At 37.6% G+C, this 63,022-nt stretch overlaps 1 protein-coding gene across 1 annotated transcript; it reads right to left on the reverse strand.

Moving 5' to 3' along the window:
• Positions 1-8,907: 8,907 nt before the first annotated feature.
• mmrn1.L (multimerin 1 L homeolog) lies at positions 8,908-60,147 on the reverse strand. Its single transcript, XM_018252209.2, has 8 exons — positions 59,413-60,147; positions 30,321-30,440; positions 27,042-27,148; positions 19,564-19,665; positions 18,145-18,321; positions 14,323-16,254; positions 11,684-11,833; positions 8,908-10,204 (listed from the first exon to the last, which is right to left on the reverse strand). Exons 1-8 carry the CDS (start codon positions 59,922-59,924, stop codon positions 9,783-9,785), a joined length of 3,522 nt encoding a protein of 1,173 aa, XP_018107698.1. The 5' UTR covers positions 59,925-60,147; the 3' UTR covers positions 8,908-9,782.
• Between the last annotated feature and the right edge of the window lie 2,875 nt (positions 60,148-63,022).

Below are 63,022 nucleotides of genomic sequence, written 5' to 3' on the forward strand. Positions count from 1 at the left end.
TTGATATTATTAATATGTAGAAGAAAAGGTGAGTGATCCTTTCCTTACACTAAGCACCATATGCACACTGTATTATTTAAACATTTAAGCCTGTGCTAGTTATTGGCAGAATCAAACAGAAGGTTAAACGCTTGTGCTTGTAGCTGGTGAGGTGACGTGCAAGGGCAAAGTCTGACATATGAAGCCGCTTGAATGATCCAGCAGAAGTGCTCCTCTGGCATTTGGCAGGTAAATAGAAAGCAACGATATTCATTATTCTTTTTTGTCATCAATATTATTGTGGGAAAATTACTTGGCTTGCAGAATGAACTGATTTGGCAGATACGCAACAATGGATACAGTACTCAGGTCATACAAACAGAATTATTGCACTCAGCACTGGTTGGGAAGCTCTTGCCAGAAGTCTGAGTGCTTTGGCACCATTTATTGGATAGAATAAGAATTCATTACTGTTTTAAATGAGTCAAAAAGAAAAGTCTGACCTATTTATCAGTAATTCTGTCTACAGTGCAGATAGAAAGCAATTTAGCAGACAAGCCATACCCAACTTGGTCTATGATATCTATCACACATATAGGGGAATGGTATAAAAGCTATAAATGGAATAAAGGGGGTTATTTACTTAAATCCGAATTTATCTCATATTTTATTAAAAAAGAAAACCAGAACCAAACTCCCATGCCGATTTTAATTTATTTATTAATAAACAAAACTGAATATATTCGGATCTTGGAAAAACTCGATAAAATCAAGCGAAAACCAGAATTTTTCTGGCTTTTTCCCGAATCGCTCAAATTTTCTGGCTTTTTCCCCCGAATCTCTTACATTTTTTAAATTTTTGCCTGAAAAAGTCGGATTTTTAGATTAAAACTTGAAATTAAGATAGGTGCCTCTCACACTGACTTATAAATCACCTCGACAGGGAGTCTGGCAGTTTTTTTGGTTTTGTGCTTTTTGCAGCATAATAAATCTCCAAAAATAGGAGGCTTTTTTCCTCTAAAAATTTAAATTTTCTAGTGAAAAAAACGATTTTTTTTTCAGATTTTAGCATTCAGATTTTAATAAATAACCCCATAAAAATTGTTTCGTACAAAGTAAGATCATTAACCAGTTGTTACAGTGTGAATTTTAATTGTGTATGTTGCAATATAAAAAACTTAGTAGATGGTGGTGGTGTGTTTTTGTCAATACAATACTGCTATAAGAAGTGTTATTACATATGTTGGGTATTAACACAAACTAACAGTATTGCTCAAAAGGGTGAGGGAGAGTGGGAACTTCACCCAGAGGCATTTGTGTAGTTGGTGAAACAGTGGGGGCAGGCCCAAAATCAATCTAATGGCATCCAGAAACAATCGCAAAGTAACCCGACTTCTTTGCTCGTTATCGGAATCCAATGGCGATGGGAGGGGATGCCATGACGCATTGTTGGCGGTTCAACCTAGCCTATGTTTTTCCTCCCCTCCTGAAGAAGGTCAATTAATCGCATATCACAGTAATCGTGATAGCTCCCTATTCGCCCAGAAGAACCTGGTTCTCGGACCTTCAGGAGATGGCCAATTCACCTCACACCCAGGAACGACCTGCTGATGCAGGGTCTCATAGCTCCCCACAACCAAGGACTGTTTGCTTTGATGTGATGATGGTTGTTGAAGCAGCCATTTGGAGACGACAAGGCATAGCGGAAGAGGTCATCACCATGATGCAAACCCACATCATCAAGAGCTTACCACAGAGTCTGGTGGAGCTATTGGAACTGGTGCAGGGACGCAGGTCTAACATTTCTGGACTAGAACATACCAAGGATTTTGTACTTTCTTCTGAAAGCACTAGTATAAGAGGAGAGTAGCAATGCTAAGTTGCTTAAGTGCAGCTTTCTATAGCAAACAATTAGCAATTTAAAAAATGGTTTCCATTAGGCACTTCAGTTTCCTCTCACACTCCACAATCTACTGCCAAATTCTTTGGCATGTGAAAATAGTTACCCACTTGGGTGTGAATGTAATAGGTAACTGAGACTGTAAGCTCCACTCTGTAAAGCACAACATAAATTAAAATAATAAATATATGAAATAATATCTCTCCGCTCACCTCTCCTTATTGTAACTCAGTGTACTTGAAAGGGCCAGAACTATAGCACCTGCAGTTACATAAACAAAGATGCTCTGGGAACACAGACACATCATCAGCATTGTGGAAACACGTCAGCAGCAATGGTAGCGAATATCCTTTTTTATTTTTAAAGGTTATTAAAGCACATATACACAGTATTTCTATTTTAAGACTCTCCATTTAAATCAAATCATTTTAGAGCAAAAACAGGTGACAAGATAAATTGCAGCGAAATGCAATAAGATTTGCTTTACGATCTTCCAACTCTTTATTCCTACATCTCACAGTGCCATCCTTGCGTGGATTCGAGCTATTTAAAAGAGAATGTAAGACAGCCTGTCAAAGTTTCCATCACTCATCATTTATTGTGCTCAGTTGGATTGGATATGGTTAGGTGGAACACTCTATAGAACTATGCACTTTTCTCAGCGATGAACAGTGTCAAAGGAAATAGGTACTGTAAATTATTATACATCTAAAAATAGAATATATAATAGAATAATCTAGGTGAAGCCAATGATAAAAAAAAATAATACTATTGTAAAGACAGACTAAATATAAACCAGGATATAGAGAGAAAGTAATGTGAAACATATCATTAAGGGCCATGAGCATCATACCGTAGCTCATGTGTAACTGGGGAATAGGCATCATTTCTGGTTATACAGTATCTAAACGTGATCTGAGCTAATTTTTTTTCCAGTCTTTTTGGCCTGTTTTCCCATTCTGTTGAATATTAAGCTGATATAACAGTACTTATTACTAACCTTTTATCAACATTTTATTAATTACAGCTCAGAATATCATCCCAATTAAAGCATTTCCATTGATGCATAACTGACTGTACTCATAAAAAATACTTGACTTTTATTGATTCTATAAGGTCATAGAGTATTTAAGATTATCACCCCTTTCAAGGAATATCTCTTTGGTAATTTGCTAAATGTCAAAGTAGATAAAACTCTCTGCCTCGGTCTACACAATAACTTTTTTTTGTGTGTGTAACCTAGGTTTACTTTCGTTCTTATACATTCAAGTTTTTACATAAATAAGCAAACATTAGTTTTAGTGGTTTTATTGAATTTTTGTGATTTTATTGCATGCCGCATTGTTCTTTGTTACTTTTTGTTTGTTACATTTGTTTGTTTGCTCATGGATTTTTTAGTCTGCTATATATATATATAGATTTGGGTGTCTCTGAATGCCATATAGTTTAAATTCTAATGTGAGATTTATCACAACTCAACCATGGAAACAGTCCTAATTCAAATATTCGCCACCTAAAACCTGCCGAGTTCATTACAAGTCAATGGCAGAGGTCCGTTGAGCCATTTGGAGATGTTAATAGCCTTTCTGACATTCGAGTTGTTTTTTCTGAGAAAAACTTAATTCATACGAATCAAATACAATCCAAATACGATTCGGATTTTCTGAACAGAACTATTTATTGGAATATTGGATATTCAAATTTTTTCTTAAATAACCTCCCAGTCGAATTGTGAGTATATTTGAGTTAAAAAAGTTCACATGAATTTGAAATTCAACCTTTGATAAATGTGCCTCTAGGTGCTTATATTGCTGCAGCCAGAGTGCCAGACATGAAAAATTCATATGCTCCATTTTGATTTGGGTGCCTCTGTACACCACATAGTTTGGAAAATCTATGTATATTTAATAAAAATAGCTGTCTATATGTCTATATATGTCTATATAAAACACCAGTAAAACATCAAAGTAATGCTGCTCTGAGTCTTCTGTCAAAAGAAACACTTCTTTCCTTCTATTGTGTACACACGGGCATCTGTATCAGACTTCCTGTTTTCAGCACAAACCTCCAGGGTTAGGGCTTGAGCATGCTCAGTTTGTTCCTCTCCCCCCCCCTCTTCCCTGTCCTGCTGTAATCTGAGCCCAGAGCTATGAGTGAGCTGGAAAGACTCAGGCAGGAAGTGATGTCACACCAAGCTAATATGGCAGTTTCTATCCTAAACAAACTGAGAGCTTCTAGTGCTGTTACTCAGATTTGGTAAAGCATTCTGCAGAATTAGAATAGTGTTATAGCTTGCACTATTGGCAATAAACTGTTTCAGAAGCTTTCCTTCTCCTTTAACGCACAGTATTCCACAATGCAGAAAGACCCCTTAACAGGAAAGCACTGCATAATCTTCTGCATAATTGTCATGTGTCGTCCAGTAAAATTGCATTGTTGGGTGATATGGAGCTTTGGGGCTACAGATGAAAAGCCTAAACAGAGCCAAAGTGATTTACAAAGCAGGTATTATACATCCACATGCACATGCAGCAAATCATTCCAATGCCCAAAGCTAATTTGCTCATCTGACCAACTGGGTAATATTATTAATCCCTTCATGACACAGTAATGCTGACACAGTACATTTAATATCTTATTGATAACAATAAGATAAATTAGTTGTAATTTACTGATGGAGCTGAGTATTTTATAGCTTCAGGTTTTTTGCTGAGTTGAGCTATAAGGAACATTTAATTCATTAGAAAACTATATTCTGCTTTTGAAACACTAAAGAAAACGATGTATTTTTATTAATTTAAATTGCAATTTGAAATTAAGATTATCCTTGGAGTTTCCCTCTTCACTGTTTGCAAAGAGCTTATAATGTAGGAGAGTTATTACTGAGCAAGTAGGGTGGCAAGTAGGTATGGTTGGGGGGATGGGACTGCCCAATTTCCCTCCTCTTCTATCTGGATCATTGGGCCCCATACCTCACTATAGGAACAGCTTTAGCTTTAAGCCTCCCTACTTTTTCACTTAGTATCCCGTCACCTCCATCCTCCTCATTACTTCACACTCATCACTTTCTATCTACATAGTTCCTCCTACCACTTCCTATCTTCCTCAGTTCATGTTTCTTTAAGTGCCATTTTTCAGCATTAAAAGCCCATCTGCACTGTTCTGACCACTTCATGTTCTCTTTATTTCTCCCATTCTCACTGCAGACAGAACAGCTTAGCTCAGCCCACTTTAACCTGTTCCAAATGAGGGTTATTATTTCTTTTAAATGTATAAAGTTACCAAAGTTAATTGCTGGGTGCTTAAAAAACAGAAAGTACAAAACAAAATTTGGCGCAATCTATTTATCAGTTTAATTTCTATTTGTTCTGCCTATATTGGACAGCTGTGTTCAGACTGAAGTACATTTTGAGTTGAACAGAATTTTATTGCAACATGATTGTCTTGTAAGATGCCCTACTGGTTTCAGGATTCCCCTACAGGTCTGATTATCCCTCTATTTGCTATGTTCCAGTAGGTAAATTAGGTAAAAGTGTTGCTTAGTTTCACCATATTGGCCCATGCTGGTAGAGGCCAACCTGCTACTAGTAACTAGTAGCAGGTTGGCCTCAACCTGCTGATCAAAGTGGATGCTGTTGGGGAAGCTGGACAAATGGATTTTTCATAAATGAACCCCATAGTGTTATTATGCATATCAGATAAGACACAGTAATTTATAGTCTAGAACTATAATATGCAGTCCACAGACGCAAAGATCCGACCTGCCACTAACCATTCCGATCAAATAAAGTAGAAAAGAACAGATCAGCTGATGTTCTGCCCCTGACAGCAATTGTACGAAAGTTATGTCCGGCCAAAGCTAGTGACAGTCTCCCTCTGAAAATCGTATGATCAGCATTACATGCAGAGATATTACCCGCAGCCGACAGACATCTTTTAACCTGTCCGATCGACCAATCGACTGATCTCCGAAAAATATCGGGACTCTCCACACACAGTCGATTCGTTCGATCAGATCTTTGCGTCTATGGCCAGCTTAAGGCCATGGCCAGACAATGGCAGATCTTCTGCAGGCCTGCAGGCTCTGCTCTTCTGCTCCACCAATGCCTGCACCCATGAGCATTGTTTCCACTCAGGTGCAGGCAGATGTGGAAACACAACACTTGAAGCTGAAACGTGTCATTTTGCTTTTTGAGCCTAAATCCACCCACAGTTCAAAATGCAAGGGGCACAGCAGGACATTGGATTTTCCACCTGTAAAGAAACCTCAATGTAAAATCATCTCACCCTAGCTTAACACTGTAATTTAAAAGCTGATACAGTAACATACTTGCAGGAACAATTATGTACATGGTGGAACATGCTGATAGATTAAAATTGAAGCTGTTTCAAATATATATATAACAAATATATATTCTAATATTTTTGAGGTAAAACCACTAAATCCTATTTGCAACATCATTTGTCATTACTCATTTCATTGATTGTATATCATGAGTGTCCATCTCATGGCTATTTGGTGCTAATAATTCCAAAGTAACTTGCTATGGGCAAGAATCAATCTTAGAAGTCCAGTTTGGACTAATTCCTCTTGTGTTTATTTATTGATTTTCCAGTCGGACTCCCCAGGTACAATACACACTGTTTTGACATCACACAAAGGTCAATTCTTGGCACAGCATTTCACATGCAATTCTAACCTCTTAAAATGCTTGTACTGCATCAGAATTCAGTTATCACAGGGAAATATGCCCATCAGCAAAAAAATAAAAGCAATTAAATTTAAAAACTGATAGGAACTTGGAATGGTGCACATTTGGCTGTTAAATAAATTAATACTTGACAAATTAAATGAAAACATGATGGCCCACAATGCAGTTGAATTAAAAGGTTATAAGAAGCAGGTATAGTAACAGAGACTGTCCCAAATATTTCCATTATATAATACTGTGCCTCGAGAATGCAGTAGGAACTACCCTAGAGACTAATCTTTGGTGATAAAAGCAATGATTAATTCAAAAGAAAATCAAAGGTGTAGTATGCATATCAAAGCTTGGAACACATGAACTGAATTGAGCTGAATTGTAGCATTATAGCGTTAGTCTCCAAAGCACAGGTCAAGTTATTTGAGTGTTTCTCTGCTGTACTATATAAATGTCTGCAATCACATATATTGGGATCAGCGACTGTGGTCAGACACTGCCAGACAGAAAATGTGATAACGATATTCTAACGGCTCTGCAGACAGTGATGAAAAAGGATTTCTTTTGTCTGGATTGAGGCAACACCTGTCTTTAGTATTTATAAACAACTGGCTCAGTAAAAGTTGTGAATAAAGATGTCATTTTTTGCCTTCAGGGTACAAGAGATGAGAAACATATTAGGTCTAAAGATGGGAAAAATGATTACACACTTTCAGTCAAACCCTGAAAACCTTCTTTTCTGTTTTAACTTGGGTTATTTGTGGCATTTGATGAAGGACTATTATATTACAGCAGTGATGCAGAGAGGGAAATCAAACTTAACCTGCCATTGTTCTCCAGACCATGCTGGGAAATGAAACAAAAAAAAGAAGGCAGAAAGAAGCCAGCCATACTTCTTGCCTTCTACAACTAGCAGGCAGTCAATATATGAATTTGTTTGGTTAACCAGATACATTAAGCAGTGATCTGAGAAGCAACTGCAAGCTTGTAAATAATCCCTTCCTGTTTTGTGGATACAGGAAAAATAGCATTTGTCCATTCAAAGTGCATATAGAACGGCAATGAATTAGTCAATGTTTTTTAACATTAAAAAAAAGTCATGCCGCTTGCACGTGGCTAAATTATACTGGCTGAAAATACACTAAACCGAAATGTGAAACATTTTTCAGTAAAATTCAATCACTAGCAATAAAATCCATTTTCATTTTAAAGTTACTCAATATATTGGTGGGATTTCATCTTTACTTAACTTCATGGTTTTATTAAATAGAGGGCGATCTTAGAAATACATTCACTGCAGGAGACTCTATTTCCAGTTGTATAAAATGGAATAAATTGCATTTTAAGGGTTTCATTACAGAAGCGAATGCTGAGCAGTAATTATGTTGTAATTAGCTGTACAGTGTTCTGCAATAGAATCATAAACATCCCAGATGAGAAGGAGATCTGTGCTACTAGATTATTAACGGGGTTAGCTCTTGCTATGTGTGGAAAATACTTTGCTTTGTATTAAGAAAAGATGTCACATGGGTAAAGGATTTTTTTTTTCTTGGAATGGTAATACCATAAAAAAGACTTTTAATGCCATTGTACAAAGATACATTTACTGCATTTGTGTGATCATCTCCTTAATAAGTGTTACCAGCCAGGTGGATTTAACAACATTTGTGCCTACCCTTCACAGCTTTATAGTGTGCCCTTTGACTTTTTAGCTAATTGCAATTAAATCCCAGTCCTACAGATGAGAATGCTTCTATTCAAACTCAAGCACCCAATCATCTCAAAATATTTTTGTCTCCGCATCAGGATTTTGTATTTTTGTGTTTTTGCTGCTCTAAAGTCGGTTGCATAGGAATAAAATGGATGATAATTTTTATTAATTTCAACCAAATTCACAAAGTGCAATTCTATAAGAGGTGCTCTCAATTTGGCAGTAATCATCTGTCATTTATGGCATCAGCAGATATTCCTATGTGCAGTCGAATCAAATGATCAGATCCCCTATAAGGTCCGTGAAATGGATACAGTGTAAACTATTGCTTTTAATATTCTGTTACATGTATTCAATAAATCATTGAATTCAGAGTAATAAATAATAATAAATAATAAAAGAGGAATTCCACCCTTTCCAAAGATGATTTGATAAGCAATTTCAGTGATGGACCCCAGATTGTACTGCTGAGCCAAAATACTGTTCATATACTGCAGAAAGGGGGAGCTCCTTGGCAACAAGCAGGGTCAGAAGCCAATCATAGGGGGAGTTTGTTAAGTATTTATGTTTTATACTTTATTTTTAGATACTTGGAAAATATGACAAGAAAAGCGTAGAAATGAGAAGTTTATTGAAAATACATATTTTTCAAATATATATTACTTATTTTTAGATACATAAATGGAACACACTTGGGTGAATGTAAAAAAAGCTGTTAACTGAAAAAAATATGGACAAAAAATGATTCCTCTATGCAAGATATGTTTCTTTTTCACAAATTCGGTATAGCTTTAGCAACTAAAGATGAGCAAATTATATTGTGTGCACTAGTATGTACAGTGTATATAATAAAATTTCATACTTAAAAAGCCCTTATTTTTGCGAAAACATACTACAATACTACCTATAAGTAAAACTTAAAAATGAGCTATGTGCAATTAAAATTTGCCATGTAATAACTGGAATACGTAGCTTGCAGCCACATTAATCAGAAGGAGTTGAAGGAACCGTAAAAACACCAACAAGGGATAGCTTTCAAGTTGTTAAACTACAATTTCCAAAGACATAGGACAAAGACAACTGTAATATTGCACGCACATACTATATATACTCTCTTTTCTTCATATACCAGTACAGAATATAACTGTGTCCATTATTTAACATTTTGGGCAGAGAACTGCTAGTATTGGTGCATTCAGGCAGCTAACTTGGGAGATGGTATGATTGATTTAATGGGATCTAGCTGGGTCATTTTTCCCAGGCTAATAAAAACTATAAAATAATGTATTCCAACCCCTTCAAAAAACTAAATATACAAATATACATTTTCCTAGCTTTAGTAAATGAGCCTCCCTAGTAAGTTACTTGCCAAAAGGGAAACCCTGTAGACAGTGGCAATAGATCCAAGCATTTTTGTATAGTTTTTTTAGCAGTAAGTTTACATTATAAATTACTGGAATTAAGCTATATAATTAATTAATATATATTTTTAAGTACGGTACAATAAGTAACCACTAAATGTGGTTACAGGAGGATATTGTGCCGGAATGGATCCAGTTGTCAAACGCAGCCACACTTCTTGACCATAGTTCAACTCCAGTAAAGCATCTCCAGTAATCATTCTATCACTATACATGCTGTTGTTAATATTTTCAGACTGAAAGGCAATTTTGTCAATACCATCAACCACTAAATACCCGGATAGCCGAGGGCTGAACGATTCAATAGTGTACTTAAAAATATATACACCAAGATATGGAACATGAAACTTTCCAGTTGAAGGTGCGTATGAAGACCCATAGTTAACATGTAAGTTATTAAATCGGATTGGCCCAGGAGCTGTCATGCCGTAAGTGTGGGTTACAAAGAAAGCAACGATTGGGGCAAACCGGTAAGATCCCTTTGAAAAATCTGTAAAAAAAAATATATATATATATAATACAGTGTCATAGATCTTTATGTGAAGTATTAGGTTAAATTTCATACAGCAAAACCATTTAGATGAAAATAAGAATGAAGTAGAGATGTACAGCATATTAGCTGCAAACATTAAAGAAAAAATGTATGCATAATAATTAATATATGGTCAGTCTATGCACTAGTTACCACTGTAGAAGATGCCAACCACACCATATCCAAAACAAAATTTTATATAGACAGTAAAGGTTCCTGGAGTTGCATGGTTCCTAAAAAATAATTAGTAAAACTCTATATCATCATTCAGATGTGCAAATTATGGAATTGCAGAGGATGCAGGCCCTAACAGGGCACCTAGCGGCAGAATTTTAGTTCGGGGCTCAGTGTAGTGTTCCCTGGGGCACAATTGGACTGTTATGTTGCACCCTTTAGCAATTACATCATGTAGTGCTAAGTAATTACTATTGCTCCCAGGTCCCCTGTTCTTCAGAAAATTGGCTTATGCTCCATTGGTGCTTTCAGAAGGAATCTGTGACCAGTGGAGCAGTGGAAGATGGGTTAAAAGTGCTGTGGCTGCAACACAGATACTCTACCATTGTTCTAAAGACCAAAATGAGTGCTAACAAAAACACTTAACGTGGGGGGGTGCCCTCCAATCTGATAAGTGCATGTATTTTAGTCTCTGCACATTCGTCAGTTGGATTGGAGATGGGGCTAGTGAAGGGGTGAGTGCCTGCAGCAGCACAGGATGTTGGAGCATTGAGGTCTAACATCCCCCTAAATCAGTGGTCCTCAACCTTTTTTTACCTGTTTTACCTGTAAACCACATTCAATTGTAAAAAGAGTTGGGGAGCAACACAAGCATGAAAAAAATGTTCCTAGGTATTAGTGATGGGCGAATTTATTCGCCAGGCGTGAATTTGCGCGATTAGCCGCCAGCGAATAAATTCGCGAAACGCCCGCGAAAATTTGCGGCAAAAATTCGCCGGCGTCAAAAAACATTTTCTCGACGCGTTGGAAAAAACTTTGTTTCGCGAATTTTTTGCCGTTTCGCGAATTTCGCATGAAATTCAAGAATTCAAGAACGGCGCAAATTCGCCCATCACTACTAGGCATGCCAAAAAAGGGCTGTGATTGGCTATTTATTTGGTAGTCCCTATGAGGACTGGCAGTCCAAAGGAGGCTAAGTTTGGTAGAATGAGTAAAGATTCTGACATTTTTTGACTCTGGAACAAGTGATTTCAGTGTGGAAAACAAATCATTAAATATAGTAACCATCATTGCCTCTCAAGCAACAATAAATCAGCCCCTATGATTTACTTAATGAGGAATAGATGGAGGCATGAATAAAAGTGCCTTAGAGGAATTCAAAACCACTAATGTTATCCCAGTTATCAGTTGCAGTAAAGGAAGTTACATGCACACCCAATTTTCAATATAAATATTTAGTATATATCTAAAGACAATACTTACCAGGAGGATGAGCATTTTCATCTGACATCTTGAGACTGCAGTTGAGACCCCCAAATGGATGACGACAAGCACACACATATGTTTTTCTGTCATTTATACATGTTCCACCATTGTAGCATGGAGAACTACTGCAACTGGAATATTCACCTGCTACAAAAGATACATATCATATCCAATTATATACAGCAACTAGGCTGCAAGCCACAGAAAAAAAGTGCAATATATAGTACAATAATTTACATTTACATGAGGTCTTGCATCCATGTCAGTAAAATCATTTAGTAAAAATATTAACAGAAACAAGTTCATCTTGTCCTGGGGACATGAACTGAATACTGTAAGGGATATAACATGTGTCAGTTTTATTGCCAATACATGTAGAGACAATGAAAAATCATGCTACCTGCTACGGGCTGCTACCCATTGACAAGAATAGGAACCATGACAGGTCAATGTGCCTGGATGATAAACAGATGGGAAAGCATTTTCAGGCAAAATTGACCTTGTCAGTGTGATCCATAGCACTGCTATTCTTATTAATGATTAAACGTGCTATGTATTACTGCAGTTAAAGGAGGTCTGTCACTCAGTTTTTAAAATCACAATTGGTTTCTTTTCAAAAATGTGCAGTACTTTGTAAACTAAATTGAATTCATGATCTATATTTTCTAGTAAGTTTTTTTCTCGAAGCTTAGGATCTTTTCTGTCTCCTCTATTCAAATTGTATAAGGGTGGTCTGAAAAATACTCTTTTCCTACATCTCTCTCTTGTTTGTAGATTTGTTAATCACATCCATTTTAGGACTAGATTTATCAAAGAGTGACGTTAGAGATCTCTACAGTCCGCAGAGTGAAATAACGCCTCTCTCCTTTCATTTCTATGCCATTTTTAAAGGCGTATTTATCAAAGGGTGATAGTGAAAGTTCACCATTTGATAAATGCATCTTTAAAAATCCCATAGAAATGAATGGAGAGAAGCAGTATTTCACTCTGCGGACTGTGGAGATCTCTAACGTCACTCTTTGATAAATCTACCCCATAGGGTGGAGCTTCCAAAAGTCTTTGAAAACTACAGCTCCCACCCTCCACTGTCACTTTGTCATTGCTGAACTGCAGCCAGCATTCTTTTGCATAAGAACTAGTTAAGCAGGTTAAAATGATAAGTCCGTTGGTATGTCCATCCCTTACAGTCTGATGGTCCAATTTCCAGGCAACAGGTCAGGGAAGGGAGCAAATGTGCCAAGGGCAAACTGCATCAGATGCAATAACTCATGGATAGCAGGGCTACCTGCCAATAGCAAAGTGGGTATACATTTTACACCAACTGTGGAAGAACGATGTGTTTTATTAGCAACCCTTTTAACTGAGGAACTTTACGGGCAATTTCAGCACGAGCCGACGTGCTGCCCAAAAACTCAGGCGTCAAGTCGGATGCGATGGAAATAAGGTAAGCAACAGGAATGCCGGATGGTGTTGCAGAGTTCGTCCGACGTCAGATGCAGACGAAACATGCGGATTCTGCATCCGACAGTCGTGTCACATTGGATGAACGCTGCGACTTCATCTGACATTTCCATCTTTAACCTTATTTCCGGCGATCCAACTTGACACCTGCGTTTTTGTGCAGCACGTTGGATTGCACCAAAATCGCCCGTGGAGTTCCTCCCTAAAATAAATTTACTCATCATTCATTAACATTTTCTGGCTGATTCCATTTAGTTCAATAGTATAACAGTTTAGCTGGCCAAATGGTTCACGTGGGGGTGACATATGAATTTGTAATCACATTCAAAATGGTTTAGTATGGAAATGCTGGTGTGTCTTGTTAACTAAAGGTTGCCTAAACTTTGAGCAATTATTTTATAGTAGATGAAATTGCAGCTTGTTTATTATTAGAAGGAACACTAGAGTGGTCATGATGCCCTACTGAGCACTGTGCACCCAGCCTTCCAGTTTAGAAATTTGGCCTTATAACTATTAAAGGAGAAGGAAAGCTCCAAGACAGTTTATTGCCAACATATTAGCTGCAATAGTGCAAGCTAGAATGCTATCTTTATTCTGCAGAATGCTTTACCATACCTGAGTAAACAGCTCTAGACACTCTCTTTTTGTTTAGGATAACAGCTGCCATATAACCTTGGTGTGACATCACTTCCTGACTGAGTCTATCCCTGCTCACTTACAGCTCTGAGCTCAGATTACAGCAGGGATGGGAGGAGGGAGGGGGAGAGATGCAAACTGAGCATGCTCAAGCCCTAGCCCTGGAGGTTTCAGCTGAAAACAGGATGTCTGATACAGAAGCCCATATGTACACACTAGAAGGAAAGAAATGTGGTGTTTCTTTTGACAGAGGACTCAGAGCAACATTACTTTGAGGGTTTACTGGTGTATTTATATAGACCTTTCTGATAAAGCTTAATTAATTTTAGCCTTTCCTTCTCCTTTAATTATTAAAAGGAAATTATACCCATGAAATCCAACAAAAGGTCAGGGCAACAGTGAACCAATCAGAAACTGTTTAATTTTTATAGTCAGGAAAATGTGTTCCAATTTAGCATCCCTATAGGAAAGAATAAGAATTTAGATACAGGGTGATTAACAATTTAAAATAATTTAAATAATCCATATTTCTGTCTTACCTTGATCGGTGATGTCAGAGTTTCTTTGGCTGCGGCCCATAGTGGAAGAAGTGCCATTTGCAGCTGTCTTTTTTGGTGGCACTGTCTTTTTCCCAGGTACTACTTTTATCTGCTTCATGGTTTTATCTACATATGAGGTTACGTTTGTTAAAATATTTTCAGTTCTCACATCAAGTAAAGACTTTATTAATTCCTCGAAGCCTCTCTGAAGGTTTGTAATGTTTGGTTGAGCTGTTTTAATTAGCTGAGGAACACTTTCATTTACCTCTTTAATATTTTTAAATGCATTCTGACACAAGTTTTGTGCCTCGTACACTGTTTTGTTCATCAATGGGAAGTTTGCTGATAGTCTTATTATTTTAAACTCAAGCGTTTTAATTCTAGAAGAGAGTTCTTGCAGTCCCTTGTCTTTAACAGGAACATCTTCCTTTCTCAACTTCGGTTTAGTGGTTGGATTAACTAGGATTGTATGTACTTGAGATTCTACACTCATTAGTCGTGATTGGCAGTTTTTAAAATCTGAATCCCAATGTTGTAACTTTTCTTCCACTTTAGTGAGAGTCAGCTGATTCAATTCTAAAGTGGACGTAATCTGATTAACCTTTTGAGAGAGATTGAAGAAAGAAGATGGTGAACCATTTTCAATGTCATTAGTTGGATTTCCATATAATTTTAAGCCAGGTTTATTGCTTTTTTCGTCAATTAAACCTTGTAGGGTTTCATTTATCTGTGTGATCATTGGAATGATATAAAACAGTTTCTCCAGTTTTTCATTGGTATCATTGTTGAGTTTGAATTCATTTTCTTCGCATAGGCTGTCAGACTTCAGCATGTAGTTATCTTGGATAGAATCAACGGCATTGTTTATGATATCCATGGTTTTATTAAAGCCGTCTTCCGCTTCCAGAAGACATTCATTAAGCCTTTTATCAAAAAGATGCTCACGACTTTTAGCATCAGCTTGAAGTATTTCTTGCCCTTTAAGGAGTTCCTCGACTTTAATGCTTAGATTCTCCAGACCTGTGGCAAAGTTCTCGATGTGCCTTTTAATATTTCCCACATCACGTTGTTGTTCCAGTTCAGATGCCGTGCTAAAAGGAGCCCCCTTCTCGATGAGTGGCTGGAGAATTTCCATATCATAACATAAATCGCTTATTTGCTCCTTCATTTTGTCTATGTTGTCATCCAAAAGAAGGACAACATCAGATACTGTTTTGTTTAAAGTGAACATATTCTTTTCTGTTCCTTTTATTTGTTTCTGAAAATCTTCTTTACATGATGTAAATCTGTCTTTGCAAGCTTTTTCAACTGATAGCTTCTGAAATTCCAAAGTAATGAAAAGGTTATTGATTTTACTGTCTTGAGCATTGATATCATTGTACAATTGCAGCATCATTATATTCTGCATCTTCATCCTACTTTGCAGAGGAAGCAGGTACTCAGTAATATTATCATCTACAGAAGCATTTACTGCAGAATCCATTTGTCCACCAGGGTTGTTATCAGACAGTAATTGTCCATGGATTTCCTTCATTTTGGACAGAGTGCTATTGAGAGTTTCAAAGTAGATACTGTTTCTTGATCTCTCCTGCTTTAGTTCTGTTTCTAAAGCATTATACCTGTCTTCCATTTCCTTGGAAGAAGTGTTACAAACAACAGCAATATTTTTCAAGTGTTCCACTTGGTTTGTGAGTTTTAATATATCATCCATTGTTGCTTTATTTTCCTGTTCAAGGGTACATTTATGGCTGGAGGCTATTACTGTGCTGTTCAGAACTTTTACTGTCTCTTTGGTTTTTTCAAGTTCAATAGATATCCCAGACATGCTTTTATAGAGCTGGGCTATACTTTCTTGCATGTCCGTCTGAAATTCAGAAAGCTGTTCTTTAACAATCTCTTTAATTAATTCTGTTATAGTTTTTGAATTCAATTCTGAAATGAAAGCAGAATAAACCTATAAAATATAGTATATACGCTAATATTTTGTGCTGTTTATTATTAACAAACAATAAAAAATCATTATTAATATAATATTAAATTAAAGGATACATTGACTGGGACCAGAAAAACTTAAACCATGCATAGGACATTGCTGTGCATCAATTATAGGCAGAGCATTAAAAGGTAATAATAATACCAAGAGTCAAATTAACCGACTCTTTGTGGCCATTGCCCATGTACAGTATGCATGTTTTAATTTACATAAGCTTGAAAGTTGCTTTATTGTTTGTCTGAGTTTTATAAATGGGTATGAGACCTGTTATGCAGAATATTTTGGACCTGGGGTTTTCTGGATAACAGATCTTTCTGTAATTTGTATCTTCATACAATAAGTCTACTACAAAATCAAAACTAAATAAACCCAATAAGCTGTTTTTTGCTTCCAATGAGGATTAATTACATCTTAGTTTGGATAATATTCAAGGTACTGTTCTATTATTACAGAGAAAAGGGAAATCATTTTAAAAATCTGGATTATTTGGATAAAATAGAGTCTATTCATTTATCTTTATACTAGATTTAATTTCACAGAAAAAGAATACTGGGGTAGGAGTTATAAGAATTTGTAAAGAGACTTGTTTTTGTTTAGGCACTCAATATATATAACCACGCTATATGGATAGTAGTGAACTTGGCAATTTTTTTCCTATACCCAAAGCCCCCCCGCCACAGGGGTCACAAACTAAATCTCGGGTCACCATCTCTGTGAAAAAAAAAATCCCAAAGCTTTGCCTGTGCCATGGGTAACCCACTGGGCTTCAGTTCCCTATCAGGTCGACCTAGCACTGGCACATTCTTTTACACAATTAATCCCTTTTAACCATGATGTAATTGACTCCACTTCATTCCAGTGGTTTTACAACATTTTTTGCATAAACTTTTACACCAAATGCAAAAAGCAAAATCCTGCAAGTGCGTTTACCACTAGTCACCATTATAAGGTGAGGTGGGCCATAATATATTCTTGCTTGGGGGCCTGGGTGAGTCACCATGTGCCACTGTAATTAGAAACTTATACTTTTTTTTACTTCTATGAAATCATTTTTCCAGTAAAAAGTTTTATTTCATAAACAGCATTTTCGGGTGTGCCAATGTTGTCAGTGGGTGGGATTATGATGTGTTGATCACCAATTGGCTGATAGCTGCCCCATTCACTTTAAATCCCTGTCTGGTTTCCTATTTTGGCTGTTTTCACCCGGGCAGCCCATCTGAAAAACCAGGCTGTCTGGGTGAAAACCAGACAGGTTGCATCCTTACATAGAGAAATATCAGAACACTTCTCTTCCCTTCTTATTGTAAATCTCTCTGACTTTTCTTGAGTGTCACAGAAACCAACCAGCAGTAATATTGGCAGTTAATAAAAACTTAATCGATCTGAATCGATCTGAAACTGAAAAAAAAAATCATGCAAATTGCAAAAGTGCTTTGAAAATCACAATTTTTTTTTTTTTAAGGGTTTCCTATCCTTTAATATACAAAAATGAAAAATTGTTTACACAGAGGAAAAAAAAGTTTACCTTGTTTATATTTTGCCACCATTCCCTTGCTGCTATGGTATGCCAATCACTAAATATATGTTACACTGATTAGTGGATTTTATAATTTTCACACTATAACTAGTAAACTGTGCAGCAAACGTGTGTAAGACATATTTCTTTTGCATGCAAGTCATTTTCTTGAATGTTGCTGCTGTGTTATCTATGCTTTTTCCTAGCCCGCTAGAAATCTGATAGTGACATGACTAAAACAGAATGTTGTATAACTGTAGACTTGATATAATGAAATCACAGATAGAGGCTTCTGTTTATTGGGCATTTTTACCTTTGAGGAATGACTGGATGCCTTTCCCTTTATAATCTTCATTGATTTTTTCCTCTAGAGAGTACAGCGCGCTGTGCACATTACTCATGTTTGTGGATATGTTCTCCACTTGTCTCTTTAGTTGAGTCAGCTTCATTTCTTGGCTGTAGATCTGATCGTTCAGCTTTTGGTGCACGGCTTTATTTTCGGGAAAAAGTAAAAAAGGACGTTATGATGAAAACAGTTACTTTTAGCAGAATCAAATCAATATTTTTATACCAGCTACTAGGTTATTAAGTAATGAACATAGCTGTTTCTAAAGAGTTCGGCTATTTCCTATAGTGTATATAAGTTATCTGGATTTTACTGCCCTCTATAACTTGCTAAGTGAGCTGGGTTATTCCCGCCCCTGTGAATTTGCCAGGCCACAGGACTAATTTATTAACACTGGGTAGAGTTGCCCAAGTGATGAAATCTATAACCAATCAATGATTCAGCTTCATTATTCCACCTGCACTACACATATATTGTACTGATATGGCTGTAAGAACATTTAATGCAAATATTTTTATGTATTCAGTAATGTTATTACCACTATAACCACCAGTATAGGTCCCTGTTTTTTTCAATGTTGCTCCTATTAGATTTCCATTCTGTGCCTAAATCCGCAGCTCTTTGTGCTCACTAAACTGAGTGCAAATGATGGTGCTGGTAAGCAAGATGTAGGCAACCCCTAGTGGGGGCAAGGCACAGGAGAGTCCTGTTCTCATCAGCTACATAAGACAGGAGTTGAGTACAGGGCTGACTTGTGCCCAACAGCCCTGAATTCTCCTCCCTTGCTCCAGATATGTAATCTAGTGCAAGGTACAGTGTAGCTATTGGCCTAAACAGAGCTGCTTAGAGCTTTATGGCGTGTGCAAGCCATATATGATTATCTATAGGCGTCTACCATACACAGGGCATTTCTCTTTCAAGATAAGTGGCTCTGTGTGGGACACACATTGTAATTGGCATGGTTGTCCTCCATAGTTTTAAAAAGTCCATGTATCATAACTTTTATGGGATATGGCCCATGCAGTGTTTATATGCCTCTTCATGATGCAGTAAATATAAAGCATGTATCTGTCTGAGATCTCTTCCTATCCTTCTATTTAAAGGGAAGCACTGTGTATGATATATTGTCTATAATTCACACAAAGAATGAAATGGGAGTGCATATTTAAACAACTTCATGTACAAAATGTCTTAATATCCTTCATAATGGGTAAGTGCGGAGGATCTTTTGTATTTGTCTGTATACATTTTGAGGTCAAACCCACATGGCACCCACACCTAATGGTTTGAAATTGTTTAAAGGTGAACACAATTCAAAACAAGCACAGCTACTTTCTGGAATGCTGGCTATTGGATAGCTAGATATTATTATAATTAATTACTTACCTATATCATCAGTCGGTAATCTTTTGTCTTGTACATCAACTGAGTTGCCAGCAAGACTACTTTCTGCTTGGCTGCGATGTATTTGTGGTTGGATTCGTTGGGCTACAGAAAAAATAGACATGTGTTAGACATTGCAATGATTTATGTATAGATAGAACTCAAAAGGCATATTAGTTAGGTGCTGGCCAATGTATTTTGAAACATTATACCAATGTTTTGTGCGGCTGAAAGTTTGGGGGTTCAGCAGATAGTTACTAAGGGAAGTGCAGAATGCTTTGAAGCACCATATGTACTGACAGGTACAGTAACTAAGGGGTAAATCTTCCACGTGCATTTCCAGTAAATGGGCAGTTTACACCAATGTTCCATATTTAGCCTATAATTTTGACTCTTTTCCCACCAGCATATCCAATTCCGTTGTAATGCTGGGTAGGAAATGAAAAGTAAAAATCATATTGAACAAAAAAAATGTTAAAGGGGTGAATAACCTTAACTTTTAGTATGTTATGGAATTGCTAATTCTAAACAACTTTTTAAATGGCCTCGGTTTTTCCTTTTTTTTCGTTTTTTTAATTATTTGCCTTCTTCAGACTCTTTCCAGCATTCAAATGGAGGTCACTGACCACATGTAAAAAAAACAAATGCTCTGTAACTTATATCTCACAAATGCTCTGTAACTTATATCTCAACAAATACTCTGTAACTTATATCTCAACAAATGCTCTGTAACGTATATCGCTCACCAGGTTGCTGAAATTGCAATCTGAAGAGCTGCTTAATAAAAAGTTAAATAACTCAAAAACCATAAATAATAACAAATTAAAACCAATTGCAAATTGTCTTAGAATATCACACTTTAATTTAAATGTGAACAAACACACATACCACTGCAAAGGTGAACCACATAACCCCCACCCCTGAATAGAGCTACTTGCTACAATTGTTTGGAGATACAATAGAGTTATTAAAGGAGAAAACTGGCAAGGGATGGAAGGAATTGCAAGTGAAGGCTGAGAATGGAGCAACTAAAAAAATGTGGTTATTCTAATAAAATATACAGTATGCATTCCTAACATGAGAATTACAGAGATTATGAAAGCAGAATGGATTGGTAAAGGGAAAGGATAAACAAAGGCATAACATAGAAAGTGTTTTGAGTTGTTGAGTGGAGAAGGGAGTGATAGTAGATAAAAAAGAATATAAATTGGGCAGTGCATTGGGACTGACAGGGGAATGAGAGAGGCAATGAAGAGTGGAAGACAATGTCAGAAAAAGAATGAAAGTGATAGGAGAAAAGAAGTTGAAAAGAGAAGATAAAGGTAGGGAAGATAAACCAAACAAGGTGAGAGAAATAAGGGTGTTGTAGATAGGATTAATCAGAGAAGAGCAGAACAGCAGCAGTAAAAGGGAAGGGGTATGAAACGCAGCCTAATTGTGCCATGAAAATTAATAATTTTACCCCTAAATGTTGCAAATCAAAGGGGTTTCTTAACAAAAGGAAGTTTGACAACCTCTGGTATAAACAATATGAAAATACTTTCCCCAATCTTCTGTGGTTTTATAGTTAATTGTGAATGTGTGGGACTATCTTTTTATTTCCTAAATGGAGTAAAGTACCAGTAAACCCATATCCTGCAATTGGATAATTAGCCACAGATAAGCTCACTAATGTTTAACTCACTTGTATAGTGGGTTTTATATATATATATATATATATATATATATATATATATATATATATATATATATATATATATATATATATATATATATATATATATATGCAGGTGACTAGAGAAACATGCTCAATATCAATTAATAAAAAGCAAAAATCCATACTTCAAAAAGTGTAAGCACATCTACCAATCAGCTGTATATAAACTGCCATTCTCTACCATGGTGCAGTGATATTCTGTGCTTGTGATGGAAAGGGAATATTTTTATATCAGACAAAAGATCTGGCACTGTCAGAAAGTCAGAACTGCATGTACATTGGTCAGAACTCAGAGAACTGAAGTACAAAGGGTAATTATAGAGTGTTTGGTTTATGCCAAATAATGGATACATGTTGCAGATTCCTGTGAAATGAAAATGTTTCCCCCCACATCCATGAACATCTCAGTAAATTGTCTGGAAAAATGTTATGTACTGTATATGGTATTTCTCCCATCGGCTTATAATGTATTCCCCCTCATATTAATAAATAGAAATCTGAATATACTGTAGCATATATTCCACTGCACTGTTCATAACATTAATATATTTGCCAGTTACTGTTTCTTTGATTGCATGGAACATGTTTGACACATAATGCAGCAACATACTGAAGGGCTGATGAACTTGCTGCTGAGATTCTAGAGCGAGCACTGCAATATAAAACAATACTGGCATATTGCCAGCGCTATTAACATCTTGCTGAGCAAGATTTGCTCACCAAGGTTTGAAAAAAAGACTCAAGCATTTGCTTCCCAGCATTCCTAAAAGTTCATCTTACAGGGCAGCAATGAAAGATAGTTCTATCATATATGTGATACCTGTCTAATCCCTTGCTCTGCTGAGAAAAACTTGATTTTTACAACATAAAAGATCACCAGAATATTGAGGTTTTCATCTCCCAATCTGTTCACATAGACCCTAGCCTACTAGGGAGCTCTTTTATCATTTCAGTTCTATATTTGCCATCTATATTTATTTTGTAGTATTATACCTGGCATGGTAAGGGATATAGCAGCTGTTAGGTCAACTTGGCTTGCATCTTGTTAGAATCTTTTAGTATCTCTATATTGACTAGGGGGCATTCTTTAGATGTTCCATTGGGAGTTCCGCTTTGAACATATAGTTAACCATAACAACAAGTTAGAGTTTTATTTTCATTATTCTATTTGCAGCAGACTGATCAAAAATAATTGATTATTGGCAGCTAGGGGTTACTGCATAAGGGCAAATATGCCAGACTTAATTTTTATCAATGCAATTAGGGTGGTGCATTATGATGTACCATTTGTGAATAAATATGATCAATAGAAAATATGTACGCACAAGTGATGGCAAATACACCTACACCTGAATGATAGATAGGACTAAAGCTCTTACAACAGGAAGTTTCGTTTAAGAACTCTGAAAATAGATCTGTACACCAGGCAGTGTACCAGGGGCATAACTACAGAGGAAGCAGACCCTGTGGCTGCAGGGGGCCCAGGGGGTATAGGGGGCCTCACAAGGCCCAAATAAACAGCAATTTAAACATATATTTGTAAAACAGGACAGCATACTGCTAATAAGCCATAGTGCTAGGGAGTGCCCCCAAACTTCCTTTATCATTTGCAGTGTTGGACTGGAACACCAGGGGCCCACCCAAAAATCTTAGACCAGGGGCCCACCAAAAGACCTTCGATCAGGGGCCCACTCTCAGTACTATTATTCTTCCTTTCCTCACGCAACCTCTATTCTCCTAGTCTCTTTTCTTTACATACTATAATCTATTATTCAATCTATTTAGTCTCTTTGTTCTCATAGAAATAGGTAATGGCCATGAAATATGCCAAATGTTTTGAAGCAGGAGGGCCCACTAACACGTGGGCCCACCAGGAGTTTTCCTGGTATCCCTGTGAGCCAGTCCGACACTGATCATTTGTATTTTTGCAGACTGATTCTACGGGAAGTCAGGACAAACATCCAAACCCATTCCTTTAATAGTGGTCTTCTGCCTTTTAAATTGTGTGTTGGTCTTGGAAATCTATCCATACATAATGCATCTGCCCAGTATCAATGAAAATGTTTTACCTATTAATGTGACTAAAATGCACTGACCAGGCTGTAAGCACAGGGTTTGTGAATAATGGGTGTGTCACATTCTTTACTATAGGAACCCCAGAGTCTGCTTGGGCAATTTTGGGCAATTATTTCCTGAAACAGGAGAAACTTTGCCAGCACCCATTGTCACAGATACTCTTTAGGGGCCCAAGAAATTCAAGCTATGGGATGACAAAGAACCTGAACACTTAAGACATAGATCTAAATGTCTGGTACAGGATTGTGGTCAAGGTCAGGCAAGAGTTCAGGGAAGGCATCAAAAAGGCAAAGTCAAAAAACAAAACAAAAAACAGATCAATACAATAACAAGGTGTTACAATACCAGCGATGAAGCATCCTGACAACACAGTGCTTGTATTGTGACGTCAAGATACAAGGAGTTCACAAATAACAAAGGGCCAGGGTGCCAGCAGATAGGAATTTGCATTGGTTTCTTGGTGTGTCTGACTGGGTAAATGCCTATGCTTCACCTATGCGATGGCATCTATATCATAATAGACACTTGCACAACAGGGCTAGGTTTGGCCTGTATTCAAGAAGCAGCTGAAATTCTGGGAAACAATTCTTGTTAGTAAATTAGGCCCTGTACATCTGTTTCTTAACAACTGTTATTTCTTTTATAAGGACTTTTAATAACAAGGACCTTATGTGTACACGGAAATACTTTGTAAATTAAGCAATATTCAGCAATATTGAAATATCATCTACAACTGCAACCACAGTTGATGTCACCCAAAAATAGGCCCAGTCTTTGCAAGTACTGACATTGTTCATTAAAGGTACTTGCTCCTGTACATGCTTCCTGTACTTATGGGTATTTGTGCCAAAAGAAAATACGCCTGCCAAGTCAGTCCCAATAAATTATGTGCAAGTGTACCGATTACCTACTGACAGAGGGGAGCTCTGGACCTGACGGTGGCAGTAATTTCATAGTTCCTACCATGAACTGTGTCAATAGGCATGGCATAGTTACTCCTAAAGAATCACAGGCAGAAATCATTTTGACAGGGCAATATCAAGTACTACTAATTGTTAGTGTAATTGTATAGAAGTCGTCAGAACACTCACATGGTTGGACACATCAGACTCAATTGCATTAAATGCTGGAATTAAGTGCTGGAATTATGTGGGAAACACAAGCTGAATTTTGTCCAAAATTCCACACTGCAAGTGTGGACAAAAATGAGCCTGATAGTGCTAATGAACACTGCATTATCAGCACATATGACTCAACACATAACAATTTATTTACAGTACAATACTTGGTTAAATCAATATAAGAAATGAGGTCTCAAAGTACTGACTAACCAAGTATTGGAAGAGGTCCAGGCGCACCACCCTGAACCTTCAGCTAAGGGAGCGGATCAAAACCGTATTGTAGTAGAGCAGGCACTCTAAGAATAGTCTTCCAAACAGAAGTGTAAAAAGGTTGTAATTTATTTGGAACACATGGAAGTAGCCTTATGTGTTGCATATATCACAAACACTTAATCATAGGCTTGGTTAAATCAATGATCCAGTTTTAAACTAGAGGGACATCTGGTGGTCAAATTGATGAAAAATAAAGAAATACCTAGTTTAATTTATTCTCTGGACAAAGAGATTTCTGGTTCCCCAAGGATGCCTTTTTTTTGTTTTATTAATAGAGACTATATAGTAATCGATTCTGAATTGCCAAGTGAAATAGTTCAATTACAAACCAAATTTACATATAGGAAAGATTAATTTATGTTTCATTTTCCTGAATGTAACAGGAAAGCTATCTTATTTCTTTTACATTTTAATAAGGAACCCTATCTCTAATGATTAAATGCACTAGCAAGCTGGCTAATAGTATTTCTAGCTCTTCTTCATTTATTTATACAGACTCTGATACCATATGTTATATATCAAGGGCAATCTGACTTTCCCAGCAAACAGTAACAGTAGCCGGTCCAAAACTGTCAGTCTTAACAGGTGTTCACTTTTACTTTAACATCTCACATATCATTAAGGAAGCAATCACTTGCTTTACTATAATTCAATAATTGTTCCTAAAAAATGAGTCCTGGAAACATAATATTGAATTATTTTCATGAATATTAATAATTACGGCTAAATTACTGTGCTCTTCTCTATTAAAATGAGATGTGATATATCATTATTACTAGAAAATGAACTTCCTTATTTCATTTATCGGGCATATGGGTGCTTTCCTTAATCTGAAATTTCTACAGGAAAAATGCAGATACAAATGTATTTAGACACAAAAACATTGCACATTTATATGATGTTATATACAAAAACATAAATTTATGTATGAATATTAATAGTTTGTTTAATGCATGGTCCACATACTTCAAGGTCAAATTAAGCCACAAAGTTACATTAATTTATGTGAACTACATTTTGCAATAACCTTTTATTGTTGCTTTGTTTCCTTTATTTATTATTACTGTTATTCTTTAATTTGTAACAATTGAATAGAAAAATGTTTATGCTGCAGGGTATATATGATTGAGAAAAACAGGCTTGTGATCTAATTACACACACACACATAGTAAATGTATGTGGATAATCTCTTTGTAGTCCTTATTTTGCTTATTTTCTTAAGTTTGCAACAGATCTAGATAGCTACACTAACCAATCAGAGGGAAGCAATTATAGATCACCTGTTTGAAGCAACACCTGAATGTTTGCTATAAATGACTAGAACTACTCATTTTATTAAAGTCTGCAGAAGAAAGTTATAGTATCTGTAGCCGAATTTTACTGTCTACAGCAGTGGTCCCCAACAAGTGGTTTGCAAGTAACATGTTGCTCTCCAACCCCTTGGATGTTGCTCCCAGTGACCTCAAAGCAGGTGCCTGTGTTCTGTTTCATAAGTGACCCCTATATAATATTTCCGTCTGGACTTTTACACATTCATTAGAATGGTTTACCTATCTCCAACAGTCTTTTTATCTATATGCATCCATCTTTTTTTTTTTTAGAAAAATACAAAATATTGACTTTTTTAATATTGTTTTTTAAAGTAATTTCAAATCTTGGGCATTTTATATATTTACATTTTTAAGTAGTGTGGCAGATACTTTGGTGCTTCATAGAATAAAGATCAAGTACTAAGTACCAAGTACTTACATGACCATATAAATTCACAAGACCCAGGGCAGCGAAGGCAGCAATAGCAGTAAATAAATGATTTGCTATCTTGCTGTTTTCAAATAGGATTGTATTCCTATAGATATGCTAACTTTACATCTGCCATCTGGTGGTCAGTATGTGTATTGTACTGTAATTATTTTCATTTGCACATTCCATGGCTTAGAGATGATTGTGATGAAAAAAGGACATCATTGGGCTAGTGATATTGTAGCACACCATCCTGAACATTGGTATTTATACACATATTTCTACTTTGTAGTTGATGCCTAATATTATTGCAAAATTGTTTCCTAGTTCCAGTCTGTTAGTTAATTTGCATATACAAGGGCAACTTCAAGCGCACAAACATACACATACAAATACACGAACACGGGAATATATTTTTTTCTATTTCTTTTTTAACCAATAAGAAAAAGAAAAGGAATAAAAAAAGACAGCTGAAAAGAAAGGAATACTTTCTGTTGGATACAGTTACAGAGAGAAAACACCACTTTCTGTTAAACGGTAATAGAGAAACAGACCTGTGAGTTGACATTGTTCTCCTCTGTAGCCAGGGCAGCATTTCCACTCCAAAGATGTAACTATTTTGTGACTCATTCTGTAGACTGGCTGTGATTTTAAACGATTCCTGTAGGCAAGGAGAATTATACTGAATATATACACCAACTACATGTATAGATCCCTTAACTAGAAATCTCTTATCCAGAAAGCCCAGATTTATAGGAAGGCCATCTCCCATAGACTCCATTTTAAACAAATTATTCAAATTCTTAAATCTGATTTCATTTTTCTCTGTAATAATAAAACAGTACCTTGTACTTGATGGAGCTAAACAGCTTGCATCCATATTGGTGGCAAAGCTATCCTACTGGGTTTATTTAATGTTTAAATGTTTTAGCAGACTTAAGATACAGAGGTGCAAATTACAGAAATATCTGTAAAACTCTGAAATATCTGAAAAACTCCAGGTTCCCAATATTCCATATAATAGATCCTATGCCTGTACTGCAAATCCCAAATTATCTGTAAACTTTATTAATCTATTCCAACTTTGCATGGGTTACATGTCTGTTTTACTGTACAGAGTAGTACATTAATTAAAGAGAAAGTTACCCTGGAAAACACATTACTCCAAGGACCCCTGCATCACCAGTACAGGATATATAATATAAGAGAAACATATCAGGTACTTATTGGTAGGGATGCACCGAATCCACTATTTTGGATTCGACTGAAACCCAGAATCCTTCGCGAAAGATTCGATGGGGATTGATAAGGGGAAAACATTTTTTTACTTTCTTGTTTCGGGCCAGGAATGCCCCCGTGTGTAATTCATCTTCAATTATGCTTAATCAGCATAGCACTTAAAACAACAAGGTTCACAAAGTGGTCTAGTAATTTATAGCAACCAATCAGCAGGCAACGCCTAATGGAATTGGACAAATGTTTCTCCTTTTACTAAATTCTCCCCCTTTTAGGCCTTCTCACTAACCTGATGGAATGTTCTTGATAAAAACCCTAAAAAATAGTTGTGATATGATAACAGATAATTCATGGGGAAAGTATAATGTGAGATAAACTGCAACCCTCCCATCAATAGTGAAAGAAAATTATGAGGGACCTTTATAAAGAAAAGCTGAGAAGCAATAAGGGGAAAATGTGCTCCCCTTCCATAGCAACCTTATCAGCAGTTATTATTCTTTGAACTTACAATCTAACATCCCTATCACATTCACACAACACACACTATCAATTCAATCAATTATTTATCAATTGTCAGTTACTTAAAGGGACATTATACATGAACAGGGCGTGTGCTGAACATAGATTTTGCCTCATGCTTTAATTATGGAAAGGTCTACTTTTTTTGTTATTTCTGGCACTAAATAAAAATGTAACAGTTTAACTTTAGAGCTTCCTGCCACTTCTGGTCCCACAGAACTTGGTGAGCTGAGAAAATTAATTGCCTGTCCACTGAGAAGCTCATGATAATGAGCTGCTTAAAGGAGTGGTTCACTGTTTTTGCGGCAACCAATCTCCCCAACGAACCGCCGCGTGTGATTAGCGCCGGTGTTTTTTTCATTTTAGCCGGCACAAGAACAGGGAAGGCGTTTGGGGAGATTGGTCGCCGCAAACACAAGGCGATTAGTCTTTTAGTATGTTATAGAATGATTAATTTTAAGTAACCTTTCAATTGGCCTTCATTTTTTCTTTGTTTTCTTTGTAATTATTTGCATTTTATTTCTGACTCTTTTCAGCTTTCAAAATGAAAACCCATTGCAGATTGTCTCAGAATATCACTCTCCAAATCATACTAAAAGTTTATTTAAAGGTGAACAACCCCTTTAAAGGTTGCAGCTTAGAGAATGGATAAGTTGTCTGTTAAAGGTAGATAGGGAGATTTGAACAAATGGAAGGGGGCTAAGGTGAGGGAAAATAGCCCAACGTTAAAATGATAGCTTTAAAATAGCAAAAAATAAGAAACAATAATAATAAAACAATAGGCGGAATGTAATTTAAAGAAAAATCCTATTTATTGTGTCTATCTTTGCAAACGTATATATTGCTCCTTTATGGTGAGAACCTGCCTTTTGGATCGTCAGTGGAAAATAGTGTAGGTATAAATGCCATGGAAACATTTCCATGTTGTATTTGCACTCAGTATCCCACCATGTTGGCCACAGTTCTCGCTCCCTCAGTTATTTTTACAGCCGTAGTTTGTGCAAAGTGCCCTAATATTTGCAGTTTGCCTGCTGGTCCATGGATTGCACACCTGCCATTGCTGCACTCTATTACAATTCAAATGTGGTTATGAAGTAATATCTTCATTAGAGCCCCTTGCATTTAGCACTTGCACTTGCAATTGTCATAGCAGATTCCACTCTGCACCATGGGCAGGATTAAGAATGCAGTACAGGTATGGGACCTGTTATCCAGAAAGCTCAGATCCCATACCTGTATTGGCTACCCCCTAAGGAAAAGATCATGTGCAGTGGTGCAGCAGCGTTCGCACATGTGCACTGGGGGGCAGTGTTTGCACATGCATGCAGCACGGGGTGAGAGTTTGGAAGATTGCCAGTAGGGCCCTTCATGTTGCAGCCCTGGTGGGCCCTCAATGCTCTAATACGGCCCTGCCTATACCTGTACAGAGTGCAGAGTGGAGCCTGCTATGACTAGTGCCCTAGGTGCAACTGCTAAACGCTAAGGGCTCTTATGACAATATTACTTCAAAAACAGATTTGAATTGTAATGGGGTGAAATCTACTTTATAGTAACTTTAAACAGGTGTAGACAGATGTGACGGTGAAGTGTTTTAGTTCTTAAAGTGGTACTCCACAAAATAACTGCAGATTTTCAGTTTATTATTTAAAGCTGTATCAAAAAGCTTCAAAGGCTACCCTTTCCCAAAGCCGATCAAAAGAAATGCAACATTGAATTCTAATTTACTTGTACATGCTGTGTATTCTACAAGAGAGAATGATCTGTCAGATCATAACATGTTCATTAATCTATATGTAAACCATTTAAAACTTGAGGCACTTGTTAAGTGTTTCCTTCCCTCGTTATTAATGGTCCGTAGAATTTCCTTTTCAGCACAATGATTACATATTTTCTTTCCTGGGTCTTCCCAGAGCTCGGATGCAGATGTCATCTGTCAACCCACAGCATGTTTCCTTAACACTTCAGCATTTCTACACTAAGCCTAACCATTCACAGTGAAGTCATTTGCATTAGTTACAGATTTACTATTGTACAGTACAATGAATAGGGAGGATGTTCATTGTCATTGGAATACACACCTTCCTGCACAAGATCCAGTATTCCAAGAGCATGGTCCTGCTTCAGAAGCCACGTACGTTTCCATGGTATCTATCACTGCAGTTGGCATGAGCCTGGTATGGACATATGCACACCAATTTCTGTGATAAAGATAATAAAGATACAGTCAAGCATTTCCATAACTAAACAAAATCATGTATTCATCCTTAAGAGAAAGTCATAGGGAGGAAAGCAGATGTTTAACAGCAAGCTGCAATTATAGAACAGAATGCAAAAAATATATTCCCATTATAACATATGTCTTCTACACATTGTATATCTGTCAATATTTGAGAATCAAAAGTCAGAACGATTTGCCCATGTCCTGATCAGCCTGTGCCCTGCCTAGTTATAGACCGCCCCATCTAAATCAGATCCATTGAAGAGTATCCTTTGAGGGATTGTAGTTCAACAACAGCTTCATCAGCTATAATATAAACACTAAAAAAAATAAATTATTTTAATTTGATATACAGCAGGTATTATGCACAGGATTTGATTAAGAAAAACAAAAAAACACAATTAAGCTGCCCATGCATTTTTCAAACTGCTCTGTCCATGTTCCTTCGTCACTAGACCATAATGACAAATGTATGAGTTCCCATCCTCAGATATCCAATGTTTGCAGAAGGTTAGCCAATGCTTTGCAGATGCTTAGGGTATTATTTGTCCTTTAATGCTGAGTTGTAGCGTGTATCGAGATACAAATAAAAAAATGTGGTTGTGTACACTCATTTGACATTAAAATAAACTTTTATATACTTCTATATTTCTATAATTTATTATGTTCCCTTATATTATGCATTTATCTGGTTCATTACTACCTGAATGAAAGTCAGTAGATCAAATGTATAATTCCAACTTATATATTTGGCTCACTCACTCAGGCCCTTTATTTTTCATTATTTGATCACACAAATGATGAACACTACACTTCAAGTGTTGCTGCATGACAACTGCGAAACAGTTTGCATTTCTCCTACAATAATAATAATGTACTGCGGTCAATTCATACGCACGCACAAAACTCTAACCCCCATATGGAGAAAAAGGTGTTAAGTTTGCCCTGGTGACCAATAAATGCTCCAGTGTACTCACCATGTGTATACTGAGCAAATGAAAATGTATAGTTAGAAAGGAAAATCAAAATAACAATTAGTATATCAGAGGAGTAGAATCTAAACAAACGCCCATGTGTAAGAGCCCTTTTATATACATTTTTGAAATAAATAAAATTGCTAATACAGATATGGGATCCATTATCCATAAACTGTTATCCAGAAAGATCCAAATTACAGGAAGGCTATCTCCCGTAGACTCCATTTTAATCAAATATTTACATTTTTAAAAAAGATTTTACTTTTTCTCCATAAGGGTAGGATCACGCTGGAATCGTTTGTGTAGTCCTACCCTAAGTCGGTATATTGTACTTGATTCAAACAAAGATATAATGAATCCTTATTGGATGTACAACAATCCAATTAGGTTTAACTAATGTTTAATGATTTTTTGGTAGACTTGAGGTATGGAGATCCAAATTACAGAAAGACCCTGTATCTGGAAAACGGCAAGTCTCTATTGGTATATTATACAAGAAAGATGCACACCTGCATCTGCCACATGAAATATTTGTAACATATGCTGTTTATAATTGCACAGAAGACTCCCTCAAAACAATTTTCCTCATGCAGTCATGGAGTAAGCCAGCTATGTGACATGCAGTACATTCAGTTAATTTACAGTACTGTTTATTTATGGCCTGTTATTTATATAGCACCAACAGATTGCAATAAAATAACACTTGTTTCTAAACTAGATCAATGGCTCAACATGAAATGTATATGCCGATCTGTCTCCTCACTCAAGCACATGGTATATAGCACAATAGCTTGCCATATATATAATGATGACAGACTTATCTCAACATAGGGCAGTTCTTCTCCATAAACTGCAAGCCAGTTGAATTGTTAAAAGGCTCAAAGGGACCAAAAGAATAAAAGAGTAAAATAGAGATCCCAAAACATAGGGACATACCCTGTGACTAGTAAGTAGTACCGGGTCATTGGTTGTTATAGGTGACTAGACCTGTAGCAAACTTTGCAGCTTTTATAACATAACCCCATAACAGTCCTATAGCTGGAACTATAAATTAAAGATAATTAGGAACAGGTATGATATGTCTCTAATATAGAATAATTACATCTTAACTGGGATCAAGTAAAAGGTACTGTTTTTTAAATCATTTTTAAAAATGTGAATTATTTGATTAAAATGGACTCTATGGGACATGACCTTCCATAATTCTAAGCTTTCTGGAGAAGAGGTTTCCAGATAATGGATCCCATACCTGTACTTCCAATAGAAGACATTTATTTTTATTACAAAAGCACAAGTGTTAAATGCATTTCGGCTATGAGATCTAATATGCAGAATGCTTGGGAAATGGAGTTTTTAGGATAAAGATCTTTTTTGTAGCTTGGATCTTCATGATGTTCAAGTCTGTTAAAATCATTGAGAAATTAAAGAAACCAATAGGATTCTGCTACAAGTATGGATTCATTCAGCTTAGTTAGGATCAAGTACATGGTAATGTTTTATTATTACAGAGCATGAATTAAATAAAAAAGAATGAAATATATTTTGCAGTCAGCCAGCAGGTGGCCTTTTGTAAAATTTCCCTTCAGGATCTTATAAAAGTGAGTAGGCACTTCTTGTTTGAGCCTAAGAAGATCTGGAAGCAGGGCAAGCAGGAGCATGTCCATAGCTGTAAATAGCAAGGGCAGTTGTGGGCCCCGACAAGGAGGTATGGAATGGGGTTGGTCTTCCATCTGTCCAGTTTTGACCCAGACAGCCCAGTTTTAGGAAGGGCTGTCTGGGTCAAAACTGCCTGCCTGGTTTTTCAAATTAGGATAATTGGGCAGGACTCCCTGAGATTAACATGGTGATTGTCCAATCACCTCATCACCACCAGCCTCACCAACATCATCAGGTCGCATAGTATAAACATGCTACTGTAATTAAATCATGTTACAATTGCATTTCAGGTAATGGGAGTTCCAGAATGATCTCTTTAGTCTTCTACAATCCTGCATCTTAATTTTGCATGACATGAGGCTCACAGAATAGACTTTTGATGGGTGGGGGTATGCTGATGATACAGTATCATGAACATCCATACGGTATACAGTAATTATGTTTACTAGACTCTCTAGAATATCATGTATGTACAGGAGAAAGGATTCTTCTACTGTCAGGAGGAAAACCATAGGTATGGGCTGGGCCTGTAAGGGGTATAGTTGGGAGGAGGTGTTCTGCATCTAAGCTTAAGTACTTTAAGTGGGAGGTAGACTCATGACGGAGGAGTGTGGATGGTATGGGGAAAGGTGAGTGAAAAGAAGGATCTCTGGTACAAATAAATAGTGACCCATTGAAGGACATTAAACTGTGGTATACCTGTCCAACAAAAAAATTGTTTGCTGATGCTGCTTACACAGATAGTATGTAAATCAGCAGCAAATGTTTCAACAAGGAACATGCAATGTTAGAAGTAGTGTAGACATACTTTTAGCTATATAAAGTATATAGCAATTACCTGGTGCCAAAGTCACTTTCAATGCTGATATTCTGAATTAGTTCATAAACAAGCTAAGTGCATCAGTTTAACAATGGCTATGAGGGTGGGTTATAGTCTTGGATGGCCAGCAGTCTCAGTATGTAATGTTAGACAATATCAAGATGACTGGGATTGCTGGTAAAATAAGATTACCAGATCACAAAAAAAGCAGAGGACACTAGTAGAAATGCCAGTTAGCAGGGCTGCATTGAAATTAGTCTTATGGTACAGCATATGTATTCTTGGGACACCAAATTCATAGAGCTTTACATTACATTTATCCTTTTACATCTCCCATAGAAGTTATTTTAAGCAAATAATTTACATTTTTAAAAGTTATTCCCTTTTTCTCTGTAATAAGACTGTACCTGGCACTTGATCCCAATTGTCATGTAATTAATCCTTATTGAAGGCAAAACAATACCATTGGGCTTATTTAATGTTTACATTTTTTTAGTAGATCTAAAGTATGGAAATCCAAATTACTGTCCATTATCTGGGAAACTCAATGTCCCATGCATTCTGGATAACAGGTCCCATACCTGTATTGAAAACCAGCTGCTACTCAGGCATTGGAAAATGAAAAATTACAGCATCCTGATGACCCAGTGGTAACTGCCTATTGGCTCTGACATACTTGTATGCCGTAAGGTTTCCAGGTACTTTATTGTAGCTTTGAAAAGGTCTAATTTAAAATTTAAAGCCTTTCTGCAGCTGTTTCCTTATTAACACCAATGTTTTTAACATGCTGAAAGCAGAAGGACATTTTGAAGTTTTTGTTTCTAACTGAATTGAGCCCGAGGTCTCATGCTTAATTTAGAGGACATTCATTCATACAGCTCCCAGTAGAATGTATTTGCATATGTCAGGAAGCATAACAAACACTCACGGTTCCTCACGGAGTGAGGGCCATAGCAGTGTCCTGGGTGTGACTAGAAGACTGGTCACACTGATATTTGGGGAGTATGCTTAATTGCTGTGCATGGAAAAACACACACTATTTTAATATATCTAATTGTCAGGGACATAATAGCTTTGCATGAATGGAAAATTGCCAAAACGTGCAAGAAAATGTTTATTACAATCGCTCCATGGTGCTCCCTTGATAGCATGTTCTGTAATATTCCTTGGCACAGGAAAAAACTCTTCACTTAAATTCATTTATCACTTCGTGACTTTTCCTAGCCCCATGAGAAGCACGCAGTTCCTCTAATTCTTGAATGCCCTCTTCTATTATTTATTCACTGCAGACATTTTGTGTCTTAATTGTCTTCTACTTATTAGTATTTGCTTATTTCAGTTAATGCAGCTAGGTAATTGTGTGGTTTGACTGGGGCAGTCTGAGTTAAATCTGACATCTCTAGCTGTAGTTTAAGATTATGTTTTAAATACTGTATTTGAAGATTTGTAGTTGAGCTAAAGGCTGGTAGAAAAAATAATGTTGTATGCAGAATGTGGTCCCCTGTGGACACATGATTAAGTTTTAGTGGCTTATTGGATTGGTAGCAACTTTCAAATTTACTACACGCACTTTAGAGTGAACAGTACAAAAAACAGGAACAATCCTTTTTATACTTTGTGTTCTGCCATCAATGCAAAGACCTGTGTAGAGGCATTTAGCAGCACTGTATTAATAAAGGGCTGGCCAAGCACATAGGACCCCCTTCATGCTCTACCTATCCCCTAACATGTGCATTATTCAAACAAGAGGTGCAAAGTGCAACTAAACCCAGCGTGACCTCCCATGGCACTTTAGAATTGGTCGTACTTGGCACTTTTACTGTTTGCCACTATCAAATTTGTGGACACAGTGAAGTGACAGCATCAGGAGAGAAGGCTCCCTGTGCTAGAAGTTTCTGACTGGAGAGAAAGCTTAAATATCGAATTAACTCCAGGGTTACATGCTTAAAGATTAAGAAGCTGGCAAAACTAAGTCTTTCATGTCCTTCCACATGACAGTGGGCACTAATGGGTTAACCACCACACAATGTGGATGCCAAGAAAGAAACGTCCCACCCCTTTATTTTGTCTCTTTTCTTCCTGTCCTCACCCCCTTGTAATTCCTGTGGGCATCTCAGCTCTCTGCCCCACTGAAGCTATTGGTCCAATTCTGATGGCTGGTGGAGCCTAGGTTCAGGGTGTGCATTAAGCTGCCATTAAGGGCAGATTTGTCAAAAACTGCCCATCCACCGAATGACACACTCAAGTTTCAAGACACGGAAGAAACAGTGGCAGTGCTTTGAGCCACAGAGAAACTTGTTTACAGTTTCTGACAGTCTGAGCTAATTGCTCCGTGGAGGAGCCTACATGCAAACCAAATCCTAAACAATGGTTTTGGGTTTCTTGGCTGTCTACAATTGCTTAAGACATGTTACTCTATTGCAGTAATTATGAGTTCCAGGAGTCACAGATTCCATTAAGTGCTGCCCAACTCAGAGGAGGGCCAAGCCGGCCAGGTACCCTAGGCAACCCGGTCGGCCAGCTCTCTGATCTCGCCTCCTGATCACGTGCATGCACGATTAGCCACATATAACCCAGCAGTGCCAAGCAGTGATAGAATAAGATCTGGAATGGCTGGTAAGCAGCAGAAAAGGTACGTGCCTGGTGCCCCCTGCCATTGCATCCTAGGCATGTGCCTCTTCTGCCTCGTTCCGGCCCTGGTCCAACTTCTGTGGTACAACGACATTTTTCTGCTCTACGTGGTGGACGGCAGATAACGGAAACCAGTGGTGACCACTCTCCTTTTTAAACCACACCTACTTTAAACCACACCCATGTTATCACATAAATTGTTAAGACCATACCCACATTAATGATGGTAGGGTAGCACACAAAAAAAACAAATGGTTGGTGCCCACTGCAGGGATTGCACTTATCACTCATGTGAAAAAAGTTTGTCATATTAAGACATGCCCTTTAATCCTCCTCCCATGTGGATTGGGGACCCCCTAATCAGTATTTCCAAATGCTAACAAACTCCCAACAGGTTCAGCTCCCACAGGCAGAGTATGGCACACTAGCAGTACAGAGGCAGAGTATAGCACATGCAGTCAGAGTAGGGCAGGCAGAGTAGGGCACACACAGAGTTGGATGGGCAGAGTAAGCCACACACAGGTAGGGTAGAGCAGGTACAGGCAGTGAAGGGTAGGAGTCAGGGAAACCTATCAGGACCATTCTAAGATAAACATTAAATATTGTCCTATGTACATTGATACAATGTCATTGCTACTGCTACAGTTTGTATGAGGTGTGAAGTGGTGGGCACTGACAGGTGTGATCAAGGCAAGGTATTACAAGTGTTAACTATGGAAGTCCTTACAAGTGTTAACAATACAGGATCTTAAAGGTGTGAACAATATATGGATTATAAATGTGAACAATCCAGGGGCCAGTTAATTCAGTTTCTGAAGGTCACACAAAGGTAAGCAATCAAAGCAATCAGACTTCAATGGATGGCCACACAAGAGGGGTTGGACAGCACTGATCTAGTGGGTATGTTACAAAGAGAGTGTTTTGACCATGTGTGTTCACGGAGGTGATTTCCAATGATAACCAGCTATTCTCAACTAGAAAGTGTGCCAGTTAGCTGGGAAGCAGACAATCAGTGGATGTCTAAGAAAGACTGGTTCAAAGAATCAATGTCTAAATCGATGAAGTACTTAGTGGGTACCATTACTGAGAGTGTTTCTTTTTCTTCAGGGTGAACATCAAACATCAAAATTCCAGGTGAAGATTGCCTTCAACCTCAACAAGCAAAGCCTAATAGTTCAGACAACATCTTCTAGGTGAAGATTTCTCTTTTGATATAGACATGGCGGAGCTAGTCATGGTCGAATCTGTCCCGTTTCACTACAACGAGAAACTCGTGTAATGGCAAAAAAATTTGGAAAAACGCATTGAAATCAATGGGTGTCAAAATTATTTTGACGAGTGACAAATTTTATACGCATGACTCTTTTGTCCAAATGCATTAAAGTCAATGGCAGTCTAAATAATTTTGACGTGAACAATTTTTATGCGCTTGACAATTTTTACACATGCAACTATTTTCTCCAAATTCATTGAAGTTAATGGGTGTACAAATCATTTTGACGTGCGATAATTTTGACAAGCGGCAACTTTTTTTGTCGCAGCAAAATTTCCCACTGGGAATTTTCGCTGCAGTTTCAAGAAAACATTTGCTGTCAGTGAAATCCGGAAATTTGCTGCGAATCCATGACTTGTGAATAAATTCACCCATCACTAGGCAGAGCCAATAATTAGAGTTATATGTAAAGTTATGAATCTAGAAGATCCTGAGCAGGAGCAGAAACAGGATAAAATGTTTAAGGCGCCTTCTTAGAAAGTCCTAGTCTTTCCAGTGCATGAGGTTCTGAAGACTCTTATTTAAAGTAACTGGGCCAATCCAGATAAAAAAGTTTTGTCTGTCCAGGTGATTCAAGAAAAAGCAACATATGCAGAAGGGGATGTTAGTCATTGATGAAATTACCACGCTGCCAGTGGACAAAGGCATTTCACTTAAGGACCCTGTTGAGAGGAGACAGAACACAGTCCTTAAGAAGGCTTTTTCCTTTTTTGGCCTACTTTGCAAGGCTGCAATTGGAGTAACCTGTGTGGCCATAGCTTCTTAAATTTAGCTACAGGAGTTGGAAGGGCAGCTTCAAGAGGGGACAGACAAAAGTAACTTCATCCACACTGTTGACTTCAAGGTTGCAGTTGAGGCATTGATAAGTGTCCAAGCTAACAGCCAGGTATATGGGGCATACCACTTCCAAGTTTAACCTTTGTGTTCTACCATTTAAAGGTGAACTACTATTTGGACCTAAATTAAACAGCATTATTTCCAAAGCATTGTCTGGCAAGTGTTATTCTCTTCTGCAAGAGAGGAGGGACAGGTGTCTAACAGACCTGAAATAAATTATGGTAAACAACCATTTTGTGTTGCAAAACCAGAGCAAGAAGGACTCCAAGCAAGACAAGTCCAAATCCTGTTGATGGTGTCGAAGATGGAGTCACCAGTAGGTGACAATTTCAGGCTGTCTGGGCAAATACACGTCAGATAAATGGGTGCTGGAGGTGGTTTCTCAGGGCTATCACTTGGAGTTTGCAAGCATACCAGATGCAGATGTATTTCTGGAGTCAAGATGCACAGGAACAGTAGACAGGAACAGTATCATAGCAGACCATTTGTTAATGAAGGTAATTACAGTCTTGCCATCTTTCTCAGGAGGAAAATTAGGATATAGCTTAAGGATGCATACCTTCATGTTCGGATTTGTGTGGCTCATCAAATGTTTCTCAGTGTCTCGGTACTGGGAAATCACTTCCAGTATCACGCACTTCCATTTGGGTTAGCAGCTTCACCAAATTAAATTTTATGGAGTTGTTGACTGGGGAATAGAAACTATTTCAACAAATGTTCCAATTGTTGGTGGATCTCTGGGGACCTCATCAGACTTGATGGCCGCAGACAGAAATGGGCAGGTCAGAGTGTCCTGCTCCCAATTCCCACAGATACAAACTCTGTTTTGGGATAAGTTGGCCTATATCTTTCCAAGGACAGACCAGGCAACAGTAATAGCAGTGTTGGCCAAGAAGGCCTTGGTTCACCTTGTTGTTCTCAATAACCTTAGCCAAACAATTCCAGTTGCCCCGACTTTTTGCCTGTGGGGTACTGTCACCTGAGGCAAGTTTTGCAACACACCTCATTGGTGCAGCACCTCTTCACTGGATTCTATTCCTCTGGAACTATTGACTCTGAAGACAGCATTCCTTATAGCTTTAACGTCAGTACGTAGAATGGTGGAGTGGTGAGGCACTGCTGAGGGATGAACCATATCTGAAAATGCCTCAAGTCTAAGACTGCCAGAGAAATTCCTTCTAAAAGTGGTGTTATTTTTTCACGCTAGTTATGGAGACAGTACTACCAGCATTATTTCCAAATCCCTCTAACAAAATGGAAAATAAATGGCACAATCTAGGAGCGTTTTGGTATACAGAATGGTAGACAGTGCAATAAACTTCTTATACGCTTCAAGTGATTCTCTATTGGGTTCCAAGCCTCAGAAAGCACAGTTCCCTGAATGGATCAGAAGATGCATCAGGAAAGCCTATGCTATAGGTTCAGTTCTATGCAGGCTCTTTCCATTAAGGCTCACTCCACAAGGGCTGTGACAGCTTTCTGGGCATTCCAGGCCCAGGCTACTGGAGGAGTTTTATAATGCAGCAGTCTGTCAACCTTTGGTCAGTTCTATAAAGTATCTTCTTCTGTTGTGTGATTAAAAAATTCAGTAAACTACTACACAAGACCTTTATTAGTGCTTGGGTATGTCTCATTAGTGCCCACTGCCATGTGGAAGAACAGGAATTAAACTGGTACCTGGTTGCTAGGGTAAATTAACTCTAGCAATCAGATATCTGCTGGAATTCTAAATTGGAGAGATGAAACAAAAGACAAATAATTCAAAAACCACAAAGAATAAAAAATGAAGGCTGATTGCACATTTTCTAGAAATATGACCTTCTATATCATGTTAAAAGTTAATCAAAAATTGAAATAACCCTGTCAGGACTTACCCTGGTGGTCTAGTGTGCAGCGGGGTCCACCGCCACTCCTTCGGCGTAGACACCCGCTGCGCAGCTCCTCCTTCCTTCCTGGTGCTGGTTTCCGCACGCTCGTTTTTTAAAAGCGCAGTGACGCTGGCGTGTGACGTCAGCGTGCAATGGCGCCAAATTCAAACGGATAAGAGGGGAATTCAGTATTCAGCTTATTGCCCGTTGTTAGGTTCAATTAGTTTGTTCCTGGGTGTTTGTTCTTAGTGATTCCTGTTTGATCTACTGTGTTTGACCCTTGCCTGCCTGCTTACTAATCTGACCTCTCCAATCCTGACCTTGCCTGTCTGAAACTACGTTGATCTCTCCAATCCTGAAACCTTGGCCTGTCCTCTGACTATTCTATGATCTCTATCCTGATTCTGGCCTGTCCGACTATTCTATCTGCTTGTGCTGGCCCGGCCTGCCTGTTCCTGGTGGCTTCCTATCTTCCAGCATCCTTGTAAACAGTCGTGCCCCATTGCCTGCCAGAACTTAAGCCTTGCACCTCTCGTTAAGTCTAGGTGGCATCTGAGTATGCCGAGGGCTCCTCCCGAGGCCAAAGGCGGTCACTTTACTGGTGAAGTACGAGCCAAGACCAGGGTGCTTGGCATCTGTTTTGGTGTTGGGTGCCGACTGTGACAAACCCTTAATCAAGTATCAGCTGGCTGGATATAGTGCTTTTAGCAGTTTGGTGCTAAAAAAGAAATGTTTTATGTCTGGGTGGACACAGAGCACTTTATACAGAAAATTGGTGGCATAAATGGATCTTCAGGGGGTACTATCATATCACAAGAGACCATGGAGTTTAGGACTATCTATTGCAATGCACCATGTTGAGAGACTTGTAGGGGAAGGAAGGGCTGAAGGGGATGTTGGCACAATAAGACAATAGGTCAAATTGTAAACTGGGCAGAACTGAACATGAAAGACACACACATACAAGTGATGTACGATTATAATGATAATGGAATTTCAAATATTATTTTTTGTATTTCACCTTTAAAATTCAGTTTTGCCTTTGCTACAGCCCCCCTGAATCCTTTAATCCCCAATAATATGTACGTTGGGAGTTATAGTATAGCAGCTTTTAGTTGAAGCAACATTGCTACAGAAAAGTCCTGTTTAAATATTTCCAAAATAATATGAAAAAGATAAACACTACTATGAAAAGTGCCAGACTTACTACTTATTACTGCTGTTGGTTTCTATAATAATATTATTACTTACAGTTGTTGCTTTCTGTTTTCTACAGATTTGCAAGAAAAAATGTTATTGCAGCACAGATGAAGACCATCATGGTTACCTATGGCTAACAAAAACAAAATGGTTTTGCACTTTTTAACGACTTGACTGATAAATGTTGTAAACAACTCTTGTGCTTGTCAAGTATTCCACTAGATGGCAGGCTTATACAACCAATGTTTTCTGTCAGTGGGTTCTTCCAAAACATGTAAATTTTTCCATTTTCCAACTGCAAATTGTCTGGAATATAGGAGTCACTCTTTCCTAGCAGAGTGAGTCACTGCACTGAGTATGAAAGTGACAATAACCATTGTCCATCCACTACAGTATACAATGTAACTAAAATAGCAGATTGTTTACTGAGAAAAATATCATTTTACAAGGCCCCTGTTAAAGGACAAGGAAAGGCAAAAAAATAAAATCCCATTTCTACTTTCTTTAATCAAAAAGAAACCTATCTCCAATATACTTTAATTTAAAAATGTGTACCGTTTTTATAAGAAACCTGACTGTATGCAGTGAAATTCTCCCTTCATTTACTGCTGTGGATAGGAATTGTCAGATGGTCCCTAACTGCTGAGCAGAGAAACAATCATACTTATGAACAGCAGGGGGAGCCCCCGCCTCACTTCCCAGCAATGCAGAATTCAAGCAGCTTTGTTTATGACGATCCCTAAGCAGCCCAGACCACACTGAGCATGTGCAGGGTCAGGGTCAGGCAAAGATGTTTAACAAAGTTACAAGATGACAGCCCCCTGTGGCCAACTTTGAAAGCATAAATCATTTGTTTGATTAGGCTTTGTGGTGTAGTAAGTTCATGCTTATGTTTAGTATACAAAATACAGCATTTCTAGCCTTATTCTATTTTAGACTTTCCTTGTCCTTTAAGGCCTTGCTTTAAGTATGCAGTGCAGTCTTGGGCCTAGTCCTTAAGAATGATATAAATAGCTGGAGAAATGGGCAACTAAACTGTTTTGTGAGGGGGGTCACAGACTCTGCAGAAAAGTGATATAATAAGGGGAGGGAATAAAACAAGATGAGTGTGTGAAGAGGGATTGTTGAAGAGGATGGAAAATGCATAAATAGATTAAAAGTACAAGTACAGTACAAGACACAAGAGACTAGTATAAGGGAAGGTGGTAGGTCCAAGTAAAAGGTGAGGAAGGGAAGTAAGGAATGTGGGATACATTGGCTAAGAGAAGCACAAAAGAACAGAACATTTATGAAGAATGAAATAATAAAAAGGATAGTAAAGGAAGACAGGCATTAAAGGAATGAGAAAAGAGAAAGGAAAGAAAAGAAACTTAGACAAGATGAGACAACAAAAGAGGCGAGAAGCTTGTTGCCACTACACATTAAAAACCTGTAAGGTTCTGGGCCTGTGCTCTGGGCTTGGTGGTGCAACGATGAACTGTAACACTGTATCTTACTGTATAAACTTGCTTTCAGGGGGAAGAAGTGTGCAGAGACAGCAGTTTCAATTTACCCCTTTCTCACATCAGTGCTGTTCTTCCCCTCCTGTCTGAGAGCAGCAGACAGGAGTTCCTTGTTGTTTTTGGAAGGAGTGGTGAGAACATGTGCCCACTGCCACTCCTTGTATATAATGTGTTTGTGGTATCATTATCTTCTGCTACTTTCTGTATCCTATGTGCTTGGGTGTCAGTACCCAGAGCCTATCATTGTAGATAACGTGGTTAGGGTTTTAATAGAAATTTATCTCAGTGTATGAGATGTACTTGGGGTGCGCCATTAACCACTGCTTTCCATTGTATAAAACACTTGTGAATCATAGATTTCTTCCAGTATAATGTACTTAAAGCTGCCTTTCATTGTACATTGTTCTGGGGTGCATGTGCCATATATAATATGATGGTAATGGCATTACCCTTTTCTCTTTCAGTATAGTGTGTTGGAGATGATGATATACCCCAGTTTACTGTTTGCCAGTGATGCTTCCATAACATACTACGTGCCCCCAGTGGATCCCAGAACCAATATATATGTCACTTTGTCTTGCTATTAGTGTTATTTCCATCATGAACAGATAAAAATGATTCATGGCATCATGACAAAAGTCACAATACTCTAAGGCCTGACTCTTGAAAAGAAAGCAATTAAACCCTGTTTAGGCCAAATTACTTGTGAAATAATATTGGGTACTGTGATATATACTGTTTATAACACATTATTGGGGCTTAGCTGTACAATGAACTGTTACCTAGATTTGATATTTGATCATTTGATAAGCATTTTAAATGTTGTTATGTATTTTTGGGCCAAATCATGGAGTAAGTTAGTAAGACTGATCAGTAAGAAATAATTTTTCAGAAGTTATAGTTGTCAGACAGATTCCACATCTGAAGTTGCAACGGGGGAGCTATATTTAGCATCCAGATGCTGATAGAGTCAGTTGTAGTCAGCCAATTATGCTAATGTAGAAACTGTGTGCTATAAACATGGGAAGTATTAAGCCAACTGTAGGGTATATTGGAGCCATGGAATCACCTAACTAGTTAAAAAAAACAATACAAGTTTATAAAAGTTCTATATATCTTTTTAGAAAGACAAATATCACCAAGACAAGACCAAAGTAAATGTTGGCCTTGTGTTGGGGTTCATTGAAGCAGAACAAGAACAAAAAAAAGACAAAACGTCGCTTTCCATCCAGTGGAAAATAATTGGCATTTATTTAAAAATGAGATGTACAAGCATCAACTGACTGTCCGAAAGATATGATAATACAATGTTCACTGGTGAGACTCTAACTTTGTGTGCAGTAGTTACAGTCACATTGCTAATTTTGATAAAAAAAGCAATATATATATATATATATATATATATATATAAAATATAATAAAACGTACATATACATAGCTATCAATACAGCCACACATATATATATATATATATATATATATATATATATATATATATATATATATATATATATATATATATATATATATATATATATATATATATATATATATATACACACACACAGTTCAGGCTGTGGTGTACTCCAATCCAGAGTTTTACTGCCTGGGTGCTGTCATATATAGTGCAGATAGTCGTGTTTCAAGGAATGACGCACTCCAGGACTTCATAATGAGATCAAGCAAAGTGACAAATAAACTTCACTTGATCTCATTATGAAGTCCTGGAGTGCGTCATTCCTTGGAACACGACTATATATATATAATATATATATATATATATAGATATATATAGCAAAATAGATGGACTCGCACACCATTTTTCAGTGAATAAAACAGTGTTATTTTATTCTTGGTTGCATTGCAACCAAGAATAAAATAACACTGTTTTATTCACTGAAAAATGGTGTGCGAGTCCATCTATTTTGCTGTACAACTAAAATTGACCAACGCACCCGAAGTAACTAAAAAGCTGGTAAGAGTGCATACACAAAACAGAAACAAATTCCCATGCCCGATTTGACCTTATTTATTAATTAAAAAACTTGGGAAAAAACCTGATAAAATCTAGCTAAAACCCGAATCTTCTAATTTTTTCAAACTTTTTTTCCAAATTGCTTGATTTTTTCAGGTCTTTTGATTTTCGGGTAAACCCAGCGCAAACCACAATAAATGCAAATTGATATTGTGGCCTCTCACATTGACATATACAGGACCTTAACAGGTCTGAGGTGGCTGATTTTCAGATTCGACTTTTTGCAGCATCGAGGTATAATACATTTAAAAAAATTGAGGTTTTTTCCCACGACAAAAGGCATTAATAGCGATTACAACATCATCCAGCAGGACATTCCACAACCTCCCTGCCCTCACTGTGAAGAACCTCTGACGCTGCTTCAAATGAAAGTTCTATTCCTCCAATCTGAAGGGGTGGCCTCTGGTGCAGTGATCATTTTTATGAAAGAAAAGGATCCCACATTATCTATAATGCCCTCTAGAAAAACACTCCCAACCTTGACAGTCTTTCCTTGTAATTTAATACTTCCACCCCCTGTACACGTCTCTGCACTCTCTCCAGTTCACCCTTAAGAAGTATAATAAGATGGTCAGTCTTGCACAAGCCTTCTATAAACAACTCAGTTGGTGCATAGGAATGACATATACAATACTATATGCTCCTAGTGCTAGCACCTGCTAGGAGTGAATTAAAAGTGAGAACTTGGATTTATTAGACAATTCGTTCAAAAGCCATTGCTTGTTAAATTATACCTCTATAGTCCCTTTGCAGAGCGACCATTATGGCAGCTCACACTTACATGAATGCCTGCAAACTAACATATAATTAAAACTGCCTGTATGGACTTTTATACAAAATGAAGCGCAAAGCTTATACATAGGGTGTGTACTGTTGTACGGAAAAACATATATGAAGCCCATGTGCAGTTAAACAGAAAAGCTGCAGGAGACAGGCTGTGTGAACTTTAATTCATAGAAAGGTTGAGGAAAAGCACATGATGTATTCCCAACAGAACACATTTATATCTTAAGTGACTGTCAGCAGCCATCCTCTGCAATGCTTTTCCTTGGAGCTTCGGTCACCATGGAAACAGAGTTAACTGTTATTGTACTTAAATAATAATGCTTAAAGCAAGATGAATGCTGCAGAACATTCTGTCTGCCACATTTTTGCTTTATCTGTGGCAGTTGATAGTAATTGATACAGGGCTCAGGTTCCAAAACTGTGTGGCTAACCCCACCTCTTCCAGGGAGGTCCAAAGAAGTGGAAGGAGGCTCCGTGTTGAAGTACAGTGAGATGGAGAGAATACTTATTTGTGTTGTTATTTACATTGCACAAGTAGCACTATATAAATAAAACATACATACATATACAGTACATAGTTACATATCAGTAGAATAGGGTGAATTTGATCACAATGTAATGTTTATATTATATATGTAAACTTTTTATGATCTCAGTGTTTTGTACTGGGCTGCGGAGGGCTTAAAGGGGTTGTTCACCTTCGAACAACTAGTTGTTTTCAGAGAGATCACCAGAAATAAACTTCCTCCAATGACTTTCTATTTTATATGTGTGAGCATTTTTCTAATATTTAAGTGTAAAGTGTCATTTTTCACCTTCTGAAGCAGCTCTGGGGAGGGGGGTCACCGACCCTGTAAACTGTTCAAATGGATACATTTAGTTGATACATTTATTATCTTTGTCCCTGCTGATCAGAATCTCTGGGTTTCATTACAGGCAGCTGTTAGAATTGATACAATAGTTGCTAATACTCCAGAGATGCTGCTGAGAAATGTATCAGCTCAATGTTGCAAAATTGTAACAGTTTAGAGTCTGCACCTGAATTACTGAGCTGCCAGACTCAAACACCAGAGACACAAACATTCAACTTTAACCTTAGATTTCGGAAAAACAGTAAAAACGAAATATTGGAAAATAATTCAAAAAAAGGAACAATCTAAAAACAACTGAATTGGAAAAAGTGTTTGGAAGGTGAACAACCCATTTAAACTCACATGAAAGAGTAAAGGACAAATTACGTAAACAATATAGCCAATGTGAAAACTGTTTCCATTTCATGAATGGCACATGTCATACAAAACATAACCCAAAATGTTTTGTAAAGGGGTAAAAATAAAGAATTTCTATTTATAATGTAAATGCCAGCAGGTGGCCCTAAGCCCACTCGTGAAAGGTAAGGCTCTATCTTGCTTGGCCACTTCTTCCTTTGGCCTGTGACATGTAAGAAGCAGCATCAGATTGAAGTGGCCAGACCCTTGGTGGAATGTTGGTACCGATAGGGCTAGTTAGTGAATAGTAGTGGCAAGTGAGTTCACTTTAAGGGGGTTATTTACTAAAATCTGAATGTGTCTCATAGTCCCAATACAAAAAGCTTGACCAAACTCCAATGCCTGATTTTGCCTTATTTATTAATAAATTAACTCGATTTAATCAGATCGGTAAAAAAACTTGAGAAAATCATGGGAAAACCCGAATTGTACGATTTTTTCAGGCTGACACCAGAGTTAGGGATTTGAGAGTTTGGGTGAAGGTTAGTAGAGAGCCTACAGAAGAAGCTTGGGCATTGTATGTGAGGTTACAGCAGAGAATCGGGATAAGAGCTTCTTTGCAAAAGAGCCCTGAAGGCTTTCAGATGGGAGAACGCTGTGGTGCATGAGTAACAGGTCCGAACTGGCAATCTGTGGGTTCTGGCAAATGCCAGAGGGGCTGCTGTAAAATGCCATAGACAGTCACTATTTATTGGGTTGGTGGGGGCTGTTTGGACCTCTGTGTACCTGAAATGTTTGGACCTCTGTGTACCTGCATGCTGTGCCCTGCAAGAGGCTTTACAACAATAAAGAGTTTGAGTGCATCACATTTATTGTGGCTGTGAATTCTTTGCACAACAAAGGCCTTGTACAGGAACATCTAGTGACAGGTGTGCACTAGCCACTGGTGGCCCTGTTACATGTTTAAAGGGCACCTACCATACAAATATGTTTCACCCACCCACTAATAAGCACCACTCCCCCCCCCCCCGTTCACACCCAAAATGTGTGAGATGGAGCAATCATTCATTATGTGCATACAAACAATGCACCCTGTAATAAATTTATAATGCACTTCCTCAATGTCTGCTTACATTTTACATCTGATATTAATCTCAGTCAGCATAGCAACTTCATTCAATTTAATGAAGAGCTAAATAGCTACTTTGATCTCAGACAGAATTACTAAAGTATAGGGACAAAAGGGCAAAACTGTAGGATAAAACATATTTAATGCAATTAAGCCTTCTTTGTATGATTGTATATTAAGCATTTTTTCATTAATTCTCCTTACTGAAGAAGGATAGAGAGGTTCGCCTTATACAGTATGACATTTGAAAATGTTTTAATTACTGCTGGTCATGCAAACACCAGATGGGGGTGCACAGTGTGAAGGCTTTCTCTATAATAAATACTATAGGCCAGCTTTGTGTATACTCCAAATGCAAAATTATTTATTTATGCATATAAATATTCACATTGCATTGCTATTATTTTCAGTGGCAGGGTTATGTTTTTTTCATCACTGAAACAAGCGACTTATGGGGTTTTTTTATCCAAAGAAAACGCCATGATGTGGAACCTAAAAGTTTTAGTTACATGTATAATCTACTTGGGTGGATACCAGAGGTGTAACTACAGAGTAAGCAGACTCTGGGGATGCAGGGGGGGGAGGCAGGAGTGGAGGGGGCCCAGTGAGGCCCTATTAATGAGCAATTTTTAATATATGTTGTTAGAATAGGCCAAATTAAGAGTATTTTGGGGGCCTAAATTTAATTTGCTGTGGGGCCCAGTAACATCTAATTACAATGGTAATATAGAGTAAACAAAAGTGCCTAGACACACTGATATACAGTACATAATCCAAGAACTACAGTCCAATAGTGTTGCAGCTTCAGCAGAGACCACTAGCAGCGCAGGAACAGAATACAAAAATTAGTCCCATTATTACATTTACTATCACAATAAAAGGTAGGGGGTCCCTTACTGTAAGGGTCTGAAATACTTAGGTGCTGGATCCCAGTGGCTGAGACTGTAATTCAAGTATAGAATGAGGGACTCAAGGTGCTTATAAGAACTATATTCCCATAACAGTCCCAGGTATTGTATTAACCAGCCTTAACTCCTTGCTTGTGAGGATTGCTGGATGCACAACAGTGCCAGGAAATGTATTAGTGAGCCCAGCGCCTTGCTTGTGAGTATAGCAGGATGCTGAACTATAACTCAGCGCCAGAGAGGCAAGGAGTAAGAGCATCACTGAGAACACTGGGAGCAAAGGAATAGTCAGACAGGCCAGTTCATACTCAAGGGAGGAGGTGTGATACTAAGGGGTAAGAAAGGAACATAGTCAGGAAGCTAGTTGGATCATACACAATGGGGAACCAATAGTGAGGCAGAAGCTAGAACAGAGCTAGATCATAGCCAATAAACTAGACAATGTGGTACCCAAGGATCAACATGAAATCAAAGTTGGACAGGCCAGGTCGCTCAATGATAGTTTTCATTGAACAAAGATGATACTGTACTAAAATGTAGTTGAATGAGGTTTCTACTTTTCATTCATGTGATTCCTTTTAGTTTTGAATGCTGTATTCAATGCCATTTTCTCTATAGATCCGCATTAAATGTATACCTTTCCTTTTGTGAATACAAATCCTTGCTAGTATTAGCTGTGTATAAATACCAGTTAAATTTACTCTCTTGCACAGGACCCTTAAGTGTCTTCACATTAAGCTAATGCTTCGGCTGAAACATAACTAAGGCAATGTTATTACTCAACATTTAGATTTTGGGACATTAGTTTTAAAGAGAAAAAAATGAAACCAAGAAAATATTAGAATAGAGATAATATCTCTGATGATCAGGGCCGCCATTAGAAATCACGGGGCCCATACAACAAAATTCTCGGGGGCCCTTCCCAGCCCCCAAGCCCCACCCCAGATCCCACCCACTCCACACAAAAGTTAAAAGACCATACAGACATCAGTGCTACAAAAAGGTGACCCCCTACACACACAATTTATAAAAAGCTATTGATGGTCATGGCCCCCTTATAAGTAAAAAAAACTGTGGTGCCAAGGCCCCCCTTAAAAGATTTTTTTAAAATTGGTTGTCAGGGCCCCCTACAAGTTAAAAAAAACAATTGGTGACCAGGGCCCCCCTATAAGTTAAAAAAAACATTGGTGCCAGGGCCCCCCTTACAAGTTAAAAAAATGGTCCCCCAAAGAATATTTCTTGAAAAAACATTGGTGCCAGGGCCCCCCTTACAAGTTAAAAAAGAAACATTGACGCCAGGGCCCCCCTTATAAGTTAAAACAAATTGGGGCCCCAAAGAATATTTTTAAAAAAAACATTGGTGGTAAGGGCCTATAAAATATTAAAATAATACATTGGTGGCCAGGGGATGAAAAAAAAATATATAAAACAGTTCAGTAGAATTGAACTCATGGCTTCAGGACTTCAACTTCGCCTCCTTTCTTTTTGCTGCTTCAGGACTTCAATTTCTGCTGTTTTCGTGACTTCGGGTCTTTTAGTCGCTTTGGGAGTTCGGCTATTTTCGTGGCTTCGGGTCTTCACGCAATTCGGGACTTCGACTGTTCGGCTTTTCGGCACTCTCGCATTTCGGCTGTTCGGGGCTTCGAAAATGGGCGCATGCTTCGGCGCTTAGGAGATAATTTTAGAAACATGGGTAGGTACAGACCTACTTTATTTCAGGTAGGTGCTACAGCCCAGGGCATTTCTGCATTTCTAGCACATTCATTTGTAGGGCTTTAGCTTGTACTTGTACTGTACTCTCTGTTCATAGTTACTCTAATTTATAAACACATGAGTTATAAACTTCCCATTTCAGAGAAAGCTGAGGAAATACACTCCCTCAATATTGTTTAAAAGCCTAAGTGTTAGAAGAAAGTAATTGTCTTCAAGGTCCCTGGAGAACTACATTTGTTCAAAGAACACACGCACATCTGCAGATTTGCTATTTACTGTCATGCAACAGAAAATTATTTTTAACCATACAAAGGATTTCCTGAAGTTTTATGCTTCAAATGAAAGGTGTGAACTCCCACATTTAATATAGCCAGCAGATGTATTGATGCCACTTATGGGTTGTTATTGTGGTGGCTGTTTTTCTCTGGCAAGGGGATTTTAAAAATGTATGCCTGAATAATGTATTAGATCTACCCCATATACTATTACATATTTTCAATCTTAGCTTCAGCCTCCTGCTGAGATAAGTAATTGCAAAGGCATTTTAAATGTGGTCAAGTACAATCACCTCATGTGTGAGATCCACATGAATGTCTACAGAGGTTCCTGGCATGAAAGATAGATAGCAGATAGCAACATTAAAAAAGTCAGGGTTAAAACTAAGGAGTAAAAATTGAAGTGCCCCTAGCAGCAATGTCCTTTATATGTGGTAAAACTGTGTATAATATTTTGAAAACAGTAGGCAGTGTAGGACTCGTCTCAAATGAGGGACCTTGACATTTGAGTTTACATATTTAGTCCAACATGTGGTAACACCACCTTAATTTGAATAAAATGTATTTATAGGGATTTTAAAGGCTGTATATGAGTGTGTCATTTAGAATATGTTATACTACTACAGGGCTGCCCAACTGGCGGCCCGCCTTTATTGTTCACACATGTAATCCCCCCTGCATTGTTCGCACTTGTAACACCTCTATTGCTCACACACACCCTGTACTGTTCACACCTGAGACCCAGACTGAAACTTCCCACATAATTCACCTGTTCACACCTTATTCAAAATGCTAATGTGGCACCAGCACTGTGTCACTATATGTAGTACATCTTAGAGTGGTTCTGATACATTTCCCTGTCTCCTGCTCTGTCCTGCCTTCCCTATGCTCCCTTTGTGTGCCATACTCTGCCTCCCTATGCTCCCTGTGTGTACCATACTTTGCCTGCTCTATGCTCTATGCTCCCTGTGTATACCATTTGCCTGCTCTATGCTTCCTGTATGTGCCATAATCTGTCTGCCCCATGCTCCCTAGTGTGCCATATTCTGCATGCCCTATGCTCCCTGGGTATGCCAAATTCTGCCTGCTCTATGGTCCTTGGGTGTGCCATACTCTGTGTGCCATACACTGCCTTCCTTATGTTCCATGTGTGTGCCATACTCTGCCTGTGTTTGCCCTGCTCTGCCTGTGGAACATAAGCCTGGTATTTGTTCTGGGGATTTAAACGTATGTCTTAATATGATTTGACTTTTTTCACATATAACTGCCCTCCCTGCAGTTAGCACCAACCATTTGTTTTTTTTGGTGTGCTATTAATGTGGACATTGTCTGTCATGTGGTAACATGGGTGTGGTTTAAAGGAGAAAGAAAAGTTAAAACTAAGTAAGCATTATCAGAAAGGTCCACCTAAATATACCAGTAAACTCTCAAAGTAGCACTGCTCTGAGTAGCATTTCTTTCCTTCTATTGTGTACTCATGGGCTTCTGTATCAGACTTCCTGCCTTCATCTTAAACCTCCTTGCCCCGAGGCGTGAGCATACTCAGTTTGCTCCTATCCCCTATTCTCTGCTGTAATCTGAGCCCAGAGCTATAAGTGAGCAGGGAGAGATTCAGGCAGGAAGTGATGTCAGACCAAGCTAATACTGCAGCTGCTATCCTAAACAAACAGAGAGCTTCCAGAGCCTTTTACTCAGGTATGGTAAAACATTCTACAGAATAAATATAGCATTCTAGCTTGCACTATTGCAGCTAGTCTATTGGCAATAAAATGCCTCCGTAGCTTTCTTTCTCCTTTAAAGTGGGTGTGGTCTAAAAACAGGGAGTGGCTAACACAGGCTTCCATTATCGGCCCTCCACCATGTAGACCAGAAAAATTCCGGCCCTCTGTACCATAGAAGTTGGACAGCACTGTACTACTATATGTAAAGGAAGTAACTGTTTCCTGTTCATATCAAAAAATCAAGTTCCTCTACTATAATATTTACAGAAAGAAGAAACATCATTCTGGTGGAAAGGCATGGCATTTCAAAGAAATTTACAAAAGCAGAAGTTTTAATTCCTGTTGCCAAATACTGTAAAAACTGTATATATAAAATTTATGGTTTTGCTAAAAGTGGCAGAAATTCAAATGCTCACATGTAATGTAATAAAAATACAACACAGTCCATATCAGGGGATCACCAACCAGTAATCAATATATTTCCCCTATAAACACCCATGGGAGCTCAGTCTTTGGATACAGGTCTCACAGGGGCCCACTCAAATATTTTTAGCCATGCTTGGAATGCTGGTTGAGGCTTATTATTCTATTTCTGGCCTCACTAAATCTCATTGGCCAGGCTCTCATATAATAATATATATCATATAATAACCCTCAGAATTTAGCAGGGGTAAAAATAAGTCATGATCCAATTATATATATAAAATCCCTTAATCCAGGTGTTCTCTACTTTTATGGTTCATTTATAAAATCAGAATACTGTATAAACTGTATATCATTTCATGTAATATTAAAATATAAAATATAAAAGTAGCTATATTAAAGGCAAACTATGATACATTTTAAGGATATGGTTAAGAATGTGCGATGAAGGTATTTCCTCATGAAAATGTTAAGATCTAAAATATATCTAAAAAATATATCTTGAAAAAATTCTAAAAATAAGAAAAATAAAAAGGCAAAAATGTATTATAAGTGGGAATAAATAAGTCAGAGGGGCAGGGATCGTATAAACCAGTGATCCCCAACCAGTACCTCATGAGCAACATGTTTCTCTCCAACCCCTCGGATGTTGCTCCCAATGGCCTTAAAGCAGGTGCTTATTTTTGAATTCCAGGCTTGGAGGCAAGTTTTATTCGTATAAAAACCAGGTGCACTGTCAAACAGAGTCTCAATGTAGGTTGACAATCCACATATGGGCTACCAAATAGCCAATCACAGCACATATATATGCAGCCCAAGAACATTTCTTCATGCTTGTGTTGCTCCCCAACTCCTTTTACTTCTGAATGTTGCTCACAGGTTCAAAAGGTTGGGGGATCCCTGGTATAAACTAAAATATTTCTTAAATATCATGTACCTAATGTGCTCTTCATTGCCGTCAGTTCTATGGAACAACCAGTAAACAGTTAACTTTAGGATATGTCTAATTCAAAAGAAAAGCAACAGAATATATCTGAGTAAATATGTTCTGATGCATTGACCTTGAATGCACTGTAATCTACAACGAGCCATAGACGGTTTAGAAAAACTGAAATAAATGTTCTTTGCTTGTAACTCATTTTATCCTTGTATATGCTTTGTACATCAACATTTGACTTTACAGAGTTTTCTAATCCATATTTTTTTAAGTTTTAGTTGGAAAAATCCTAGTTAAGTGATACCTTACCTTGAAAGTGAAAAGCAAAGTGAAAAACATCATTAATGTTGCTATTCAATGGGGCAAATTGAAATATTGAATGTGCCCCAAGGGTGGTTATTGTAAGCATTTAGTACTGTAAAATGACCAAAGAGCGGAACATAGGAAAGCAGATATTGACTTCTAAGGAAGTGCTGAAAATCCCCCAATTTTTTTTTAATGGCTCAATGTCCTTTTGCAATACTATGTGGCAGATTTCCTGTAATAGATGATAGAAATAGAAATAATGCCTGTTGCAATAACAGTATAAAATGTTTCATCACACATCTTATAAAGAAACCATATGTTTGAGAGGAAAAATAAAGAAACGTCAATGAACACATTAGCTATGCCCTGAACACAAATACAAGTGAAGGCAGGAATGATCACTTTCATATTTCCTTTGCCTTCATACAGGTCACTGTCAACTGTATTATGAATGATTACTGGTACAATCTACTGTGCATCTGGGACAGACAGGTTTATCTTATGAATTGTTCTCTCAGTCTCAGTCCTATTAGTTATTGTCTTAAAAATAATTCTGCAGTTACTACTAGATAATAGCAACAACATATTCAAGTTCATTCTGCAATTGTACATTGTACAGGTATTGGAACTGTTATTTAGAATGCTTGGAACCTGACGTTTTACGGATAAGGGGTCTTTCTGTAATTTGAATCTCCATATCTTAAGTTTACTAAAATAAAAATAATCATTACATTATTAAAAGTACTGTATGACTTACAATAAGGATTGATTATATATTAGGATCAAATACTGTTATATTATTATGAAGAAAAAGGAAATATTTTTTAAAATTCTGAATTAAGTCTATGGGAGAGGACCTTTCTGGATAATGGGTTTCTAGGTAATGGATACTACAAGAAAAAAACTGTCTTTTTCCTCGGTTTTCCTTATTCTAGTTTAGCATTATCTGGGTTTTCAAAAAATTAAACCCGCGGCCCCCCAGTCCAACCCTGGGTTGTTATGGTTGTTAATGGTACATTCTCTACTTGGAGTAAGGTCCCTCAGGGCTCAGTATTGGGTCCACATTTATTAAACTTGTTCCATAATGACTTAGGGGAGGGTATTGTAATACTGTATCAGTATTTGCAGATGACGCCAATACAAAACTGTTGCTGGAAAGAAAATTGGATGCCCATTGTCTTTAATGCATTTGGAATAGGCACAAATTGTTACATATATAAAAAAAAAAGTTTTGCAAATTTTTCTGTGAAGCAAAACATGACAGATTCGATTATCACTAGTGATAGTATAACTATGTATAAATATATAAGGGGGATCATATAATAATCTCTCTAATGCTTTATTTAACAGTAGGTCCTTCCAGCTGACACAAGGTCACCTACAGTATTCCGATTAGAAGAAAAGAGGTTCCGCCTAAATATTGGGATGGGGTTTTTTACAGTGAGAGCTGTGAAGATGTGGAATTCTCTCCCTGAATCAGTTGTACAGGCTGATACATTAGATAGCTTTAAGAAGGGGTTGGATGGCTTTTTAGCAAGTGAGGGAATACAGGGTTATGGAAGATAACTGTTTTTTTCCCACTCTGAGTCAAATTGGACAGATTTCAAATGGGGTTTTTTGCCTCCCTCAGGTAGCAATTAAACAGGTTTTATATATAAAGGGCAAGGTGAAGACAAGGTTTAAAGCTGGACCGGAGCAGAACTGGAAGGGGAAGGTAAAGCAGAACAAAACAAGGTTCAGAGCCAGGCAGGGCAAGACAGGGAAGAGTTCAGACAAGACAAGGCAAAGGTTGATGTGTGTCCTTTTTCAACCTAACTTACTATGTTACTATCATCAAGCAAATGCAGGTTGAATATAACTATTGATGAATTCCTTAGCAGCATACTTGTATAAGGGGGTCAGTAGATGTCTTTTATTTATTAAAGGAGAATTCAATCCCCCATGGTGAAAAGTCCCCATATATATATATATATGCTAACTCAGATGATAGCTATTGCAAGAAAAATCCAGAGTTCACGAGCAGTGTGAACGAAAACATATTAAGTAAAATATTACCCTGTGGCAGTATGCTTTATCAGTAGGGATGTAGCGAACTGTTCGCCCGCGAACTAGTTCGCGCGAACTTCGACCGTTCGCGTCCGCCGAATGTTTGCGAACGTTTGGGAACGTTCGCATTTTGAGTTCGCGTTCGATCTTTCGACCATTCGAATTCCTTCGACCGCTAAAAATCTAACGATTTCCATTCGTTCGAACGATTGTAAGCATTCGATTCAATGAAAACCATTCGATCGAATGGCTTCGATCGTTCGATTCGAATGAAAATCCTTCGATCGAACGATTAAAATCCTTCGATCGTTCGAATCGAACGATTTTAGCGGTGTTCGAAGTTCGCGAACGTTCGCATTTTTTGCCGGTGTTCGCGAACACCAAATCGGCAGTTCGCTACATCCCTATTTATCAGTAAAAGTGAGACAGTATCACAATATCATTAAAAGTCTTCCTGTTAATACACAACATATGTTGTCTGAGAATATTTACTGCCAAATACTAAATTCATTTTCCACACGGTAAACCATGTGCACAGATAGCTGTTTTCAAATGCAGATGAACAAAGGTAAAAGCACCTGCCACTTCTTACAGTGCGTGTCTTCTGTTAGAGCTGCTTCTTAGGCATCTGCTACTGTACATCAAAGATATAAACCAACTTACAGTAAGCAAGCCATTTGCTCAATAAATAGCAAGATGTTGGATAAACTGAAATATAGATATGATATAAATAAGATATGGGTGAGTATCCAGCAATGGTAGGGTTTATGTTATTGTAGGTAAAGTTTCTAGCACTGATCAAAACAGATTGCCAAACAAGCTCAAAAATAATCTCACAGACAGGGATGCTTCCCCCTCATACCCCCATGCTTACCTCATTTGTGTCAGAGCAGGGTGGGGGAGCATAGCTAGTGCAGTCCATTAAGAATGGAAATCAGAAAGGTAATCTGCTGCACACTGAGGAAACTCTCTCACCTAGCCACATGTTAGGAGCAGCCATGCAATACGTTCCACAGGTCCCTGCCAACTGTGTAAAATGGCAGACCATATGTAACGTGAGACCTAACAGCTCATCTACTTACACCATAATGTAAGCATGACGCTCACTAAAGAGCGCAAAGTTCTGCCCAGGATGCTAACTAAGGGTTACAAAGTTTTGCCCATTAGAATGAAACATACTTGTCCTTGTGCCATGATACAGCTGTTCTTTGCTCCCTTGTGCCATTTTTTACTTTTAATGACACAGTGAGCACAGACCAGTGCAAGAGAAGCCTATACTTATCTCATGATCTAAGAAGTCTTGAATAATGCACACACAAGGGGCTTGCCATGCCCAGTTGCCCACTACTTTACACACAGCCCTGCATAAATAGATGAGCAAAATACATTCTAGGAGGTCAAACAGTTGTACTATAGGCATCATGTAAAATTCAGTGTAGGGCACACTGTAAGCAAGAAACAGGGTGCTTTTGGAATGTTTTATCATTTTCCATTGCCCTCCCCCTTGCTGCCCCCATCGTAGTAAGGTGTTGTTAGCCATGTAAGGTTAGGTGATACCTTTTATTGGCTAAATGAGTACATAAAAAATTGCAAGCTTTTGATATGAGTATTATGAGTAATATTACATGTCTTATTCTGGCTTAAAGATGTTACATTATATGAAACTGTACTAGAAGACATTTTTACACACCAAACGTGTGCAAAACTGGGAATTAGACAAGAGAAAAGTGAAGAGAGAAGATAAGGGCCCACTGGGTGGGATAACGAATGGATCTAGATCTTATCCAGTTCACAAGTCCATATAAGACTGTATCAAATAACCTGTAAATGGGAAAGGTGACATGTAAAGAAAAGATAATAATCATTCCAGATATTGACAAACCACCCAGGATAAGCAATTTAGCTTTACACTTCGAAGAGTGCAAATACTAGTAAAATGATCACCTTGTTGTGAGATGGTCAGCCTCTAATGCTCTTGTTGTGTCTTGAAATTACCCATTAATATTGTGACCTAAAGCTCTCTGATGATCTCGTTATTGCTGCCGAAATGTGCTGCCACTGGGGTGTCTGTGTTGCCATGATTGATGTTGAACCTGTGCAAGTTCATCCATTAGAGTGGTGTTTGTGTTTCCCTGTATATGGGAGAAACAATACAAACGTTGCTCCAACAAATGAACTCCCACAGGTTCAACATCAAGCATGGCAACACAGGTGCTCTTTATCCTGGGAGGCTTATCAATATTTGGGCCAAACTATTATCTTGCCTTCACATGTCACTGCCCCCACTGTAAATAAGACCTATTAAAAGGAAACAAATAGGTATACCTTCAATATGTACATCATTACAAATAATATGGAAAACAACATCCATTTGTCTCTTCTGGCTTTCCTGGTTCTTACCTACATTTCCAGCAATGCCTTTCATGCGTCTTCACAAGCCTTGTTTCTACTACATGGTCAGAACCAGCAGTGCAGACAATAGCAAGAGACATTGTTATTATTATTATTTCTATCATTAGTAATATGGTTTTATAGAATCTGCTATAACTGCTGTAGAAAATATTTTATGTATAGCAATAAAAAAAATTCTAGAAGCAATAATAACTAGCAGAGAAAACAACATTCATTTACTGGATTTACTGTTTGCCATTTGCAGGTATCAGACATATTTTTTAGAAATAAAAGAGTGAGAAAAAAATCTTACTTTCCCCGGGTGGTTTGAAAACCAGGTTTTTGGTTGTAGACGACATTTCCTTTATAGTAATTGCTCTGCCTGGGTAAGTGATTCACTGCTGAGTCTTGTTGAAATAAATCCATCTTTTTGGGAATGCTGGTTTGTCTGATAAATGTGTTGGTTGTAGCTTTCATTTTTTCTGTAATTGATATACTGTTTTCTTTACTTGCAGCCACTGTGACTGAGGGAGTTTGAGGAGATGTACTAACAATGGCTTCAAGGTTTATCAGCTCTTTTGTTTCTGCAGTTGCTGGAATACTCAGAGTAATGCTTGGATCACTCTCCTGCAAATTTGTGATTTTGTCGTCATCTGGTGTAGTTGGTGAAATGCTGCTTGTTTGGCTTATGTCTGTAGGCTGTTCAGCCACACTTGCTTTCCATGGTATATCAGTAATATCCACCGAATCTCCTCTAGTGCTGCCACCACCAATGTTAAGAAGAATCGCTATTAAAGTGAAGCTTGTTGCTAAAGTGGAGACCATTTTTCAGCAGCCGACTCTTCTTGCTAATATCTCTTCTGCTCTGTAACTTAGGAGTATTTGCTTTTTGCTGTTAACCTGTACTAGATCCTGGTGGCAATGATCATTCGATAAAAAAAGGAAACAGGTTGTAGCCTAAACATATTTAGCTGAGGAAACTCAGTTTCCTGTTACTGTGGAATCTTCCCCATCCCACGGACCTTTAAAGTTAAAGGGCATCAAAAACACTGAGCGGAGTTAGGAAAGAATACATGCACAGAAACTACAGGAAATAATGTAATGACAGAGGGAAATTGTATAACACTCCCAGCGAAAATACATTGTGTGCTAAAGTAGGAATGTAGCAATAATTTCATGTAGGCTCTTGCATAAATAATACATGTGTAAATAAATAATATTCTGTTATCTCAAGATATTCTTTTAGAAATTCTATGAAAGACTCAAGAAACATACTATTTTTATATCTATATACAGTATATATATATATATATACACAATATCAAAACAGGGGGGTTGTGGGAGCACTCTAAAGGCTTTAAAGTATATATATATAAGTATAATAAATGCTATTGCATATGTACCCAAAACAGGGGTTATTTTGTTACAAAATTATGATCATAAAATTGATAAGCCACCATACCACGTCAAGGTAAACCCCGAATGGCGGTCCCTAACTTGTTTTATATTTTATGTGCATTTTAGCATTACCTGTAATCAATGTCCGTTGAACGCTGTTTTTTCACTGAGGGCTAAATCCTCCCCAGCCAGCAATCAGGCTTTTAAAGGAGAGATATTCTTATATATATATACTTTAAAGCCTTTAGAGTGCTCCCACAACCCCCCTGTTTTGATATTGTATATTTAGCCAGGAGCTGTGGCATAGCTTCAGTGGTCGTAGCACCCCATACCCCCCCTTTAAACTAGTGGTGATCCTATGCTTTTAAAATTGGGCGTTTGTTTTGGGAATATCTCTCCTTTAAAAGCCTGATTGCTGGCTGGGGAGGATTTAGCCCTCAGTGAAAAAACAGCGTTCAACGGACATTGATTACAGGTAATGCTAACATGCACATAAAATATAAAACAAGTTAGGGACCGCCATTCGGGGTTTACCTTGACGTGGTATGGTGGCTTATCAATTTTATGATCATAACTTTGTAACAAAATAACCCCTGTTTTGGGTACATATGCAATAGCATTTATTATACTTATATATATACTTTAAAGCCTTTAGAGTGCTCCCACAACCCCCCTGTTTTGATATTGTATATATATATATATATATATATATATATATATATATTCCATTTTGACCTTCATTTGACATCAGAACCATCTCCATTTTTTTTTTAAATGTTTATTATTCTTGGCCTTTGGTAGAAAATGTGCATTTAAAAGTTTCAACATGCCAACAGAAGAAAAGACTTGATAAAATCAAGAAAAAACTAGAATTTACAAATCTTTTTGATTTGACACCCAAATCACTTGATTTCTTCAGGTTTCGAAGCCCAGCATAGTTCACAACATCTTCAAATTGTAAAAAGGGACATCTGCCATTGACTTCCACATGACCTGGCAGGTTTCAGAAGGCGAATTTTCAGATTCTGAATTTCGGGGTATAATAATTCTCAAAAAAATAGTAATAATACCCCTAATGTGTAGGTGTATGGCTCTTTAGTTCACATACTTCTTTACAATTGAAAACACTGTAAAACAAACTAATCTGGAATGCACTTTTTGAGTCATTCTCATCAGCAAAACCCCTCTTTATAGAGCCCTTTTTTCAAGGGCTTAATGTAATTCACATTATTACAACAAAGTAACCAGGCATGCTTTCAGGGTTCCATATTGTACCCAATAGCTTACTTAGAAGTACTTATAAAAGCCTCGGGGGGCATTTCCACCAGAAACACTATATTATCTCAAAGAAATAATGGGTGTGTATCCACATTGCTAACCAGTGTTGCTAGGTTTTTGCCACAGGGTAAATCATAGTTTAATATGTACTTAATTTAAGTAAATAATGTCTGTTTAATGTTAATAGCATAATAATGGTTATAGGAATAGGTTTATTTTTTTAAAGACTTTTAGAAATTTCTGGAAAGTGGTTACAAGCAAACATATTTCTTTTGTTGACTACACGTGATTTATTTGCTACTTCCTCCAAATAATAAGAAAGAAACTGTGGGCAAAATACTCATTGTTGGGAAGTAGAAAAACTTCTTAACCAGTCTTTAGCTCAGGTCAGCATTTTTTTGGGAACTCCTCAAAAATCAGAAACTTACCATTGCAATGGTTAATTGCCTTTCACTGAATCTTCAAACTGCATTACTTTAGTAAATTAACTTTATAGTCCTTAGAACACACGATAGCTTACTTTTTAATACCCAGGTACTGAACACAGTAATGGTGTTCTAGTGTAAGAAGAGAAGGTGAACTTTAATGCAGCAGATCACCGAAACAGCCTAACCATAACATATTTCTAAATGTGTCAACAACAAAAGCAGGGTTAAAATATATAATTTATCCCTACATGAATGTTTAAAATGTAAGATTATGATCTGGAGACTGGGATTAATACTAACCAGCATGACTTTATTAAAGACAGATATGTCAGACAAATTTATTTGTACCCTGTAGTAAGTTGGAAGTTGGACAGTCGGGTTGCAGTAGATGCTTGGATTATACTGCTTGGATTTGGTGACAGCTTTTAATGCGGTGCATCGTAAGCGTTTTCTTTATAAGATCAAATGTCTGTTGGCTTTGCTGATGCATATGGAAAGATTATATACAGAGGTTGGTTCTCAATAGTACATTGGAGTATAGGTCTTACTTCTTACTTTTACTTTGAAAGTAGCAAGTAAGTTGCTAGTAAGTCCCTTTATAAAATGTATAATGTAGAATTCTTAATGAATCAGATGCAAGTTGAGTGTAGGAACTGGCCACACCAGAGATGACTTTGAGGTAGTTTGCCGGCTTAAATATATTGCAATATATGGACAAAAAATTCCTGTTTTGTTTAAAGGGTATGGCATTTTTTAGTAGCTTGAGGCACAAAATGTTTCAATGTTCTTAATATTTATTGATAATGGGTTGAGTGCAGA

The sequence above is a fragment of the Xenopus laevis genome, chromosome 1L, assembly GCF_017654675.1.
Source record: "Xenopus laevis strain J_2021 chromosome 1L, Xenopus_laevis_v10.1, whole genome shotgun sequence".
Taxonomy (NCBI): Eukaryota; Metazoa; Chordata; class Amphibia; order Anura; family Pipidae; genus Xenopus; species Xenopus laevis.

Excerpts from the sequence above, each read along its gene's own strand:
- mmrn1.L (XM_018252209.2), bottom strand. The coding sequence starts at position 59,924 with ATGGTCTCCACTTTAGCAACAAGCTTCACTTTAATAGCGATTCTTCTT. Across the intron at positions 30,441-59,412 it reads TTTCAAACCACCCGGGGAAA|AAATTGGTGTGCATATGTCC; the intron begins GTAAGATTTTTT and ends TCTTTATCACAG. Across the intron at positions 27,149-30,320 it reads ACTGGATCTTGTGCAGGAAG|GAATCGTTTAAAATCACAGC; the intron begins GTGTGTATTCCA and ends CCTTGCCTACAG.